This window comes from Chiroxiphia lanceolata, chromosome 1, assembly GCF_009829145.1.
Source record: "Chiroxiphia lanceolata isolate bChiLan1 chromosome 1, bChiLan1.pri, whole genome shotgun sequence".
NCBI classification, from domain to species: domain Eukaryota; kingdom Metazoa; phylum Chordata; class Aves; order Passeriformes; family Pipridae; genus Chiroxiphia; species Chiroxiphia lanceolata.
This window is the reverse complement of record NC_045637.1, coordinates 151,929,468-152,000,068: the sequence shown is the minus strand read 5'-3', so window position 1 is coordinate 152,000,068 and position 70,601 is coordinate 151,929,468. Positions and strand designations below refer to the sequence as shown.

General features: G+C 48.2%; 2 protein-coding genes and 1 long non-coding RNA gene across 3 annotated transcripts; 1 reads left to right on the top strand and 2 right to left on the bottom strand.

Moving 5' to 3' along the window:
* Nucleotides 1-11,014: 11,014 nt before the first annotated feature.
* On the bottom strand, nucleotides 11,015-37,774 carry GARS1 (glycyl-tRNA synthetase 1). Its single transcript, XM_032694914.1, has 17 exons — nucleotides 37,641-37,774; nucleotides 34,181-34,282; nucleotides 31,505-31,607; nucleotides 30,196-30,337; nucleotides 29,129-29,217; nucleotides 27,682-27,758; nucleotides 25,852-25,997; nucleotides 24,688-24,837; nucleotides 23,044-23,206; nucleotides 22,016-22,180; nucleotides 19,663-19,770; nucleotides 19,199-19,344; nucleotides 17,840-17,925; nucleotides 15,117-15,226; nucleotides 13,695-13,788; nucleotides 12,677-12,867; nucleotides 11,015-11,363 (listed from the first exon to the last, which is right to left on the bottom strand). Exons 1-17 carry the CDS (start codon nucleotides 37,698-37,700, stop codon nucleotides 11,238-11,240), a joined length of 2,058 nt encoding a protein of 685 aa, XP_032550805.1. The 5' UTR covers nucleotides 37,701-37,774; the 3' UTR covers nucleotides 11,015-11,237.
* Nucleotides 37,775-47,973: 10,199 nt separating this feature from the next.
* On the bottom strand, nucleotides 47,974-49,302 carry LOC116790174. Its single transcript, XR_004358280.1, has 2 exons — nucleotides 49,127-49,302; nucleotides 47,974-48,633 (listed from the first exon to the last, which is right to left on the bottom strand). It is a non-coding gene; the product is annotated as an uncharacterized LOC116790174 (long non-coding RNA).
* Nucleotides 49,303-50,537: 1,235 nt separating this feature from the next.
* Nucleotides 50,538-69,445, top strand: LOC116788398. The gene is made up of 6 exons (XM_032691253.1): nucleotides 50,538-50,563; nucleotides 54,178-54,319; nucleotides 54,514-54,663; nucleotides 59,995-60,126; nucleotides 64,813-65,026; nucleotides 67,426-69,445. Exons 1-6 carry the CDS (start codon nucleotides 50,538-50,540, stop codon nucleotides 67,620-67,622), a joined length of 861 nt encoding a protein of 286 aa, XP_032547144.1. The 3' UTR covers nucleotides 67,623-69,445.
* Nucleotides 69,446-70,601: the final 1,156 nt, after the last annotated feature.

Here is a 70,601-nt window from a genome sequence, read left to right as displayed (position 1 = left end):
CAGTCCCTCCCTTCAAAGGGATTTCTTGTGATGGAACAAAGCAAAGGTGAGAGATCAAAGCACCAAAGCTTCTGACTGGTCACATGAACAAGGCCATAGAAAAATCTCTGATCTCACTAAGCTTTAAGGTCCCTTCCAACTCAAACCGTTCCTTGATTCTATGATATCATCCCCCAAAAAGGTACCTGGTGCAACAGCATAAGGTCACAGATACCAGGGGACCTCACTTCTCCTTTGCCCAAGGCTTCTCTTCAACTATCCAACTGTTTCAATATGCCTGCGTCATCTCACATCCTTAACTAAAAAAAAAACAAGAGCAAAACAAAAAAAAGAGAGCATGAAAACACCCCATTTTCTCCTGGGTTTTGTCCTTTATTGTGTAACTGGAGAGAACCAAAAAGAATGTCAATGTCACTCCTTTTTGTGGCCACTTGGCATGTTCTTTCTGAGCCAGGAGTGTGACAGGGAACAATCCAGAGTGTACCTTCCTACCCAGAAGGTCAAGAAAAACTGGAACTGTGTTTCCTGAGGTGTAGTAACATTTCTTTCTCCCCAGTATACTAAAGTCCTGTAAAAGAAAAGTATAATACTTACAGCATTTCAGCCTAATTTTAGAGATGAGGAAACTGAGGCTAACTTTGGATCTAAACAAAATCCCAAAAACAATGTCAGGTGCACATCCTCATCCTTCTGTTCCCCCGTGTCAGGCTTTGAAACAGTTGTGGATTCATTTAATCTGAATAAAGATGTCAGGAGAAATTTGTTTAACTTCTAAGTGACACATATTTGAAATCAGAAAACACAAGGAGCACAAAATATGCAATGCCCAACACAGACTGAACTCCTTTTTTACTGTTCGATTATTTTCTGGGGTTTTTTTAATTAGTATTTTCTTTTAAACCTCCTGAGAGTGTCCTCCCAACATTCAACCTTTACTGCCAGAGCTGCTGCCTGCAAGGTGCTACTGATAAATAGCCAGGCAAAGTGGCTGTGTCTGTGTAATTCAACCAGGCCAAGGACACTTCTCCAGCCCTGGGGGCACCCAGCTGGCTTGCATCCATACAGCTAAACTCAATTCAGGATGGCATCATCCAGCTCTGCCCTGGAACTCATCTTTGGCTCCAGCTCTGGCTCAGGTTAAAAGTTTCAGCATGAAATTTGAGAAAATTGTTTTCCTCTGTGCAGGAACATCATGAGTGTTTTTCAGTGACGTGGCTTGGGGTTCCCTTTGTCCTGCATTAGCACATGTTCAGCCATCACCAAGTGATCTAGAACTTGCTTTGTGACCCAGGCTGGCAGGGCCATGGATTTACTGTGGGTTTCTGAGGGCATTTCTGCTGGTCATAGTCACAGACTAATCCAGACAGTAACTGCTACAAAGCACCCAGGAACAGGCTTCCCTCGGAGCAGGAGACTCACAGGGAGACTCAGCCACATGGAGGAAACCATTGTCTTGGACTCACTGAGTGGAGAATCCCTTCACTGTGTCTGGTAGAGGATGCAGACCTGGGCTCTGCCACTGTCTCACCAAACATCCTCTTCCAAGTCACCTCATTTTTGCCCCTTCTCTCCTTGTCCCAGCTCCTCTTTCTCTGCCTCTCCTCCCCTGGTAGTTTTTCCATCACTGACACAGCATTCCTGTGAGTCAGCACCAGCAGACATGAATGAAGTAGCTGGAAGACAAAGAAGAGCTCAAAGTGGGTCAATATAAGAAAATCTGGCCAATGACACTTGGGTACATCCAGAGCTGTTGCTGCTGAGGGAGATGGGAGAAAGGGGTAAATCCTCTACAGTGTCCTCAGTGTCACACGTTTGCAGTGGCATCAAAGTGTGTCTGCAACTGCTCTGCCAAGAAAGGATGTTGGGTTGCTCCTGGATGTGACAGGACAAGGGGTAATGGCTTTAAACAGAAAAATGGTGTATTTAGGTTTGACATAAGGAAGGAATTATTCACTGTGAGGGTGGTGAGGCCCTGGCACAGGTTGCCCAGAGAAGCTGTGGATGCCCCATCCCTGCAAGTGTTCAAGGCCAGGCTGGATGGGGCTTGGAGCAACCTGGGATATGGAATGTTTCCCTGCCCATGGCAGGGGGTGTGACTGGATGATCTTTAAGCTCTCTTCAACCTAAAACATTCTATGGTTCTATGATCCTTCAGTGTTACTGCCAGAGCTCAATTCAGACAGAGCAAGAAGGGAGTTCAACACACTCTTTACAGAGCTGAGGGCTCCCCATGGCCAGAGCAACACCTTCCACACTCCCACTCCCTCTTTAGCTGCCAGATTTTGCCTTTGAAATTGCACAGAGGTGGTGAGGCACAACACTGATTTTCAGTACCTTCCTGTGCCTTCGGAGCTCAAGCAGCCCCAATCCCCAATAAAATCACCTGGTGTGAAGCCATCCCATTCTCCCCGTGCTTTCTGCTGGATTCTGCTTGTGCCCTGTGTTCCATCCCCCCTTACAGTCCCTGCTGCTCTGCGTCCTGTCCATTAAATTAATATCTTGCCATTAACTACAGCAAAGAGCTCTGATGCCATGAAGTGATGGCAGGAGCTGAAGGAAGGATTGATACACCACTACTACCTTGCAAAAACTAAGCCAGCTTGTGCACGTGGTTGCCAGATGAGCCAAATGGATAGTTACACAAAATTAAGGACCATTTCCATTTTATTCTTTTCTCCCCCCAGTAAATTTGTGTGATTTTGAAAATTTCCTTCAGCGTTCCTGTTGTTTTAATCAACCTTATTTTTCCCCTACATTTGTTTCCTGGTGGTAAATTCGTCAGTCCTAAATAGGCAGAGCGATAACAGACCATGATAATAATGCAGGAAACTATCACATGAAAAGCAGGGAATTAATTCATTCACTGGAAAAAAGGCCGTGGTGGAAGACTGCTGCTTCCTGAAAGCTTTGTATCCTTTCAAGCTTGTTTTTCTTCTCTGTGTGTGTGTGTGTGTGTGCAAGATGTTCTTGCTCCAGTAATCTTTGCACGGCTCTGCCCTATTTCTGCGAGCTACAGAGACAGCGAGGCGGCGTGTGGGCTCAGCCCTCGCCTCGTCCCTTGTTTGGGGATTTTTCTTTCAGGAATTAAAGGACAGCAAGGAATAAATTATCCAGCACCCCTTTCCTAACCGATTTCTTTAACTGGCATTATGTCTTGCTAATAATCCCACTGCACATAAACAAGCCGGGGCTGGGACGGTCAGGAAGCAGCTACGCGCATCACATGGCACAGCTCCTGCCCTGATTAGGTGACTGCTTTTCCAGCCAGGGGATTATGAGAGATGAGTAACAGAGCGTGTTACTGGAGCATGGACACAAGAAGAAAAGGCTTTGCCTGAGCATCTTCCAAACGAGACCCCAGAGGACAATTAGTAGAGTGTGAGCACAGCCCGTTTGGACGCTGCTTTGGGGGAGAGAAGCAGCTCCATGTTTATGAGCTGTGGTTGGTCAGCTTTCCGTGGGCTTTCTAGAAAAGTTTGACAGCCTTGGGGTGAATGAAGATAAATTCTTTGATAACAAAGTCTCTCACCTGCAAATCTTCCCAATGTCGAGTAAGGAAATAAAACAAATTTGGAATGTATCTATTTTTTCCCTGTCTCAGTGGCTGTGGGTCCATACAGTGTGATTTTTGGGGTTGTCCTGTGCAGGGCCAAGAGAGGGACTCGATGATCCTTGTGGGTCCCTTCCAACCCAGGATATTGCATGATTCTATGGTTCTATGATTCTATACTCTGGGGCTGGCTTTGTCTCACCTGAATTCCTGTCTCTACAGCACAGATGTAAAAATCTGAGCTCATCACCCCCTATTTAAAACAAGCGCACAAAAAACCCAAACAAAAAACCCCAAACAAAAAAAAAAAAAGAAAGAAAAAGAAAGAAAGAGATGGAGAAAGTAAATTTTTCTGCTCTATTTAAATTATGACTCTGGGATTAGACTCCAGGACTCTTTCTGGCTACATCCCTGCAAGCAGCAAAGGGGAGCCAGGCTCGGAGTGAGACATCCCCATCAGCCTGTAGTGTTTTTAGCCTACAGCATCCAATCTATTTGGGAAGAGAGCAGGGGCTGTAGGGCCACGGGCTGCACAGCCAGTTGTTATTGGACACAGTTGGTGCACAGAGTCAGCACTGCAGATGCCTGTGATAGAAACACATCCCAGCCCTTCCCGGTGTGTTGGCTGTGCTGGGCTGTGCTGATGGAGCTCTGCCTGCAGACGGCCTCTGGCTGTGGCTCCCCGAGGGAAGCTGCTGGTGCAGACCAGTGGAAAGGCCATGGTAACCCACAATATTTCCCAGTTATATTTTTTTTTTATGACTTTGTTTTCATATTTTTGGTAGGCAGAAGGTAGCTGGGCAGGACATGGAGCAACTGGCAGGAGATGTGAATACCCATTGAAATATTAATATATGATCCAATGTTATTGGCTGGTTTTGCCTATATCTCTTTTTACAGAGCAAAATAGATTACATTTTGCAATTATCCTTTTTTTTCATTATCACATCCCGGCATATTTTTGCTCTATAGGATCTTCCAGCTATGAGATTCACCTCCTTCCCTTGCAGATAACTTGCCTGTATTTTTCTAATAAAAAGCTGTACTAAAGAAAGCTGTGCTTCAGTGCTGTTGGATCCAGGTCATCCCAAATGGGATGGAGGTGGGGGAGTCTGAATAAAAACCCGTCATAAAGAGAGGCATCTGGGCTACAACCTTTGGGACCTCTCTTAGCCAGACCTGTGTCACAGGCCACTTGGTGACACAGTGGGATCTTTCAAGGCCAGGTTGGACGGGGCTTGGAGCAACCTGGTCTAGTGGAAGGTGTCCTTGCCCATGGCAGGGGTGGTAGAACAAGATGATCTCTTCCAACTCAAACCATTCCATGATTCTTTCCAGTGTCCCTTAGCTATTTTCCAAGCAACTCTCACTGAATTGCTGGATTCTCCAGCCTCCAGCTACCCCCATTTCTGTCTGCACCAAAAAGCTGGTTGAGAGAGCAGCCTTGCTCCTTCCCCCCCCACGGAGGGACATTCGTTATTCAGAACAAAATATTGCATCGCCGTGTTATTTAATCAAGTCAAAATTCATGGGCAGCATCTGTGCAGCAGATAAAATGTTTTGGGACAGTTTAGTCCTTTTCTTATCTGAGTGATTACTGTTATGTAAAATCTTTTCTCTCAAACATGGAGATGGAGTTTCATAAGCGAGGGACCAAAATAGTGCCAAGTAACCAACCATCTCCCCTTGATCACACAGGATTAGTACAATTAATCTGTAGGTATTAGTGACCAGCAGGGTTTTGCCTGCGGGATATAATTTATATTTATTATTTCATATCTGATTTTCCCCCCAAGGACAGAAAATTCAATCAAGGGCTTTTCATTGCATCGATATATTTTTGCAAATGGCCTCGCAGGATTTGGAAAATTACTGAGGGGGCTCCTTGCTCAGAGGCAAAGAGAGCTCAGAAATATTGAATTAATGTGGGAGGTGATTTTCCCACTCCACTCCACTCTCATGGGACCCCCACCTGCAGTGCTACATCCACCTCTGGGGCCCTCAACATAAGAGGGACATGGACCCACTGGAGCAAGTCCAGAGGAGGCCATGAAGATGCTTCAAGGGCTGGAGCCCCTCTGCTCTGGAGCCAGAATGGGAGAGCTGGGGATGTTCATCTGGAGAACATAAGGCTCTGAGGAGACCTTAGAGTCCCTTCCAGTGCCTAAAGGGTCTCCCAGAGAGCAGGAGAGGCAGCTTTTAAAAGGGCATGGAGCGATAGGACAAGGGCCAGATCAGCCAACAGCCACCAGAAGATGCAAAGCAAAGAGATGAAGAAAGGCACAAACATATAGTGATCTTTGAGGACCTATTTCAAAGCTGTCACCTGCTAATTTTATTAATTATTCACCACTTCTTGTATTAGAAGAGAAAATTAACCTTTCTTTTTTAATCCTCTTCTGCATACACTTCCTAAATGTGGTGATGATCCTAAATAGTGTCTGAATCCACAGCCAGAGTCCTGGTGATGCAAGTGGAGATACTGAGGGGCTGGAGCATGTCCAGAGAAGGGGAAGGGTCTGGAGCATAAGTCTGATGAGGACCAGCTGAGGGAGCTGGGGGTGTTTAGCCTGGAGAAAAGGACCTTATCACTCTCTACAACTCCCCAAAAGGAGATTGTAGCCAGGTGGGGTTGGTCTCTTCTCCCAGGTAACAAGTGATAGGACGAGACGAAATGGCCTCAAGTTGTACCAGGGGACATTTAGATCAGATATTAGGAAAAATATCTTCACCAGAAGGGCCATCAAGCATTGGAACAGGCTGCCCAGGGAAGTGGTAGAAGCACCATCCCTGGCAGTGTTCAAAGGGTGTGTAGATGTGGTGTTCAGAGACATGCTTTAGTGGTGGACTTGCCAGTGTCATGGTTGGACTTGATGTCATTTCCAACCTAATGGTTCTATAATAACTTAAAAAAGACCAGTGGGCTTTGCCAGCACTTTTCAGTTTTCTTAGCTTGATGCAACAAATGAGCAAATGTTCTCCCACCCCTTGCAGGGAGATGTCTGCAGATTACAGCAGAAAGGGGAACATTACACGATCAGCTTGGATAGGAAAATGGAAATGAGTGTGGCAGAGCGATGAGGAGCTGGACTGAGGTTCAGCAGCCCCTGCTTATAAATACTAAACTCTGCCTGTATGGAGCAGAGGGTGAATTGCAGGTCACAGCAAAGATAAGGGATCAAGAAGGTTTAAGCTGAGTTTCCAAAGTACATCTGTTGGAGCTGTCTTTGTTAGGACAAGCCCGTCACCTTCAGCTTTTATTTTCTATCCATGGGGATTTTTGCAACACGCCAGCAAGGGAAGGTTCATGTTACCACCTTCAGACATCGGCTGTGCTCCCCTCCACAGCATCCCAGAGCAAAACCAGAGCTTTCATGACACCTGTTTGCAAAGCCCTCTTGAGACTGAGATATATCACACCCCAGACTCTGCTGTTCACAGAGGCTGCACCAGGGGCTACAGCCATCCACACTTTGGAAGGTTGAATGGGTCTCTGGGCAACCTGGTTTAGTGGAAGGTGTTCCTGCCCATGGCAGAGAGATTGGAATGAGATAATCTTTAAGGCCCCTTCCAACCCAAACCATTCCATGATTCATTCTAGGCACCAGCCTATGCATCCCCTCTGAAGATGAACTATTATGAACTACATTTCTAAGACTATCATGGGCTTGTTGCCTCATCTGCATTAAAATCCAGCCTGCAACAACATTTTTCAGCCATTGAACTAACAAAGAGCATTAGAGCAACACAGTGTTGGAGGTTCAGGGCTGCAGCACAACTGAAAACACCCACTGGAGTTAAAAATAAAACAGTTTCAGAGCCTAAATACCGTTCTTCCACTTGCTATTTTCTGCCTGACAGCACCCTCTTCTGGGAAGCAGGAGCTGCTGGCTGAAGGGTGCACCCTGCTTAGCTCCCATCAGCTCCTCAGTGCCTGAGCACCAGGAACATAGGGCAGAGCCCTCCCAGGGTGGGTTTAGGCAGAGTGGCATCAGACAGCCTGTTCTGAGCTATTTTTTGCAGTTATCTTTGAAGGAGTTTGAAGATTGCTGCATGACTGAGTGCTGGTCAAAGGCACAGCACCCAGTTATTCTGCACCCATGAGCTGAGGGGTGCAGCTCCCAGCAGCCAGCACAAACACAGGTAAAACCTGGAATACAGCTGCTTTGGAGTGCTGGAGCAGCAGGTAAAATCTGCACTGTCCTGGGGAGGACTGCACTAAAACATTTAATTATATCCTCAGACATGTCCCAGCCTTTTTATTTGTTTGAAACACAGGTGAGCAATTGACCTTTTGGAAACCAAGTGCATATTAGAACATGTTTGTTCGGCTGGTTACATCCCATATTGACATGGGCTAAGAAGGGTATGGAGCATCTCAGCTACCCACAGATGCTGGGCAGGGCTGGGGCACCACCACCACCAGCAGGTCAGGGCTTCACGTTTCACCTCATCCAAAATCTTCCTCATCCCTTGCCCTCCACAACAGCAGGAGCACTTTGCTTGTGGCCGGCATTGGTCTGGTCTCCACTTGAACAAATTTAACACCATGCAGCTGGTTCCAGAGCTTGTTTTATACTTTAAATAACAAGGTTTTTAACTACAAACCCCACGCAGGGCTTACCTGCATCCTGGGCTAACACTCCTCTTTGAAGGCCAAGTGGTGAAGCTGATTCACAATTTGCTGTCTAATTAGTTCCCTGGTGATGGTTTCCCACTCACTGTGAACTTTCCCAGTCACTGCAAAGTTTTCTGCGTTCTTCCATGAAGGACATGGTACTGCTGCATGTGCTGGCAGTGTGGGGGTGTTTAATTACCTTTTCCAAGCCTGGACATCAGCAGCAGCTGGGAGATGGATGAAGAGGAGTTGACCTGACTCTCCAAAAAGGTGGGCAGCTGGAGCATGTGGGAGTAAGCAGGTCTGACACATGCTTGGAGGCAGGAAGGCCCTTTGGTGCAGCTCAAAACTCATGTCATTTCAGGGATTGCTCAAAAGCAGGGACACCCTAAACCACTTTGGAAGCCCTTCCTGCCCTTCTGTGCTCCTTTCCCTGCCCATGGCTGGGTTTGCACAGCACCTGGCACACAGGCACTGTGGCTTGTCCAATCTGTGCTTCACTCAAATTAATAACCAGGCCTGATTCATTACATTAGCTCTGTCCATCCTGGGGTATTTGCCAAGATCATGACCCTCACTCACCCCCAGCACAAGAGAAACTGGGGCTGCAAAAGGCCCTGGCAGGGATCCACAGGTGTTCATCTCCATGGCTCACACACCACTGCTCCTTGGAGCAGTTCCAGGCTGAAGAAATGCCCTGGTGCACTTGCCCTGCTCCAGGTCAGGCATCTCTTTGAAGCACAAGACAGACTCATAAAACAGCAGTTAATTCCAGGATGCAGTTCAAGGAGGAAAAGGATGACAGAAAGCAGTGACCACGTGCCTGCTGTCACCACCTGGAGGAATTCATGCAGCCAAGCCCAGCAAAACAAAACAAAATCAGCAGCACAGTGATTTAGGGGCACGGTGACTCCCCCATCCTCTGTGCCTCTGTCTGCCCCTCCCTCTCCGATGCCCCTGGTCCATCTTCTTCTGCAGAACTTTGGCTAAAATTAAAGGAAATTACTCAGAAACAGTCACTAATTGCTGTTTGCCTGCCAGTCTGGAGAAGATATCAGCCTCTAGCACAGAGAAAACAGCTTCCAGTCACACAAATCCAGTGATGTTTTCAAGCATCCTCTTCTGCATCCTTTTTTAAAGCCTTTCCTTGCTGAGTGTCAAACTCACCTATTCAAGGGGTTGACACAGCTAATGCTTCCCAGAGGGGACCAATGTACCTGCAGCTGACAGAGCCAAAGGCCTGATTTACACCAGAGGTGAGGAAAGGTCGGGATCCATCCTCAGTTATTGGGGACCAACAGGTAAGGGCAGGCAGGTGAATTACAAAGCCTAAAGTATCCTGGGCTGCATCAAAAGCAGGTCAAGGAAGGGGATTCTCCCCCTCTACTCTGTCCTTGTCAGGCCCCACCTGGAGTGCTGCATCCAGCACTGCAGCCCCTAACACAGGAGGGATGTGGAGCAGGTGCAGTGAGTCCAGAGGCCACCAAGATGCTCCAAGGGCTGGAGCCCCCCTGCTCTGGAAACAGGCTGGGAGAGCTGGGGATGTTCAGCCTGGAGAAGGCTCTGGGGAGACCTCAGAGCCCCTTCCAGTGCCTAAAGGGGCTCCAAGACAGCCAAAAAGGGACTTTGGACAAGGACATAGAGTGACAGGACAAGGGGGAATGTCTTCAAACTGAAAGAGAAAGACAGCCAAAAAGGGACTTTGGACAAGGACATAGAGTGACAGGACAAGGGGGAATGTCTTCAAACTGAAAGAGAGTAGAATGAAATTAGATGTTAGGAAGAAATATTGTCCTGTGAGGGTGCTGAGGCACTGGCACAGGTTACCCAGAGATGCTGTGGATGTCCCATCTGTGGAAGTGTTCAAAGACCAGGTTGGATGGGGCTTGGAGCAACCTGGGATAGTGGAAGGTGTTCCTGACCATGGCAGGGGATGGAACTGAATGGTCTTTAAGGTCTCTTTCAATCCAAAACCATTATGGGATTCACATTTTCTAACCTGTCTTTAAAAGGGTGTTTACACCCAAGAAAAAGCTTAGAGGAGAACACTTCCCTACCCTCTGAAGATGCTTCTAGCCCAGGGATAGAAATCCCTGTGGTGGCAATACCAGCACCCTCTCCAAGGGCTGGAGGGCATCTGAGAAGGCTGAAATGACATGGAAGGAGACAAGACCTTGCTTCTCCACTTCTCAGTGGGATGACAGCCTGAAAGACAAGCAGATGTGAGGCCTATCCTACCTGGTCCAGGCCAGACAGGGTTTACAGCAAGGTGCCATTCTTGGCCTGCAGCACACAGGTTTGGATTCCCCCAGTGCTCAGGGAAGTCCAAGGGTACCTGGCTCTCTTCCCACCTGCTCAGGGCAGTCTCTGGTTTCAGTCCTTGCTGCCAGAAGGCATTTCATGAAAAAAATTACCCTGCCAGCTCCCTCAGCCAAACAAACCAACCACAGCAAGCTGGAGCAAGTACTAGCAGATTTTGCATCCCCTCTCCACTCTCCCACATACAAACGCTCCCAGTTCTGCAGAAGCAGCTATCAAACACCTGCAGCCAAAAGAAAGCACTGAGTCCATCTCTGAAGGTGGCTGCCTGAAGCACAGTGCAGTGGTGAAGGAAGGACTGACACCTGATCAACCCTTCATGGACACGAGGCCAAGCAACTGGTACCATCTTGCACAAGAGTCCAAAGTGATCTTAATCCAGATGAAACCCTGTATGATCCTGGCTTCTTGAGGGGCTGCAATGAGCCTGTAACATCCACAGCCCTAAGCTGGAGGGTAAAAAAAAGAGGAGGAAAAAAGTAATTCTGAAGAAAGTACACGGCTGCAGGAACACAGAGAAGCAAGCATAGATAATGGCGTTTTTATTCATAACACCTTCAACTCAGACTGCAATTATTTCAGCTGTTAAAGTTTTAAATCCGGGCAGCAATCGAGGAAAAGAAAAAAACCCAAATAGTCCCTGTGTGCACCAACAATGCAGCTTTGAATAATACACAGTAAGTTTATTTCATATTAACATGACCAGTAAAAAGAGGACATTTGACAGGATTTCACTTAAGGTCCTTTTCTTTATTCCTCTATTGTGTCCTTTTTGCCAGTCTCTTGTCCCTCAAACTGTGGATACTTTGCCTCAACGTCAGCCCAGGTGAGATAACCGTTGGCCAGGTCACGGATGATGGCAGGGAGTTCAGAGATCTGCAGGCAAAGCCACAAAGACATAAGAAACACAAAGTCAACAAAATCAAGCTGCTCTCTTGGGTATTTGGGAGAATGTGGGTAGTTTTTACATCAGCAACAGAAGAGGTACAAGGCATCAGCTGGAGGATCATTTTTGGGGAGAAAACAAGTAGTTAGAACATCTTAAATGACAGTCTATGTTATCTCAGTTATCAGGGTGATCCATGATGGAAATGCAACTGTCACTGTGGTGGACCACAGCAAGGTTCATCCCTGGTAATGTTGTGCTAGAGTTCTGGAAGGGAAAAAAATTCAATACACACAACCAAAAGGTGCTGTAAGCCAGGATTTAGCCAAGCCTTATTTACTCTAAGACCAGCACAGAATAAGCTGCCAACCTTTTCTTCGCTCCCCACAGCCCACTGTCACGGTGCAAAGTATCAGCCAGAAACCAGAAAATTTGCAGGAATTGAAGGAAAACAAAGTCTCATCTCTGGTGCTGGGCAGTGAGAGCTCACCCAGGTGGACACAGAGAGAGGTGGGTGCCCTGAGGAGCCAGCACTGAGCCAGACCCCCTGCCAGCTCAGCAGCCCCAGGTGCTTCTGTACAGAGCAAAGCCACAGCTCGGCCTCACAGGTGAGCACCATCTCCTCCTCCTCCAGGAACCGAACTGTTCCTGGGGTGGGGGCCAGGGAGAGAAGGGCACCAGTGAGAGAAGAAAAACACCAAAACCCTCAAGACTGCCCATCCACAGCTCTGAGCAGTTCTGCTCACAGGCAGACACCACCACAGGGAGGTTTCCCATTCCAGCACTACAGCCATACCAGCGGAGCACACTTAGGGCAGGTGTGGCTTCTGGGGAATGGTTCATCAGCTTCTCTGATGCTGCACAGGCAACACCAGCAGGAAGGAAGTTGTAAGGCAAAGAGCAAGCAAAGATCTGCCTTTCGGTGCCTGTGAATTCAGAGGAGCCCTGCTTTTGAAAACCAGACACAACCCAGCTAATGCTTCTACTCAGCAGCCTTCACTCCTAAAGAGCCACTCTAAAGAGCAGTGCAATCAGCACAAGCATAGCTTTCAGGTAAGATCAACACTTCTGCATTCAAGAAAAACAAAAGCTTCTCCTCATTTCATCAGCAGGGCCTGTATCTTTCGTCTGACCGGCGTCTCTCCCCCGGGGATTTCTCGGGACAGCTAAATCACCTGCAGAGCTGGAGGCAGCTCCCACAGAGCACCACTACTGGCTCAGGAACAGCAGGTAATGCCCTCCCCAAGCCCATCAGGAACACACCTGGCTCTGCCAGCAGCCAAACCCGCCCCCTGCCCCTCACCTCGGCGCGGATCTGGCGCATGGAGTCGCGGTCCCGCAGGGTGGCCGTGTGAGGCGTCCGGTTCACGGTGTCGAAGTCGATGGTGATCCCGAAGGCCACTCCGATCTCGTCAGTCCTGGCGTAGCGCCGGCCGATGGAGCCCGAGGAGTCATCCACCTTGTGAGAGATGCCGTTCCTGGTGAGTGCTTCAGCTGCAAGGAAGACAAGGGGGATCACCAGGACTCGTTACACGCTCAGCAGGCAACACAACCCTGGTACAGGCCTCCTGTATCCTCACTACCTGAAGGGGGGCTCCACGTGTCCCGGTTTCAAGCAGCATCACAGACCCTTAATTTTACTTTGACAGAATATCCAGTGTCCCAGTCTCTGTCAAGACTACAGTCCCACAACTCTGCTTTAACTCCAAACCACACCAGCCTCATGTGTGCTGGGGGATGTTCAGCACAGGGAGACAAGGTCCCAGGCAGAACTGGTGCCAACAGCAAAAGGCACTGTCTGACATGCAACCCCTGTTCCTTCATGTATTCCATTTTTTATGGTTCCTATCCTTCATCATGATGCCCACTACCAGTGGGCAGTTTTACAGAATGGTTGGAGGCTCAGCAGCTCTGGGACAGAGTCAATAAATTAGCTGGCCAATAAAAGCAGAGAAAACTTTAATAACAAAAGAACAAACATACAAACCCCCCCCACACTGTTCCAGACAGTTTCTCCCAAGCAGCAGGAAAGATTTATTTTTGACATAGCAGGAAAAAAAGAAATGTCTTTTACACTGCAAACCAACACAGGAAAGCTCGTGGTGTTGGGTGTTTTGAGGGAAGATGAAGAGTTTGATGGATACCCAAAGCTTACAGATACCAACCAACTCAGCTGGTGTAGGTAAACAGTGTTCCCTTTGCATGTGTGAGAGCCATGGGTTCCCACCACTATTTTATCCCTATATTTTCTCCCAATGCAATTTTCTCCCTCTCTTCCCAGTGCACATCCCCATCAGACCCACAGCGCTTAACACACTTACATAATTCCTTGACAAAAGGCATGAATTCCTGATTCTGGCTCAGAGGAAGAACGGAGCACTTGAACGGTGCCACAACAGCTGGGAAGCTGAAGAACTAAGGAAAAAGAGAAAAAGCACAAATAAATACAAGTTTAATCGTTAGGTCAGACTCTTAGGAGGTGAGAATAAGCTCTGACTGAGGCTGGAGGCAGGGTGACTGTTCCAGGGGAGTCAGTGGCCTTCTCTTAAGACATCAGCATTCAAGGCCCAGCAGTTGCAGCTCACAGCATTGAAGAACTGGTTTTCTCCAGCTGTCCTCCATCCCTCCTTATCTCCTGAAGCTAAATGTTACTTCCCACCAAAAGAGGTCTACCAGAGCCCTCCTGAAAAAATTTAACCTCATCTGTATTACAGAAAAATGAAGGGCAGAGGGGTCTTTCCAGGAGATTTATTCTTATGCACAGTCTAAACCAAACATCCTGTTTGAGAGACTCCACGCATATGAAGCATAAGCAGCTCAAATGCTTTCAGCACCCTCCACAGACACCCTCAGAATGTGCCAAAAGTGAGGGAAAATAATAAAATTTTTCCTGGCAATCAGCAAGGTCTCAAAGGGACAGAATTTATGCATATGAGATGTACCAGAATACAGAGCAGCCTACACTACACAGAAAGTAAATGGGTATTAGAAGGGTAGTTAAGTCTAACATATTTCATGGGCAGTTTGGGATTGAAAGTCAACTGTGTCCCAACTCTGGGATCTTGAACCTTATTTCCCCCATTCATAACTGTATCACATCCTGTAGCGCACGAAGGAGCACTGTTACATTTCTGTACCACAGTCTAGCAGCCAGAAACAATGAAAAAGAACCAGAGTCAGATTTCCAGCCAGCTTCCCATGGGCCACCAGCAAGGGCACAGAGCACCACATTTGGGCACTGGCTGGAAGAGGATGGTGCTCTGGATGTAACACATACTGGCCCCTGCTACAGCAAAGTTTCAGGCCAAGGTTTTAGGGTTGCTCAGAATCAGAGAAGGTTAAATTTCACAGGGCACTGAGGAAACAGTTAGTCCATTGTCTGCCTTACTGCATGGAACTATGATTCCAGGAAAAGCAGCAGAAAGAAAGGAAATTAAACACTGAAGAGATGCCTTTCTCTGAGCAATGGGACACTGCCAAGTGTGAATCCAGAAGGAGGAATTTCTCACCCCCTTGGCAGTAACACAGCGGGAGCCTCATGCACACACGGCCCCAGAACGCTCTGAGGGCGCGTGTAAAAATGACATGTACGCTGGCAAAATAGCAACCCTACAGCCCACACCTGGGCTCTCCCATCTCCACTGGGTATTGTGCCCTCTTATTTTAGCCCTTTCCCTGCATGTCAGGGAAAAGCAAGTGCTTGCAGGTGATTTAAGCTGAGGCCCAGCTGCAGGAAAGCTCACCGTTCTCTGCTCGTCTCCTTCCCGGATGCGGAATGTGTGTTCAAACACTGTGTACATGATCCTTCCAATACCAAAGGAGGGTTCAATTACATTTGGGACAATTTCTTCCACTGGAACATAAAATAACACACGTCGTCATTAAACATGGATTTATACACAGAAAAAGATGTGGTTACTGATGCTGTCTTTCTGCTCAGAAGTTCTGATTACCTGTATCTGAGCACATGGAAATAAAAGGTTAAACATTTCTGCTCTACATTCAGGTATTTACCTGAAATAGAGATTTGGACTTAGTCCACGTACAGGATGTATTTAGGCTGTAAAAAAACAACTGAGGGCCCGGCTCTGGCCCCAAGAACAAATAACACTGCACAACTTTCATCCATGCAGATAAACCCTCTTCCACTTCGCAACAGCAAAACCTCATCCAAACTGTTCACTGGGAACAGTCCCTGCTCCACACCAAGCCACAAACCATGTCCAGGCATTGTCTAGGGTCACTGTTTGGCACAGACTAAAGCCATGCCAAACAGCCTGGATTATGGCAGGGCAATGACACCCTCCCTACTCTCCATCCCCTTGCAATGTATCACGAGGGAAAGAACAAGGATAAACTGGTTTGTGTTCACAAAACCCCTCAGCAGATGTGATGTGCTGTTACTATGCACCCGTCATTCTCTCCAGTCTTTGCCACCTGTTCATCAGAGGCTTTTTCTCCCCTTCTCCCTTCTGTGTATGAAAGGAGCTCAGGGACAGCTGCCCTGTCCAGAAAGAGCAGCTCTTTACAAAAAGCTGATTGCTGTTGGAGAAGAAACAGGCATCAGCTGCTCCTGAAGATCAAGGGTAGGATCCAGCTCTCCAGAACTGCATCCCAACTGGCCTCCCACTCTCCATGACAGGAGAACAGTCCTCTCAATTAAGCACCCAGCCCAGGGTGGAACTTACACCTTGCTGAAGAGTTTGTAACTAGATGATCTTTATGGGAACTGATTTACCTGAGAATGCCCCCCTAAATTAAGGTAATGATTAGTTGAGGATCAGGTCTGCGATTCCCATCCCCTACACCTTAAAAAGAGCATTAGATGCCTGTATGCACACCTTAATCATAAAATCACAGAATCCTAGAATGGTTTGGGTTGGAAGGGAACGTAACCATCTTGTTCCAATCCCCTTCAATGGGAAGGGACATCTTCCACTAGACTAAGTTACTCCAAGCACTGTCCAACCTGGCCTTGGACACTTCCAGGGGTGGGGCAATCACTACTTCTTTGGGCAACCTGTTCAAGTGCCTCAGCACCCCCTCAGTAAAGAATTTCTAATATCTAACCTAAACCCGCCCTCCTTCAGTTTAAAGCCATTAGCCCTTGTCCCATCACTCCATGCCTTTCTCTAAAGTCCATCTCCAGCTCTCTTAGAGCCCCTTTAGGCACTGGAAGGGGCTCTCAGATCTCCCTAAAACCCTCTCTTCTCCAGGCTGAACAATCCCAGCTCTCTCAGTCTGTCTCCAGAGCAGAGGTGCTCCAGCCCTTGAAGCATCTCTGTGGCCTCCTCTGGACACACTCCAGCAGGTCCATATCCTTTTTATATTGGGGACCCCAGAGCAGGACACAGCACAGGATGATCTTGTTTTATCTGTGCGTTGACCAACCCATTTTCAAGACAAAAGAGAGGGAAACTAAGTTTTCCCTTCTGTTTGCAGACAGCAGGCAAACTGCCAAATGTTCAAATCTAAAGGAAAACCAGCAGCTGGGGTTCTACTTGCTGACCCCCATCAACAACTTTGACTCCTTCTTTGAAGTTGTGATAAAGCAAAGCCTGGCACAGCAGTAGCATCTGGACACCTCAGTGGCTCAGGAGCTGCAAGAACAAATATATTCTGCACAAGTTGCTCTACTCCCTCCTACAAGCACTTACGTTCTCAGCCTGGGGCAGGATGATCCACTAGTTACACTACGAGCTGGGGAAAACTCTACCTCCATCTCCAGCTCTGTCAAAAGCTTCCCAAATGACCTTGGGTGAGGTACTTACAGAGCTGGCTGGAAAGACAAGACTTCTTCGAGGAACTAAATGGGTGCATTTTGGAAAATTACCCTCATTTCCCATACCGAGACAAAAGCTCTGTGGAGATGCCGTCACTGAGCAAAGCTGGTGTGATTATCCACTACCAGAGGAACTGGACTTGTGAGCTGGCAGAGTCTGGTCAGGAGGGCAGCCTGGAGGGCTGGCAGATGCCAGGGGACCTGGCTCCAGGCAGCAGAGTGACAAGAGGAGCTCTGAGCACAGGGCTCTGCAGGGAGCCCTTCCAGCAGCCTGTCACAGCCCATCTGCACTGCAATGGACACCGAGCTGAAAGCTCCCTAACCTTCCCAGATCCTCCATCACTGCAACAGCTGGTTCACAGCACCACAGGGGACCTCACAAATCCTGGAATATGCAACTGGAGCAGTGTGGCTATAATACCTCACTCAAAGTCTATTAATGGGTGACCAGACCAGGCAACAAGCTGGGAAAGGGGCCCAAATCAATGGTCACTGAAATCCCACTGCTGTGTGAAAGCTTTCCAACTCAAACAGTCAGATTTCAAGGAAATTACATTTGGCATTTTTCCTATGCTGTGATACAATATTAACAGGATAAGCCCACTAATAATGTGTATCCCATTCAAAGTGTATCTTGATCTGCCTCTTATTGTTGATGATCAATCAACAAAGATACAAATTTACCATGTAACGTTTTCTGAAATCTCTTCACAGTAACCATGTCCTTTGTTATTTTAAAAGTTTTCCCTTCAGTTTCAACAGTGAATTCCCTGCAAAACAAAGAGAGGTCACTTAAAAGCTACAATAATAAACAAACAAGTTGTATTTCCTTAATTGCATCAGCTGGTTGACTGCAAGAGTGGGATGACAGAAGCCAGGGCAAACCCCAGAGATGAAAGAAACATGTAGCACACCCATTAAGAGAAATTTGCATTAATAATAAAATTACTACATGTACATTAAAAGCAACCATTTTCATAATCACAGTGAACTTAGTTGTGGTTAACAGCCTGAAGCAAACTCAATTAGGAAATGGAAAACTCTCAGGATGAAGTACATACACTGAAGAGAAAAAGAGAAGAACACAAAGCAGGCACTGGCTGCAGACTTTACTATCAATAAAACCAGGATATTGCTTGTAACTCATCTATTGAATCATTTCAGTGAGATTCAGGATGGACTAAATTCACTTCCTCCCGGGTTTGATGTGTGTACACCATATCCTGCAATGGTTTCTCTGCTGCTTTTCTACACTTCCACACTCATAGAGATGGAAATGAAATCAATCTTAGCTCAGGGAAAAAAAGAAAAATGTAAATGTTACCATTCTGGAGCGTATTCATTAATCCTACAGCTTGTACTGTTTCAGGCAGGAAATGAAGTTGATTTTTTTATTACTGCACCATTAGCTTTCTCATAACATATACAGCTGTTGACCTGCTTCAGCCAAATTTGACAACTGTAAAGACCTCTTATATTTTCAGTTCTGCGTGTGTTAGGAATGCAGGCAGCCAGGTTAAGGAAAAACACACAAATTCCTGCCTCAGTAAGTCAAAGGCTGCTAAAGCTGCTAAAGAGGTCCTAAAGCAGCTCAGTGAACACTGGAGGATACTCACACAAGTTTTGGTTCTCATTTAAGTATTTTCCATTAACTATGTTCCATTAATCACAGAATTATTTTACTAATTTTAAAATTGAAGTTTAAAACCATCTGGCAGTCCTGGTCAACCCTCAAACCAGAGCAGGGAAGCTGGTAAACACTCGCCATTTCACTGAAGTCTCTCTTTCCTGGGACGATCCTGCTAAAGCTCATTCCCACACAAATAAATATTTGATTTATGTGCATACACCACGGCATATATTGATGGATGACCAGCAATGACTACTGGAAGGGACAGCACCAAAACATTTCAGACGATCCACACAGCCTGCTCTCACGAGGAAGCTGGTTTCAGGAGGCTCAAATAAATCCAGCAGCACTTTAGGAACCCACAGCAGAGGTGTCAGAGGAAGGTACCACACACAAACACACAGCCAGCTCACCCTTTCTCGTTGAGCAGCTGCTCCATCTCGGTGATGTAACACTCGTCACACATGGAAAGGTATTCCATCACCACCTTTGCATCCTTCTTATAAGCTTTGCCAATGGCTCCCTTATTTGCCTCAAACTGAACAACGTTGACTGTTCTGTACAAGGCAGTTAAGGAGCCTGTGAGGACAGAAAGCAGGGCCTGGTTCTTTCATTATGTCAAAGCTAATTGCTACACAACACAAACAAATCTCCTCCTCCTCTGGATTAAGGAATTTCCCTCCAAGAGAGGAAAGGAACAATAAAAAGTACCCACAAGCTCAAATCTTTGCAGGTTACTTCCCAAAGTGATGCTGCTCTGTAGCTCCAGGTTTCCTCGCTAAAGTTACAGATGTAACTTAATTTAGAGCTGTGCAGCTCCCCAAAACATCAAATCACTTCTCACTTCAAGAGAATTTGGTTTATTCTGAAAGGATATAGGTTCTTTGAGAAGCTTCTCAGCTATAAGAGGGACTTTGGTGGCGCGGGCATGGCAGGAAAGGTCATAGCAGGAGCGATCAGCACAGCCAACGATCTCAATCCAACCCTGGAAAAACAGAAGTGGAGGCTTTCACCAACTCACTTTTTTGCCCACTTAACCATCAAATATGTTTATTCACCCCTAAGCCCTCCCTGCTCCCATGACTGTTTTTTCTACATAATTAGCTCTGTTACAATAAGCAGCCCTCGCTCACTAGTTGTCCCTTCATTTGAGTGATTCCATTTGTTTCCAGAGGAAACAATCAGTCATGTAACCAGTGCCTGTGTTCAGGGCCAGGTTTTCCACATGGCTTGGCAGAGCACAGCCCTGTGCCAACAGCTCGGGGCTGGGGCCAGAGCACACAGCCCTGTCACTCACATGCCACAGGCACCCAGACATCATGGCCCCAGGGTGTTCCCTGCTCCCAAGCATGGAACAGACAGCAGGGAACCAGCCACATCAGAATGGCCAAAAGCCTGGCTTACAAGCTGGTAGGACACAGATCACATGCAAGGGAAGCTGTCCTTTCAACATTTCAGCATGTTTGGCAAGGAGGAATCTCATCACCATTCACACAGAATTGACGAAGCTTTCTAATAATTGCAGCAAATACAACCACCTTCTGATTTTCTAAAAGACAGTCCTGTATAAGAAAAGGCTCCTCAGCTGCTCCCCATTCACTCTGTTACATGTGGACATACAAGCTGTGTGTTTTTCCAGCCTGCAGTGACATAGTAGGCTGTCAGGAAGGGCGTGTGAACAGAAGAAATCCCTATGCTTGAAAAATTGTGGTGTTCCAGAACATCTCGAGGAATTTTTACACAAATTAAACCATTGGGGTACTACAGGTACTTCTGAGAAAACACAAAATCCAGGTTTCTGTGGTTGTCCAGTCTGGAGAAGGGAAGGCTCCAGGGAGACCTTAGAACCCCTTCCAGTACCTGAAGGGACTACAGGAGAGTTGGAGAGGAACTTTTGATAAGGGCATGGAGTGACAGGACAAGGGGGAATAGATTCAAACTGACAGAGGGCAGGGTTGGATCTGATATTAGGAAGAAATTCTTCCCTGTGAGGGTGAGGAGGCCCTGGCACAGGTTGCCCAGAGAAGCTGTGGCTGCCCCATCCCTGGAAGTGTCCAAGGCCAGGTTGGATGGAGCTTGGAGCAACCTGGGCTAGTGGAAGGTGTCTCTGCCCATGGAAGGGGCATTGGATCTTTTAAGATCCCTTAACCCAAACTATTCTACACAATAACTTTATAGAATAGATTTTAAGCTACTCAGAGCAGTTCGCTTCTTACTACTGAGTTCTGCAAGTTGGTATAAACATTTTTGGTAGAGTTAAGTGACAAACCAAAGTGGGGTCCAGCTCACAAGGTCATTTTGTCACGCCCCTGGGATTGATGTGCTCACTTCTGGGTTAGGACACACTGCTTTGTGAGGGTTGTCCTGATCCATGACAAGGCTTGCAAAGTTTAATAATCTTATTTACATGGTGTGGCTCACACATGTCCAGTTTTGGGCAGGCTGGCAAGAGAGGCTGTGAACTTACAGAAGTCAGCTATGGACATTCAGAGGAAGCCATTCCAGTTGTTTCTACAGGTCTTTTCTACAGGAAGACAAATCACCCATCTGAAATGCAGGAGGCTTTTTCCTAACCTTAAGGTTGGTAGAACTTCACTGGCTGCTATTCCTCTAAATAGCTGTAACAAAACATCCCTAGTGGTAAGCCTAAATCCAACCAACAATACAAGAGAATAAGCACTCAACAAGGCCTAAACCAAAAAGCTTTCAATGACTCAGCAGGAAGATGATAAAAAAATCTTTAGGAATTTTTCTCCCAGCACCAGCTGTCTGAACTGGCAGGAGTGAACTCACTTCTCACAGCTTGGAAGAGGGAAAGGAAGACCAAGCATTCAGGCAGGAAGAAATCTGCCCTGGAGTAATGCCTCTAGCAAAACAAATCCTTCCCCACTGCTGTTATAGGGGTTGAAGTCTTTGGAAAGCACTAGGACTCTGTTTCCTTTCATTCCAGATGGATTTCAACCAGTGAAACGTCCCCAGGCTACTTCAGGCTCCAGCAAAGGAGTCTGGACCTACAAAAGCACCATGAACAATTCATAAACTTAATGCAAGTGCACTGCAGGGAGCTGACCAGTCCCCTTAGCCCTGGATTCAGAATATTTCCACTGCACTAAGTGTGTTCAGGCCAACGTGGGACTGGACAGACACATCAGACTGACAGCCTTAATTTTTAAGCAGCAAGAAATAAACCAGATCTGCACAGGGAGAGCTGTTTTCCCTTTGCCACTTACATAGGATGTTTTGGACTCTGCATCCCAGCAGTCACAGGCATAATGAGCCATCTCATTCTCCATGTGCTGTCGGAAGCGCAGCTTCTCCGGGGACACACCGACCTTTGTAAGGAAGAGGTAGATTCTGCCAATGAAGTAACCGAGAACGGAGTTATTGATCACACCCTGGAGAGGGAAGAAGCAGGAAGAAAAGACTCACATTAATTCCTAAGGAAGCAATGCCATGATTTGTTGTGCCTCTGCAGACGACCTGACACGTTACAGACAGAACTTCTTGCCCCTCCCTGTAGTTAAGTACCGTGTCTCCCCTGAAACTATTACATCTTTTCAAATCCACCTCTTGCCACTGGCACTATCTGAACAAACAGTTATTGTTCTTTGAGTCTGTTGAGTATTGAGACTCATCACTCACTCATCACTCACAAGTAGGTGCAGATCACCTACTTGTAAATGCCCCACTGTGTGCAGCACTGCAGTCACTGGCACTACAACAGCTGCACCCTACAGCTCAAAGCTGTAATAAAATAGGGGAGTGGTGTTCTTTTGTTTTGTTTTGGTTTTTTTTTTTAGTTTTAAGGTTTTTTGGTTTGTTTAGGTTTTGGGGGGTAGTGTTTTGGTGTTTTTTTTATTTGGCTTTTTTTTTTTTATTGGGTTTTTGGGGGGCTGGGGCAGAGGGGGTTGGAAAACCTACCCATTCATAATTGGATGAATCAGGTAGTAAAACCTCAGTGTGCAAGCCCTGTATTGATGGGGGTCAGCAGCTGAGTATTGAGATTCCCAGTTAGTGCTGGTATTAATATTCCTTGCCACAAGCTAAGAGTGGAGCTTAACCTCTAACCACTATCCCAGCACCACCTTTCTTTACTGGTTACAAAGGCCAGGCTTGGATCTCAGTGACGCTGATTCCCTGAAGAGAACCTGCTCTTAAACCTGGGAGCAAACCCCAGCTGGCACCAACACAACAGTCTGTAAACTCGGCCTTGGGAGCAATATTCCAAAGCTGCAGGTGTTTGCAAGAGGAAGGTTACCTGTTGGACAGCGTCTCCCAGCCGCATCACGTGGGCAGACTGCCCGCTGACCTGGGCCTTGGCCGAGTACAGCAGGATGTTCAGATCTGCCACGTTCTGAAACTTGGGGTGGTTTTTCTCGCTGGGATCCACAAAGTGCTCAATTTCCGCCATGGTGAATTCCCTGTGAAAACAAACAAATGTGTACTGAGTATTTTAGCATTAGCCACGGCCCCTCTAGTAAGTCATTGTGCTTCAGCCTCTCACAAGCTTACACAAACCCAGAGCCAAGACAATGTACAGATTGGAACATGAAACAATCTTATCCCCCTGGATTTAGTTTCGTCTTCAAATTCCTAATAAAACTTTCTACTAATTCATCTAGATGTCTCCAGGCCATGGTTAACACCAGGGTGAATCAGAGCAGGGAATACCACCTTTGAAAATGCTTCCAGAAGTTCTCTGGAGACTTTTTCCAGACTGCTGTGATGCTCACAGTAAAAGTATTTGTTCCCTACAAGGTCAATGAAGACTAATCCACTGATTAATTCAGCAGCCTTAACTCATGTCAGAGGTGCCAAAAATAACCAGGTGAGGTGATAATTTCTTGAAGGTAATAGAACTGCTACACTCAGCAACGGTGTGCAATCTGTTTTAAGAACTTGTCTTTAATACATCTATACTCATAGATTGATTCCGAGCCTTCTTTCTTGAAATCACTTTCCACTGAATTAGTTCATTATCAAGAACCTTTAAAAAAGCTCTAGGTAATAATTAAATGTAAATCACAGCCATCAGGATCTAATTTGCTGTGACTGCACAATAACAGTCTCCAATAAATGTGCCACAAGCGCATCATTTATATTTGACTGAAAATTATTCCAGTGAGAAAAGTTCTCATTTCCAGATGTGCAAAAGAGAACAGGAGGACTGAGAAAATTCCAAAGAGTTCCCTTCATGTTAACAATGCCACTGCCTCTCATTTGTGGCACCACATTAATCCATCACCAAGTTTACAACACGTACTGTCTGTGCATGGCAGCTCTTGTTCCAGATTACCAATCAGAATAGTTCACTTAAAATACAGAGATTATCCCTAACGAAATGCAACAATCACTTTTATCCAGAGATGGAACTGAAAGGAATTCTCAATAAACCTGAGCTTTCCTGATCGACTGATCTTGTGACACAAACACAGGTCCTGAGTCAGGTTATCTCACAACTTCTTCTCTGTAACAACCTGTAGAACTGCAGAATCTGCAGGACTGAAAGAAGGAAATATTGCTGCAAGGCCAACCACATTTTGATTTCAGTTTTAAAGTATATTGCATGAACATAATTAAACAAGTGAAGTCCTGTAGAGAACACAGCTACCTTTAACATGATTCGTTCAGACTATGATGGAGGCCAAATTCTGTCAACTCAGAGTTTATTTCTAATACAACTATTTCAGATTTTACTTCTCACAAGCCATTAAGATAGAATTCTGTACTTAAAACCTAACTAGGAGTTCCTCTGTGAACCCCGAGACTCACTAGGCACATAATCAGGATTCCTCTGGGAGAAAGCACTGAAGTGAAACAATCCTGTGCCAACACTGGAACAAAAGGGAGGTGCCATCAGCTCCCTGGTACCCTTCTGCTGAAAGAGGAAGTTCTGCAGTACCTCACTCTGATAAGGCCGGAGCGGGGTGAGATTTCATTTCGGAAGGAATTTCCAATCTGGGCAGCAGCAAAAGGCAGTTTGCCTTGGTTAAACTCCAGGAGACGCTTGAAGTTGAGGAATATTCCCTGTGCAGTTTCTGGCCTCAGATAGCTGAAAGGAAATGGGGGAGAGGAAAAACCAGGAAGGTAAAAGGGTGGGTGGGGAAAGCAGGGATTACAGAAAAACACAGTTACTACCAAACTTAAAGGTGGTACTTTTTCTCTTGACTCTTAATTCCAGACACAAAGCAATGAAGCAATAGACTGAAGGGGAGGAAAAACACCCAGCATCAGCTGCAGCCCAAACACTGCACTCCACAGTTACTCTCAAAAGTAAACTGGATGACTTGGCTGGTTTTGAGATGCGAGCATGGAATTGAAAAAGGGGTTTTGAATGAAATACAGTGGCCAGTGACATCAAGGAGGTCACAGGGAATGCAGCCTCCCTGCCTTTCCTATGTATGCCTGTGCTGCACCAGCCTTCTTACAAACATGGATTTTGGAGGCAAACCATGACTACAGCACTGTGGGGGTTCAGTGTAAGGCCCCTACAACCCCTACAGTGATTTGTGACCTCCTCAGACAATACAACCTACCCAGACTATTTATCATACTACACTGGAGAACACATACAACACGTAGCTTTTATCCCATTCCAGAGCACAGGCAGCAAGAATTATATTCTCTACTCTTCAGTGAAGGTTTTGGTTTTAGTTTCAGAGATCCCAGCTCAGGACAACAACCCCTACACTCTTACACATGTAAATTATGCTACACAGGATCACTCTGTTGAGTAACCTCATCCTCAAACAGGTACCCTGAAGTAGGTTTTCTACAGCCAAGAAGCCACTGACAACTACAGACCCAGTGTTAACTGGCTCTATGGAAACTACTCCAACCAGCAAAGGCACAGCTGGGATCCACATGTTCTGGGTGCTTCAAGTACTTTCATGATTCTGCAACAGCCTCTTGTTTCTCCTGCCTTCCACCAAGAGCACGAGGAATGATAAACTGCCAGAGAAGCCTGGGGCTGAAAGGCAGGAGAAGGTTACTCAAGAGACTTCATTTTTATTCCAAGTGATCTATAAAGCAGGGAGAGTATGATCAGAAGGAGATTAGTACCTACCCAGGCATGTTCCCTCCAGGCCCAATGGAGGTCTTGAACATTAGATTGAAAGAAACAGGAGGGGACAGGTCATTCCCAGTGACAGGTGACTTCACATTGTAGTTCACAAAGAGATCTGCAAGTTCTTGCTGGCCATAATTGTCCAACTAATAGCAAAACACAAGACAATAATTTTAATTACTAGACAAGACAACAGGAATCAATAATGTCCCCTTCGTCTTTTACTGAGCATGATCCACAGCTCTGAATCACCTGCTCAAAATAATATGCCCATTTAACATAAATTTTCAGGCAAGCTAAAGCTTGAGACAGTGACAAAAGAATACTTTGCACATTTGCAAACCCATTTTAGTAATAGAGGTCCAGGATTCAGTCAAAGCACAGGAAGTCTGAGCACAAGAGTGGGTGTAAAGCAGAAGAAAAGTCACTGGGACTGCACCACCACCCACCAGAAGCTTCTTTTAAACAGCTTCAGCTAAAACATGGGGAGCTCTGAGTTGGGAACAAAAAAATAGAGCAATAAGGGAGAAGAAAACTAAAATTTCTGCAGGGCTTTGTTTGCATTAATTTCTCTTTCTTCTGCTGCATGAAACACAATATTCAAGCTACACATTAGATGCTCTTTTAGAGCTGCTCTGCATTTCAGCTAAATAGAGCCAATCTGCAGCTCAAGGCTTCTTGGTGAGAGATTTTCCATCTGCTCTAAAAATAACTTGGTAATGACCAGACTCTTTAACGAGTGGGATAACACCAGCCCCTTCAAGGAACCTACTTTCCCTTTACTCTGGAAATCAAGCAGTAGTAGAACCACTGATCTAATTGCAACCTAACTGCACAAGAACATGATTTCTGGCATTGTTTTGTTCATTTATGTACCAGCTTTTTGGATATGTACCTTTAAATGCAGTTCCAGTACTTCAAAGTATCTATACTGAACAGAGCAGCAATAATTTAACACTCAAGTTTAAAAATCAAACGAGCTCAAAAAAATTGTCATGATACTTCATGTATCAGAGAAACAGAATATAAAAAGAGTTTATTAATAGAGAGATTTCCCTAAAGGATGGTCAATGTTCAGCTTTATAGTATGGAAATCCTAATGACAGCTACTCAGTGACGCAAACCACCAGCAAAAAAAGTTTCTCTTTCTGGAAGAAAGCATTCATTCTGTGCCTAGCTCTGGAAGCATTTCTCCTAGAAGTCATGAGAGCAAACGTTTAAAAGAAAGTAAGAAAAACAAATGGAAAAGAAGAAAGGCAAATGTCTGTGCAGCTGCTCTGGATGTCAGCGTGAGCACCGACTATTCTCAGTAAACACGGGAAAGATCTGTGCAGGGTGATAGAGACAGAGGAACAAATCTCAAGGGCTTCAAAGCTGAGACAACTTCAAAACACACCAATTCAGTGCTAAGCTGCTTCAGAAAACCCTGACAAAACTTCTCATCCATCTCTGTTCCTTTGCATGACAATCCAGCAGTGAGGGATTGACAAAGCTAAAGGCTTTGTGCCGGGGTGTGAAGTGGAACAGAGCAGGCCAGCTCCAAAGACTGAGCTTCAGGCCTACCAATCCAACACTCAAGAGACTAATACAATAGCAATAACTCTCCAAAACAGTAGGAGGGAGATGTGATTAACCAGTAAGCTCACAGCATTTATTAACAAGTAAGTTTTCAGTATTTGTGAGCATGTAAAGCCCAACATGTATCTCTGAGGTCAACACTTCTGAGCATCCTCAGGAACAGAAAAGGGACACTGCCTCTGGACTCTGCATTGCACTTCCCCTGTCACACACACCTCCCTGAAGCATCCACCTCCTCATGCAGGCACCTACCTGTGTTAGAACGTTTTCCATTTCTGCCTTTTTCTCTGCCGTGCACTTCTTGTCAGACATCAGCTTTTGCAGGTGAGCTGTAACAAAAGCAGGTCATGAGTTTATATTGAAACTCCATCACTGACCCCACTCTAAAGCCTGACAAATCAGGAGGACCCTCCAGCACAGGTGTATGTCCACAACTTGTCTTGACAGTGTCCATTGGGGTAATTCCACTAATGTCATCAGGGCAATGGTGGTCTACAGTTCAAATGTATTGATGTGCCAGAGGGAAGGCAACAGGTCCTTATCTAGTTTCTTTCCAGTATTATTTCCTTAAACCCCAGCAATGGCTTTGCAGTCCCTTTCTCCTTGTTTCCTTTCTATACAGATAGAAATTAAAGGCAATGTGTGATTCTGAGCCAGCAAGGCTAATTTTATCCCAACACACAGAGGCACGTAGGGAGTTGGTACAGTGGGGTCAGACTGCATTCCACTGCACAGCACAACATCCTCTGGGAGACACAAAGGCAGGCAGTGATGCCAAGCCTTCCCACTCTTGTTTGAAAAAAGCAGTTTGACTTTTTAGTCAGTAACAGTTCAGTGTGGCAGTAACAGCAGGTGGCTGTTCAGCACGGATGGGCTGCAGAACAGACAGGGACACGCTTGTTTATGAGGCTGTTCAGCAAAGGAGGTAGAGGTTTGATGGGCTCCTTTTGAGGTTTTTTTAACTAAAAAAAAAATACTTCTAAATGAGCATTATGAAAACTGCTTTAGTGCCAATACAGCTCGTTCCACGTGCTTAACTTCCAAGGAAAAGGCTCAAAAACTAGAGAGCACAAACTACTTAAACAGAAAGCAGAACAATCCTCCCTTTCACAATGGAGCCTTAAGTGAAAAAGTTTTCAAATAGGTTTTTTATTTCTAAGACTGGTGTCATTTTTTCGTTTGTTTTCAAACAAATTTTCACCAATAATTAGAAAGAAGTGTGAGGACTTTGCAGACCTAAGAAATGCCTGAAGTCTATTTCTAAGCTACACACATCAGTCAGCAACTGCCGTGTAATAGACCTTTGCATGGGAAAAACATGCTCTGACTCTTTATATCATCATTAAATAATTTCTGAGTACTGAATAAAAAGCAACTGAAACTCAAGAAAACCAAGATCAGAATACAGAAGAGAACAGTAATCTTGTTATACAGGGGGCCCTCAGCTTAAACACAGTAATCTTTTAGGGCCTGATGACACTGGATTTCACAAAAAGGGACAGAACTATGTTTTCACTAGAGATCTTGGACCTCATTTAAGACACTCATAGAACTTATGGGATCTTCAGTGTGGTATGATTATCTAACTACAGACACAAGTATGAAAGACTGGCTATACCCACAGGCCTATCTTGAGGAGGATTCTCATTTCCAATGTTTGCACACTGGAAGCCCACCCAGCCTCGGAACAAAGTCAAACCTTTCAAGAGGTGATCGGCACGAAAACATTCCCCATTTTTCACATCTTTCACCATGAAGTCAGCAAACTTGTCTACGTGGCCAGAAGTCCTAGAAGAAATGATACAAAAAAAAAATGAACATGACAACTGCCACCAGACAGCCCCAGGTACTGTGTGATCCCAGTGGACAGACCATTATCCTCCAAACTACACGCTCAAACTGCAGGCTCAGTCCTGCTTCAGATTAAAGAGTCACGTCAAACAGCACCATCCCGCAGAAAATCTGATCTGTGAGAAGTATCAACACACCTAAATCTTAAAATGACACTTAGTGCCTTTAGGAACTGCATTGTGATCAAAACAAGACATAGCTGCAGTTGTGAGGAGCAACCAGTAATTCAGGGGGACAGATTCCCACTATTTTAAACCAGGGATCCATGAAAGCTTCTGCCTGTTACACCACAACCCACACAAAGCAACACAATTGACTCGGCTCAGGTCTGAGTTCAGAAGCTCCTGACATATTAAGCAAACCTATGGTGGTCTTAGTGGAGACACGTAGGTGAAAGCGTCCAGAGTCTGAACTCTGTTCTCACCCTGGAAAGATGGTCCCTCTACCTGGTCTGTGGACAAAGAGAGGCCTTTGATCCCCAGGGCTACAGAAGCATCATTTGCATTCAGAGCTCAGTTAACACATTGCATGGGGCCACCCCTCCACAGAGGAGGGAAGGATGGTCAGGCCACTGTCCTAAACTAGGACACAGGTGCCCCAGGTTTAGGCAAGCCACCTAATCCACTATTTTGTCTTCTTCAACTCTTAGAAAAAAAGAATAATGACAATTTCTTACCTAATGGGACTGCTAGGAGACATTGTCAGACATGAGTACTGCTGTTTCCCCTGATTTATGGAACAACAGCTTCTCACACTGAGCTGTGCACTGGGATCTAATAATTTTGCACTGCAGCAAGGTATGAAATTGGGTGACCCAATCTCATGATCCCTGTGGGTAATTTTACTGAATTTTACATAGTAAAAAGCAACTATGACCAGAAAAGACGTGCTGCAGAGAAAAAGACAGGTATTTACTTCAGAACTGGCTCTGGTGTGAGCATGGTGCAGTCGATCTCCAGGATCTGCTCTTCCTGAATAAAGTGATGTCTCCATGCTTGGATGATGTTGTTCTTCAAAGCACACCCAACAGGCCCAAAGTCATACAGACCACTGACACCTGCAGAGAGAAAGAGGGGAAAAAAGTGTGGTTGGTGCAAGACTGTACGAGCCTGAACTGTTTGGAGCAGGTGTCCTCCCTCCTCAGTGTTTCCATCACGATCAGGGCAACTCAGCTTCCCTGTGCTGAGCAGACTACAGGATGTGGTTCACTGCAGTGAGCTCTTTCTATCCAGACCCATGCCATAAAGGCTGAAAATAAACTATATGAAGCATCCACAGACCACCCCATACACAAACCAGCCCAGTTCAGCTGCAGAGCACAGGGGGGGCAGAAGCTGCAACTGATAAATATCTGCAACCAACAACTCTAAAATCCACTCTCCCTCCACCAGCAGATTATATTTTGTAAAGAGTTTTGTGGGAGCAAGCTCTCTGAAGGAGGAATCTGAATACAGAAGCAGTGATCATGCACAAGCCAAAGCAATATGTTATGGTCAGTAATAACACACATCTGCCAATCAGCAGTTTAGCCACAAAGCAAAAAAAAAAGGGAACAGAAAAAGCCAATAAAACAACCCAGAGTGTTTATTTTAGTATCTTAGGTGAAAGAGCAATAACCATCCAGGCACTGTGCTGCCCCCTGAGATGCTCCTATCAGCCATCTGAAGAGATTTAACAGCCACATTTATTCACCTGTGCCATAAAGTTCATTGACAAAGGTCACTACGGTAACAGGTTCTAAAGGTCACAGTGGATTTGAGCAGTATTGATCCCCATGTGGGCCATTCACTTAAGAGCTGGACTTGATGAGCCTTGTGGGTCCCTTGCAACTCAGAATATTCTGTGAATCTCTGATTATCTTGCCAGGAAAAGCTCAAATAGACATGAATGTTTGAGGAAATTAGCTGATTACCCCCTTAAATGCCAAAACACCCTATCCCTCTGCAAAGACACCACCTACTACAATGAAATGCTCAGAACATGCACCCTGAAGTCCACTCATTTACATTCAGAAAGGAAAAGACAAAATTTCACCCCAAAGACTTCAGAAAGGGGGAACTTTTGAAAGGCTTACAGACTCAAACCAGAAAGTTAAAAGCCAACCTTAAAAAAAAAAAATTCTTTTATGTTGCATTAATATAACACTGCACGAGTACAGCATTTCACCCAGCCAGAAAGACCAGAACATTAGCCTAAAGGGAATAAAATGTAAAATTCTTCAAACCTCCATAAATAGAAAAGGCCTGATCATAGAAAAACCTCCTTTTCAGAGTGTCTTCCATCTTAACTCTGTCCACGATGTCATCTTTGGGCTGCAAGGCCAGTTCCTGTAAGCCAAGCAAACCAAAATCAGTGAGTAGCTCCTGTTTCTGGCAGGACAAACTCTCTGGAAATCCTCTCCACTCGCCACTATGACTCAAAAGTCTGTGAAGACCATTTTGAAGCAAAGGTATCCTGCCAACACGCTCATTTTCCAAGGAGCAATGGTCCCGCTGGGATTCAAGTGCTCAATTATGAACATCATTGTCTGAATGCAGCACTTTAGACACTCGAGGTGGACTCATGACCTAACTTTCAGACAGCTAAGCCTGGGCTAGTTATCCTCACCTTTCTTCACAATCACTGCAAAGAAATGCCAATTTCCAAAGCAATTCTTCTGACCTATTTCCCTCTCCTGACTATAAAAAGAGCTTCAAGCGACCAGCTCAGGTTACACACATCTAACTCTTGGCATATATGAATCTTTCAGTAAAGTGCTCCTCACATGAAAGAATTTTGACTATGAAGGTTACAAGCACCCTCATCGCTGTGCTCTATGTATTTAGGTACTCGTACAGGAAATATCTATCTGCAAAATGTAAATGTATTTCACAAATATGCCCCCCTGCACTCAGAAAATTTAGTTACAGAGTGCCTTAATGCTCTGACTAGATACTGTGAAAATGTTTTACAGCAGACTCACTGTTTTACCTGAAAAACTACGATTTTTGCAAATTTATGAGTGAGGTCAGCAAACCCGAAAGATTTTCCTTAAGGAAGATGTTTTGATAATTTAAAGCACAGTTAAGGCAAGAGGTTCAATAAATTCAGATGATGTCTCAAAACATCATTTTGAACAGCTCTTTGGTAACTAAAAGTATTGTATGTCCATTTATTTCAAACTTTTCCTTCTTTAACATCTTTAAAGACAAATAAGTGTGGTGTAATTTTAAAGCACTGTACCTCTTCTGCTCCCATGGATTAGCAGAAGACAAGGAATAACTTTGCATGAGAGACAAAAGAGGCAAAGACAGACAGAGAACACACATGACAGCAAGTACCAGAACAGGACCTGGATGGGAATCCACCTGGCAGACTCTGCCTAAAAGCAGAGAATCCCATTTGGGTGACCAGGGTTTCCTAACACACAGGATGACTTTTGCCCAGAGAGGGACAGAAGGAGAGCAGCAGTGACACAGCCCAGTTCTGAACTGGCAGGGAGGAATGGCAGCAGCACAGCTGTAACTGGAGCAGGTACGGAATTTTGCAGACCCCCTCTGCTACCTAAAGAGAACAGTTCCTGAACTGTGCAGATGTCAGAGAAGCATGTGTTTATAAACATAAATATATGCATAAATAGAAGGCAGAAGTGCCTGTGTTAGCCTTCAAGGGGAAGAAAGATCCTGTATGGGAGCAGAATCATCTACTGACTTACGGTTTCAGGACATAAACCAAGGAATTTTAAACACTTAACTGCTCTGCCCTGCTCAAAGATTCAGATTCAGAGCTGTTCTGCTGTCTTTAAGTAGGGATCACAGGGATTGAAAACCACCAGCAGCTGCTAAAGCAAACACTCACAGTGCTGCCTCCCCCAAAAGGTGCAAGTGACTGTGCTGCCTTGCTGGGAACACCATCAGGAGGGATGCACTCCCATCCTAGAGTGCTGCACTCACAAGGGCAGATGCTGCCTTTGCAAGGTCACTCCTGCATTGCCAGCCCACACAAATTGTGTAAGTGCTGAGCACACCTCCACACTGCACCCTGCATTGCCCCAACACAAAGGTGGGGCTCTCAGGCGCACTCACATTCTCACAGTAAGGCAGCTGCAAGCAGCAGTGCATTTATTTATTAATTCATTCATTTTTAAGAGTACCACCAAAGCACAGCTACGATCACTTTGATATGAAATACAAATCAGTTTCCTGAGTGAATCTGCACACCTGACTGTATTTCAGCTTCAAGAGTTTCTTTCTGTTGTTTCAGTCTGGAAAGGGGAGGAAAGCTCACAGGATAAAGAAGTGCATTTTACTTGTTTATTGATAGAGAGGCAAAACAAACTTCGAGTTCCGCCATCTCATTTGCACGAAGATTTTTCAGAGCGCAACTGCATTTAAAAAAGGGGACACAATTTCAATCCACCCCTCTCTTTAAGGCTGAGGAAGGCCACGGGCTACTTGAAATGCCTCCCAAAACTTTGTTTAAACTGCAGCAAAGGAAATTATTTCTAAATAAACATGTTCCACGCCAGTCTGGGAATTTCGGTGCTGCACAAAGAATCTGAAGACAGAAACTCACTACAGGGAACAGCACGTGCTCTCACTGTGCACAAAAAAAAATCTACACAGCAAACAAAGACTAGTGACATATACACTCCAGTTCAGCTTTGATTACAGACCCCCTCAATATGACCTCATATTTATTTGTTTGCACACTGACTTAATGCTAAGAGAAAGTAGTGTAACAGATAGAGAACGAAATTGCCACAAAGTTGGAAACCTGCAAACTACTTCAGAAGTGATTTAAACAGTCTACCCTACTGAAACTGTTTAGCCCAAATCAATACTGCAAAAGAGAAGTAAGTAGAGATTTCAAAGCTTTTCAGACAAGGCTGGGGGACTGAAAATTTCATTTCCAGACTCACCTTTGCTTCTAGAACCCTCTTCCGAGCTTTGAGCTCTGCTACAGCTCTGTCTATGTCCACCTGGGGAGCTTTCTCTTCCTTCAGCTTCCTTACCAGCTCTCCCTAGAAAGAGACAAAGAACCATGTATAGATTCATTCTTTCAAGACCTCTCCTTCTTCCAGCTCCCCTGGTAATCCAAAAGGAGGGTTTTTTCCGGCCTCCCCACTCTTCACACAGGTCTCCAGAGGCTGCAAGTGAGAAACACTTACCCATCTGAGAGTTCACAGAAGTAAACATCATTAGAGAAATTCAACCACCCCCCCACTATTGTGAAATCCCAGATCTGCTATTAAACCTCAGTGTGTAAATATACTCCTCTGTGTACAGCGGATTTCCACAAATTCATGATTTATGTCTTTGAGGATGCACTAAGTGGATTCTCAGATGGTGAGCACAGGCTTTGTGCTCTCCCACTCAGTAACAAGGTTTCTCTTCCTTCTACCCCTTCCTTTTTCTTCAAAACTTATGACCATTTCAGACTTCTTTTCCTCTGTCCTGTCTGATCAAAACAGAGCAGTAAGGACACAAATTTCCAGAAGGTCTCACAGAAGACAGACACTCTTAGCCTAATGTCTGAGCAAGGAAGGCATTGCATGATCTGTAAAAACTGTTATTATTTTTAAAACCTGTTCACTGACTTTGAGAAAGAACAAAGTCAACAAAAAATAAAAATACCCTTGGAAAGAAAAAAAAACAAAATCTAAATATATCAGAGCAGCAAAAGCCTGCAGTGGGCTTACACCAAGATCTTGTCCTGAGTCAAACCACCATCACCTTGTTACAGTTCCACAAAGGTCTCTCTGCCCTGTGGGGATGATTCTCCCCTTTCATACCAGGGAAGTGCTCAACCCCTATACACACATCACCATTCTTTTCTGAGCATGATCCTCAGCAGTCATGCCCAGCTTGTCACTGAACCGGGAAATAAATGAATTAAAAGTCTTCCTTTGAGTCCACTCTTCGTCACCAAAACCAAGATCTATCTTGAATTACTGGGAAGGACAAAGGAGCTGGAGGAAAAAGCACAGAGATGTCAAGTGGGACGTTCTAAAAATGGGATGCTCCAAGTTCAGCATTTTTCTTGCATCTTGCACTTCTCCACTGAAGAAGGAAAAAGGAAAAAAGAAACCACTATCCATAGTGATTACAATATTCCCATAATACAAGCTTTTTCCTAAATTCAGAGCTTTCCTGACATTAATATTGCAGGTAACTTAGAAAGTAAAGAGAAGAGAATACACTGATTACCATTCTGTAATCAGATTAGAGAAACTAAAAGTACTTCAGAGACTGAGGGGTTCAAAGGCTAATTTTATTAATAAAAGAAGGAAGTCTCCAAGCACTGCATTAAAACAAACACACTCAAAGAGAAGAAGCAAAAATAAGAATCCTGTCAGGCTCCTTAACCCCATGGGCTACAAGAACAGAACAAATCTGCTGTTTCCTTCCTGTTAACTACTTACACCCGAACGTGAAAGTTTCACTCTGGGGCTCAGGACTCCAACTGCCATTCCTGGGTAACGTGGCAGAGGGAGGGATCTGATCTGGGGTTTTGGTTTTGTGTTTTGTTGTTTTTTTTTCTTTTAAAGTAGTGAGTCCAAATTGCCTTTGTTGAGCCAGGGGGTCGGCAGCAGAAAAACATCAAGGCAGCAGCAAAGCAGCTACTGCTGAGTCAACAGAGCCCTCACCCTGCTCACTGCTGAGCATCCAAAAGCAGCACACAGCAACTCTTTGTCCTGACCTATAAGTAAGACACACTCAGACATACACAAGGAGGAGGGAAAAAAAAAAACCAACCACAGAACTGAGGCAAATAATTACGTTTGCTGACAGGACTCGGTCTAATTAAAGCTCCGATCCCGAGCCCAGCCCAGAGGAGGAGTGCACAGCAGCACTCGATGTGGCAAATTTTGCTGCAGCTTTGTCCCACAGACCAGCAAAGCAGAGAAGGGATCCACCCCTGGATCACGGCAGCTTATTGCATCAGGCACTGCTGCAGGAAGATACGCTGCTCACTCTCCATAGGCTGAGAGTCCCTTAGGTTTAATTAAACTCCTTCTCCTGGAGCTGACAGACACAGCCTCCCGCATGGAGAGGTATCAACTACCCCAATCTTTGTTACTCCCTCTCCCTTCCCTCTTGGGCAAACATCTCAGGGAATTAGTACAGTCAGTTGTAGAACACAATATGGGCAGCCCCAGCTACACAAATTTACCCACAAACCTTCCCTTGGCACCCCACACTCCCGTTTCAATCCCAGAAAAAAAGGGGTGCCTTGATACTCTAAATGCAAATGACAGCACCCAGGATTTTAACTAAATAAATTGGCTGGTTCTAGAGATTATTGCTTTATTTACAAGCTCCCTTGCCAAGGCATTATGCTGTACAGTGATTCATAATAAAAACTCACTGAAGTGCTGGCATAATTAGAGGGCCATAAATCCACTCATTTAATGGGAAAACACACGCACAAATCCACAGATACAAGGGACACACACGTAGCTGTGCGTGCAGCTAAGGAGAATAATATGGACTCAGCCACTTAAAGGAGGCACATGGGGAACACACGGGCACAGGTAAAGAAGGGAGGAGGGGGAACTCCACAAGCTCCACTGCCATCAGTGTCACAGAAAGGGTACCAAGATTTACTCAGGAAATTGAAAGACGACCACATCCTTCACAGGTAAGAAGGATGCTAAAGATGGGAGACGGGAAGAGAACGTGATGCAGCCCCAGCTAAAAGGAGACAGCACCTACCTAGACAAACGAGAATGATGAAATGGAAAATATGCAAAGGAATTAACCTCCCTTACTGCATCGGGCAAATATGCAACTCTAAAGAACGTCATTTGCCTCCGAAAACCCGAGAGAAACTCAGCTCTAAGGGGCATACCGCCGTGTGACCCCCCCCCCCAAGGGGATGCGGAAACATATGGGGGCTGTTCTACAGGGAGAAGGGCTGTAAACCAGGACACGGCGAGCGCTGGCTCGGGCACAGCGGGCACAGCCAGCCCGGGAGGGGACACCCAGGTGGGCTGAGCACAGACCCAGCTCAGCCGGGCAGACCCAGCTCAGCCGGGCAGACCCAGCCCCGCGGGGAGGGGGAAAGGACCGGCTGGGGGGACCCGAACACGACGCCCCCGCCCCGCTGACCCCCGGGGCTGAGCCGGGAACCCTCACCCGCGACCAGCGCTGGACAGAGACCCCGGGGACACCCCCTGGACCCCTCCCGGACAGAGACCCCCGCGCACACGCCTGGGGACCGCCCAGCCCCCCGCAGTGCCCGGTGTGGGGAGGGGGGGTGAGCTCAGGGATGCGCCGCGACCCCTCGGCAGGGCGGGCAAACCCCGGGGTGCGGGGGACACACGGGGGGGCACCTCCCACAGCCCCGCCCGGCGCCCCTCGGCCGGGCCGCGTTACCTGCTGCCGCACCGCGGTCCGGAGCGGCGCCAGCAGCGCCTCGGCCTGCGGGCCGTCCATGGCGGGGGCGGCGGAGCGGAGCGGGCGGGCGAGGCGGCGCAGCAGGGCGGGCAGGGCGCTACGGAGAAGCGGCATGAGCGGGAGGAGGGGGGCGGGGGGGGAGGAGGAGGAGGCGGGGCGGCGGCGCCCGCCCCCCGCATGATGAAATCGGGGCCGGGGTAAAGCGCGGCCGGGCTCCCGGCGCGGCACTTTCCGCACGGGCCCGCGCCCGCAGATTCGGCACGGGAAGGGAAAGGAAGGGATGGGAAGGGAAAGAAGGGCAGGGCGGGCGGCAGGGGGAGCGCGCGCGCGCGGAGGGGCGAGGGCGCGCACGGGAGCCCCGGGAGCGCTGCGCCCCCTCGCGGCGGGAGCGCGGGGCGGCGGGAGCGCGGGGCGGCGGGAGCGCGGGGCGGCGGGAGCGCGGGGCGGCGGGAGCGCGGGGCGGCGGGAGCGCGGGGCGGCGGGAGCGCGGGGCGGCGGGAGCGCGGGGCGGCGGGAGCGCGGGGCGGCGGGAGCGCGGGGCGGCGGGAGCGCGGGGCGGCGGGAGCGCGGGGCGGCGGGAGCTGCTCCATCCGCACCCCCCCCCTCACCCTCTCGGGGAACACACGGCACCCCCAAAAGTGTGGCTGTACCTGGGAGGGGAGGAGGTACCCCCGAGCAGCCCCCATGGCCCACACAAGGGTTTGTGGGGCAGGATGATAACGTCCATCTCCCCCCCCCCAACACACGGCACCCCCCAAAAAAAGTGTGGCTGTACCGGGGAGGGAAGCACCCCACTGTCCCGTTGTGAGATTCCCCCTGACCGACACAAGGATCTGTGCGTGGTGGGGAGCGCTGCTGCAACCCTCGCGGTGCGAGTGGGGAACGGCGGGAGCTGCTCCATCCATCCACACACACACACACCCCCCTCAGGGGACACACGGCATCCCCCAAAAAGTGTGGTTGTACCTGGGCAGGGGCACCACACTGTCCCTGAGCACTCCCCCCAGCCCTCACAAGGGTTTATATGTGGTGAAGAGCACTGCAACCCTTGTGGTGTGTGTGGGGCAGGGTGACACCCAGGTGACACATGGCACCCCCAAAAATGTAGCTCTACCAAGGGGAAGAGTGCACCCCACTGTCCCACTCCCCACATGCCACATCAAGGCTTGCATTGTATCTCTCTGTGGTGTGAATGGGGCAGGGTGATACCTGCTCCATTCCCCTCTCAGGGGACACATGGCATCCCAAAAGTGTGGCTGTACCTGGGCAGGGGCAGGGGCTGCCCCTGAGCATCCCCCCGGCCCGCACAAGGGCTTGTGTGTGTCGTGGGGAGTGCTGCAACCCTCGTGGTGAGAGTGGGGAACGGCGGGAGCTGCTCCGTTCACACACACCACACCCCCCCTCAGGGGACACAGACGGCACCCAAAAAGTGTGGCTGTACCTGGGCAGGGGCACCACACTGTCCCTGAGCACTCCCCCCAGCCCTCACAAGGGTTTATGTGTGGTGGGGAGCACTGCAACCCTTGTGGTGTGTGTGGGGCAGGGTGGTACCTCTCCCCACCCCAGGTGACAGATGGCACCCCCAAAAATGTAGCTCTACCAAGGGGAAGAGTGCACCCCACTATCCCACTCCCCCACACGCCACATCAGGGCTTGCATTGTATCTCTCTGTGGTGTGAATGGGGCAGGGTGATACCTGCTCCATTCCCCTCCCAGGGGACACACACAGCACCCAAAAAGTGTGGCTGTACCTGGGCAGGGGCACCACACTGTCACTGGACACTCCCCCTGGCCCACACAAGGGTTTGTGTGTGGTGGGGAGCACTGCAACCCTTGTGGTGTGTGTGGGGCAGGGTGGTACCTGTTTCCCTCCCACCCAGGTGACACATGCCACCCCCACAAGTGTCACTGTACCCGGGGGCGGGGGGGAGACACCTCACTGCCCCTGAGCACCTCCCCAGTCATACCAGGGCTCGTGGTTTGCTCCTATTTGTGTGTGGGGCAGGGTGGTATCTGTTCCCCCCTCCTTTAGGTGACAGGGCACCCCCACAGCTGTACCCAAGGGGGGGGGAGGGAGGCACCCCACTTAGTAGCCACCCCTGGTCCACACCTGGGCTCCAGTGTTGCCCCACCATGGGGTGCGTGGGGCAGGGCACAACTGCCCTGTTCCCCCCTCCTTCAGGTGACACATGGCACCCCCAAAAGTGTACCTGTCCTTGGAAGGGGTGCACCCCACTGTCCCTGAGCACTCCTCTGCCTCCATATGTGTGTGGGGAAGAGTGGTACCTGTTTCCTCCCCCCTTTCAGGTGACACATGTCACTCCCACAAGTGTAGCTGTACCTGGGTGGTGGAACTCCACTGTCTCAGAGCAGCCTCCCCACTCCCGGTCCACACCTGAGCTCCAGTTGTGCTACCCCATGGTGTGCATGGGGCAGGGCCGTACCTGTGATCCCTCCCCCTCAGGTGACATACGGCACCCCCACAAGTGTACCTGTCCCCGAGGTGAGGGGCACCCCACTGTCCCTGAGTACCCCACTGTCCCTGAGCACCCCATTGCCCCCAAACCACGGCTCACATTGTGCTCCCCTGCGGTGTGTGTGGGGCGGGGTGATACCTGCTCCATCCCCCACCCCCCCTCAGGGACACATGGCACCTCCAAAGTGTAGCTGTACCCAAGATGGGGGCACCCCACTGCCTCTGAGCACCCTCCCCAGCCTACAGATGGGTTTGCGTGTGGTGGGGAGCACTGCACACCCCTGAGTCGTGTGTGGGACAGGGCAGTACCTGTCCCCCCCCTCCTTCAGGTGACACATAGCACCCCCAAAAGTGTAGCTGTCCCTAGGGGGGGACACCCTATTGCACCTGAGCACCCCTCCCATGTGCCACCAACCTCCCCCAGGCCACCTGGGCACGGTGTCCCCTTGTCCCAGAGCCAGGTCCCCAGCACATGCCCCTGGCCCTGCGGCAGGGACACCCTGGGGGCCGAGGGGATGCACGGGGGGGCTGAGGGGGGTGATGTTATTTTTTCAGTCAGCTGCAGCGTTTGAGCTCCAAAGGCTTTGTAGCTTTTGGGTTCGGCCGTGTTTTGCTTTCGGCTGATCCACGGTCTTCCCTCGCTGCCCGGGGGCAGCTGCCCGACCCTCAGGGAGGCTTTAGGGCAGCAGGCAGGAGGCCAAGTCCTGCTCTTCCCCCGTGTGGTGGGTCTCCCCCGGGAGCCAGGCCAATCCCATGTCAGGCGGAGGAGCTGTGAGGAGCATGGTGCCACAGGGGAACTTCCCATCCCTGGGAGTTAAAGTCCTCCAAGGGGGGAGAATCCAAACACCGCTTACATAAAACAAAATTTAAGACCAATTTTTACAAAATACATTCCCCACTGCCTCCCTCTTCCTCCCCATCTCCCCTTCACCCCCTCCCACCTCCTGGAGCCGGGAGCGTCGGCACTGATGTGATATTGGCGTAATTGGAGTATTCCAGCTGCTATTTTGTACCTGTCTGTTTATTTGAGAGACAGCCTCAACCTCCTAATGAACGTGCCTGAATATTTATCTGCTGCTGCTGAATGGTGCATTTGTGTTTCAAATGCTTAACTGTTATTTTTGTTTAGCTGCAAATTGCTGTTTTTATTTCGCTGGCAGTACCTGCTTGGAAATTGCTCTAGCACGAGGTTAATGCCAGGCTTTTTTCTATTCCTGATTATTTTTTTGTTAATTAATCCAGTGCTGATAAAAGTGTAAGGACTCTGCAGCCCCCTTCTAGCTTGTCATGGAGCTAAGATGTGAAGATTGTGGAATCAGCCTCAGAAGAAACTGGCTCATGTGGAGGAAGGAGGAATCCCAAGCAGCTGGGATAGTAGAGGAAACACAGGCAGAATCCTCAGAGATGGGAAACCTCAGTGACCAGGAGCAGCTCCATTCTACTGTGCTGTACCTGGAGCTGTACCAGGTAGCAGCTCTTTTCCAAAATCTCTTTTTTTTCCCCCACTCCTAGATTTCCTCAGTGGCAGAGCACAATTGGTCCCCGGGGCAGCACCCTGCAGCCCTCCATCAGGAGGATGGAGAGGGGCCAGACTGGTACCTTGAGCCTTTTTCCCTGCATAAAACTCTGACTTGCACACGCTGCTGGCCCCAGCATTGTCTCTCCTTGAAAACAAAACATGCCTGGGACCACTTCCCAGTGCTATCACCAGCTGATATGGGACACCCTCAACACAAGGGCCAAAAAAACCTTCTCCTGCCCATTCCCAACTAACTGTGGGTGCAGCTCCTCTCCCAAAGGACTTTAAAAAGCATCTGGTCTGGGCTTGCACAAGGATCTGACTGCACAGACAACTCAAACTTTCAAAGTTGTGTTGTTTCTTTTTTAGATAAAGGAACAAAGCAACAAAAGAAGAAAAAATGGAAGAAAAAGTAGGGTGGACACGTTTCTGGAACAAGGTTAGAGGTGGGTGGTTAGGGAGTGCACAAGGAAACCCTGACTGCCCCTTTGCAATGGTGCTGCTGAAGACTGAAGGCGTGATTTGGAACCCTCAGACCCAGGGCACACTGCTGGCTTCTTGTGAGGTTGTGTGGGATGGGAGGAAAATTTGGCAGGATTTTGCACCAAACCATAGTGGTAAATGAGAGACTGGGAGCAAACTGGGCCCCTAGAACTGGGTCACACCTGGGGTTGGCTGGACCCCATCTCCAAACCAGTTTCAGTGGGAAGGGCTAAATACTTCTGGAAATCATAAGAGACTAGTATCAGAGCTAAAAAAAAAAAAAGCTGTACATCAATATGGGGCTGTGTGGAAGTACTTTGTACATCCTCTGCTGATGGAGGGTCTTTCCACTGGGACACAGACCCATAATGTGCCTGTACCATCTCCCTCATCCCCTTGGGCCCCAGGGTGCTGCCAAACTGCTCCAACCCACTCCAGCACAGAGGATTCCTGTTGATCTGATGCTGCAGAGAGCCCCCGTGCCTGGTGCAGGTTTGCAAGGAGAGCCCTGTACTGGCACCATTTTTGACACCCCCGTGTACTGGTGAACCACCAGTGCTCTCAGGCACAGCATCACCACGAGTTAACATCTCACAACTGCCCAGAGCTCAGCTTTTCCCCTCCTTTTAAATCTGATTCCAGCTCTGTGCCTCTTTGCACTTGATAAGCATCTCAGGGAGCTGTTTCTTGGTTCTCTGCTCTGCAGCCCCCCTCAAAAGCACCCCAGGGGGCAAGATGGGATTGTAGGGATCACGTTACTCCATCCTCTTCTGGGGTGGCCTTTGAAAAGCTGTCTCCATTCTCCTTCCCTGGATATGAGGCTGTGCTGTGGGGGTGAAATGGGACATGTCACCCCCACAGTAAAGGGAAGCTTCCAGCACAACAGGGGAGATTTGTAAGAGAATTTGTAAGAGATTGTGTAAGGGAATTTGCAGGAAAACACAAAGGAAGAGGGGGTTCAGGCATCCCCCTGTCTTCAGCTTGAAAACTTCTGGGTGCAGAAACAGAGGTATCAGCACCCCTGAAAGATCTGGGGGGGGGGATGTGGGGTGTGTTAAACAGATACGAGAAGGGAGAGAAGAAACGTGGCTGTTTGTCCTTCCTGCTCCCTCTCTCTGGGTCCCCATGGGCACCAGTGGCAGGAGAGGGAGCAGCGAGGCCACAAAATGGGAGAGAAGTGGGAGTCTGCAGTGGATGAAAAGGCATGGAGAGGACTGGAGAGCCCTGTTCCCGACACGAGGGATTTCTGTTAAAGGAGGGAAAGGAGTTAAAAACCTTCCACAGAGGTGTAAGGAGGGGGAAAGGTGCAAGAAGGGGAGTGGGAAAGATCCACGGGCAGGAGTACAAGGCTCCTCAGTTCACAAATACATTCACGCTCCACCGCCTTTACGTCTCGGTGCATTTTCCTGGCAGATGTTCAAGCCCCTGCTGGCAGAAACCCCTCGGAAACCCCCAAACCCGAACCCAATAGCCCCGCGTGAAGAGGGATGGTGGAAAGGAAGGGGTGTCGGAGGGGTCTGGGCTGTGTTTTGGTGGGGTTTTCTCTGCGGGGGCTGGCAGGGGACCGTGTCCCAGTGCCACTAGATGGCAGCGGCCCCGCGCCGCCCGCTCCTCGCCCCGCGGCCCCGCTGCATCCCGGCCCCGGCGCGGGGCCTCCCGGCTCCACAGCATCCCCGCTGCGCTTTGGGAGGAGCGGCCTGGGACAGGCTTTCCGTGCCGGGATGCCTTGCAAAACCGAGGGGCACCCGAGCCCAAGCTAAAGGTTCTTTCGCAATGCGGGGCGACGGCGGGGACGGTCCTCGGAGGCTCCGACGCCTCCCCGAGACAAAAATCTCCCCTTTTCCTTCCCTCCCACTCCTGCTTCTGGTTTCTTTCTGGTTTTCTTTGCTTTGCTTTTTTTTTTCTCTCTCCCTCTCCAAAGTGCTTGCTTTTCCCTAGCTCGTTTCAACCTTCAGGGTCACAAAATCAGGCAGATGCACCCCCCAAAACACAAGCTGATCTGCAGCAATGTGCACACACGGTCCCAGCTGATTTCCCAGCACTGGGGGATTTTTAGGCTGGCAGTAAACCAAGCAGGGCCTGAGGCAGGCTAATAAATAGCTTAACCTGGCTTTCCTCTATAGGACTGAATTTTTTTAGCCTTCAAAACAGTGTGGCTGCATCCAGCCTGCTCCTAGTGCACAGCCTCCAGCTCCTGGTTTGCCCCAGGGAAAAATGAGGGGACAAATACCTGGCCCTCATCCAGATCCATGGCACAGAGCATGCATATAACCATGGGATACATTCCCAGCTCCTGTTTTCATCTCTGGGGGTAAAGTTAACTGCAACAACCATCTCTGCTCCTTTTGGCGTATCCCTCCTCCTTTGAACCATTCCAAGTGTGATGCTCCTCTGCCCCTGGGCCCCTGGATGCCACCTGCAGGGAAGGGTGTTCTGAGGGTCCATCTGCTTGTGGAGCTTCCACTTGCTTTACTGTCATCACCCCTATTCTGGATACAAAGTATTGGGCTATCTGGATGTTACTGAAACTCACCCCCTCCTGGGACAGGGCTTTTTTTAGACTGGAATAGGAAGCACAAACCTCACCCTGAGCTTCCTCTAGGGTTTGGTTCTTCCTAGAGGTTTCTCCTTACTGGAAATTTCTTTTCTGCACCTCTGGCCCTGATCCAGCCAAATGCTGAAGCACACAATTAGCTTCAAACCATCCAGTCCCCCACATTCCCACAGCACTTTCTGGGATGGGTCCCCTCGTCCCTTCTCCCCTTGGGAATGCTCGTGCCTCTCCATGCTCCTGCTGTGAGATGACGGGTCTCCTCGCTGCCAGCAGCAGAAGGCAGGATTATCATCTTGTTTTGCTGTGCACCAGCCACAAAACTAACCCTGTAGCTATGCAGGGAGCTATCAAATCTATTTTGTGTACTGTGAGGGCTCCTGAATGCTGCACGGGAAGATCTGGGCTCTTGAACCATGAGCACGTGCAGCCCTGACAGCTCATGTCTACAGCTCAGCCCATCCTCATCCTCTCTGCTCTCTCCCCAGGGGATGGTCAGGTAATGCTTAAATTGCCAGTAGTGCCTGTGAATATTTGACACTGACTGAGATGGCCAAGCAAAATCCCTGCTGCTGTCACCAACAGGGACTCAAAAACTTGCCCCCACGTCAATGATGTGCCCCAATACCCATTTTCCAGGGAGAAGAGCCACCAATTCATTCTGGCACAGGCCACCAAAATAGTCTGATACATTTGGTCACACCCTCCCAACAGCTTGGATCCTGATGATGATCTCCCAGGTTTGGTTGTGCAAGAGCTCTGATGGAAATTCATGACGATTTCCCAACCCTTCCACTGCTGTGAATTTAAATTCCTAAACCCCTAATGCACTGAACTGAAATGCATATTGATTAAGGGCCTTTTATGGATGTCTTGCAGAGCATATTAATAATTATTTAAAACTTGTATTCCAGTTTAATGACTCCTGTCACCAGCACTTTGCAGTGATTCAGTCTTGACTTTTAATTGAAATGCTTTAGTTAAGACAAATTGCTTCAGCCAGAGAAGGTGAAGTGCTCCTCCAGGTGTGTGCCATGGGGGGCGAGGGGGGGCTTTCAACCTCAAGGGTCCCAAATTCCCAAGTGGCTGTGAGACTCTAGAGAAGAGTCTCTGTCCTTTGAGTGGGTGTGTGTGTCTTGTCTTGGGAGAAGCCATTTCTTTGGACTTCCCCTCTGAGCACTGCAGAACAAGTGTTTTGCTGCTCTGGCACTCAGGGCAAGGTCATGGGAAACATTAATAACCTCTCTCAACAGGGCAGCCACATCTCCCATATGCAGACCATGGTGGCACCTCAGTGCTGGTGACACTCATATGTCCCACTTCCAACAGCACCAGTGCACATTCATGAGCCAGAGCAATCTGAGCCAATTACTGCTGTCACCAGGCTGAACACCTCGTGCCTCCTTACTTATGTTTTCTTCTTCCTCTGCATGTGATCCCAAGTAGCTTCTTCCCAGCCTTGAAGCTCATTCTGAAAGGGCACCTTGGCTTGGAAACATCCCTGGAGTATTTTGTAGAAGCAAGAGATGGCACCTAGGGGCTGCCAGGATGAAGGTGGTCCAGCTTGGTGGAGACAGGACCTCATTTAATATTTGCTGGCCAGCACAGAAGACAGGGGTCTGTACTGTGGTTTGGTGGAGAAGACAAGATCTTGCATGTTATGCAGCCTTTTTTCAGTGTTATCTTCCTGCTCCATGACAGGAGACTTGAAAATGGGATAGGAGGGGGTTTGTCTTTGCATCCCCTTTGCCTCCAAGGAGGGACAAGCCCACAATAAGTGCATCTGTGAATCTGCCTCCTCTGAAAGGAAATCAATATTTTTCCATCCACTCTCTGGTGGGACAGGATGTTGAACAGCAATCAGTACTTTCACCCCCATTCATGGGCCTGGAGCCAGGGGAATTCCAAGACCACAGGGATTTCCAGGTCACACTGCATGAGCACAGGATAGGAGAGTCCCCCCCTGCATCAGAGGGGACCTCTGACCGTGAGAGCAGAGATTAGTACTGGCCATGACATGTTACAATTCTGGTTTAAAAAAACCTTACTCCATCTGCTAAATGAGTGTTTGATTTTTTTATGACTGCCTGTAAAACATGAAGCTGGGATCCAAAGCACTCCTCTCCACCATGAGTGGCTTTCCTATAAGTCACTGGGCATTTCCCCAGGGACTGAGTTGTCTTTCCAGGCCATCACATGTGCAGTACAGCTGTGCTTCTCATATATGAGGGAGTTGGAACTGGATGTTCTTTATGGTCCCTTCCAGCCCAAACCATCCTGTGACTCTGTGATTTACATCCTGAGAGGAGTCACAACCACCAGGGCAATTCAGGTGATGAATAACCATCACCCCGTGGAAGGATATAAAGAGAAAATATTTTGCCAGATGCTGCATTTTTTCCTTAAATTTTCATTTTGTTCCTTCTGAGTTTTTAGCTTCTGGTGCCCACCCGTCAAGAAGAAAGCCCTTTATCCTGTCAACCAAAAATCAGTTCCTTTACAACAGCTGGATGAGTGCCCACCTCCACTGTCTTGCTTCCCACAGGGGCTTTCCTGAGGTGATACAAACCCATTGCTCCCTAGATGGCCTCAACCTGATTTAGCAAAGAAACACTGCAAAGCAAATGTTTGCCCCTGTGATGTCAAGGAGTTAAAAATCATGAGCTAAACCTCCAAGTCCCAAGCTGAGGCATCCTCCAGACCCAACATCCACATATTGGCCTAATTTTCTCAGATTTATAACCAACAGTAAGAGCTGTTGGGGAGGCAAGAGTGCATTCACCTATGCCTTGACTACTTAAGGAGTGTGTGTGGTGCTGAAGTTTCGGTGTATGAATAGGGCCTTGCCAAAGATCACCCAGACTTCCCAAATTGTGGTACTTAGTGCACATGGATAGACCTAAACGTAGCCCTTGTGAAAGAGTCCATCAAATAACCAACACATCCCATCCTCTTCTCCTCCCCGGTCTCCAGTGCCCACAGATGACAATGGCATTACTGTGGGACTTCCAGAGGGCAGTAATTTATTATTAAAATGGTGGTTATTTGTAACAAAATGAGCCTTCATATGGAAAAGCCCAGGGAATTGCCCTAGCTGTGCCCTGGGGTGGCTGTGTGCTTAGGGACACCCTCCCCTCACTGTGGGACCACAGCACTGCACATCATCTTCCAGAGTGACTTCAAAATTCAGTGACTTCAGTTTGCTTTTGCCCGGAGTCAAGAGTTCAAGAGTTTTGTTGTTCAAGGAGAAAGCAAGATTCTGTCCTCCTCCCACCCACCCTCCTTTTTTTTTTTTTTTAATGTAGTGTTGGAGTTCCTTTTCTTCACACAAAATGAGTGAGGATGCTGCTGGTAACCTCTGCAGAGAAGGTGCGTGTTATGTCCTGCCAGTCTGTGCCCTCATGCCTCTCCCATCTCAGAAACACACACCCACAGGCCAGGATGCTGCTTTCCTTATCCCTCAGGTGCTCAGCAGCAGAAGGTGTTAGGTGGGATGGAAAAGACCTGCAGGTGAAGGAAGAGCTGGAGGATCCCATGGCTGAAGCTTAAAAACACCCACACAACAACATGTGATTCTTTCATCCTAGTGATTCTGAGGGTTGTTTTTTTTTTTTTTTTCAAAGTCTGGTGAGTTTCCTGAGTGGAGATAGAGCTGCACTGCTGTAATATCAGGCTTCTTCAAAACTGTGCCCTATTTGCTGAAGGGTCTCAACTTCCCAGTGACCCACATGAAAGTACTCAACCCAGACACTCCTCACCACTCAGGGCAACTCAGAAGCAAGAAGAAAAGTGTCCTAGCTTGAACTCATCTTTAGTTTTCTGAGATTTTTTCCCACTAAATCAAACAGAATGAAATGTCCTACCAGCATGGTCCATAATTCATGACTGTGTTGATTTCTCTCCCAGGCTGCAGTGACATCAGTAAATAACAAAAGACTGGATCCTGTCAAAGAAATCAAGGAGGAGATATCAGAGGTACTGGGCAAATGCTCTCCAAGGGACATGAAAACCACAGCAGCCTGTGAAAAACACATGACATTTAACTCATAAAAAATGTGAGTTTAATGCAGATTTGTGTTTCTGTATTGTAGCATCTGGAGTTTCCAACGAGTGTGACCACATCCTCCTTGAATTCAGCAAGTCTTTAGAACAGAACCACAAAGGAAGCACAGAAATTATTTATTTAGGGAGAAAGAAAAGCTTTTGTTTTCTGTTATTTTACCATTCTGACACAATCCTGCTTCTTCTGGGACCTGTGTTATGGAAGCAGATCATCCTTGTCCCAAAGGACATACCGCAGCCTTCCATCTTTAAGAAACATCCCATTCTCCTGCCTTTGAGACAAGGTAATAATATTTTCCTAACACAATAATATTGTGTTATTATACTTCTAGAGCATCTAAATAATGTGCCAGAATAAGGAAACCAAGTCTCACCTGCTTTTTTCTCTTCAAGCTAGTGAGAGACCATGTCAAGACAGCCTTGGTTTTCCATCTCTCAGCCTCCAGCAGCACCTGTCAGCAGCCCATCTGTTGGAGAGAAAACCCATTTGGCTCTGCTCTGTAGTTATTTAAGGACAGGGACAACAAATGCTTACATCATTCAGGAGCCTGGTACCCGTGGGAAGCCATCAGGTTTTGATTGTTAACACACACCAAACTTGAGCATTGCCTGGTGGGACAAAGCTGGTGGGATATAAATGTGTTCCCATGATCCCATGGCCATGGTCTTTTTGACAAATCCAGAGCACACACTGCAGTATCCATGGTGACTGGCAGCCTGTCCATCCCACCAGCCAGCACAGACCCATTCCCAGGCACACCAGGACACATGAGTGCTCATGCTGGTGGAGAGGTTTGTGGAAGGCACTGCTTCGAGGATATGTTGATGTTCCTGGGTCACTACCTTAGCAAAAGCCTTGCTAAAAACAACGAGGCAGGATGTCACTGCATTGCCAGGGCATAACACAGCACCATTTCCACAACTCCACTTCCCAGATGCCACCTCCAACAGTGCCATGTAGGAGCAGTGACCTCCCAGAAGTGGCCTTTCCCCTCAAGACAGGGTGGTGCAGACGAACACCAAGCCTTTGTGCTGGTGCTGGCTGTCAGGAACAGCAGATGGTGCAAGAGGAAGCATGGCCAGCAGGATCAGCCAACTTTTTTTCTAGAGGATGATGAATCAAAGCCAGCAAGCTCCTGGCTCCTGTCCTGCATGGTGTCCAGTCCAGGAGAAGAGAGAGAACTGCTGGTGGATGGGTTGGGCCATGAATGTGGGAAGATCCCTGAAGGAGGGAGAGTGTTAAAAGTCGGAAAGTGAAGCTCAAAGGGTTGTGCTGAACTCGCTCTAGACTGGGTGGGGCAGAAGACCAAAACATGAATCAGCTACTGAGCACTGACACAAGGCTGGTCTTGGCCATTTGGAGTTGGCTGCCACTGCCTCTCCTCATCCCCAGTCAGTTCAGTACAGGCTGGACAGGATACACCTGGCAAAGGGCCTGCTGAAGTGGATGAAATCACTGTGTTATTGCAGCCTGAAACTTCCTACACCCCTTTCTGGAGTGGTAGCACCATTGATCATTTCCCAGGTGTGCCTTTTCTTCTCCCAGGTATCTACCCTCCCGGGAAGTGTAGGACAGCTGAAGGGGGTGCTTGGTTAGTGTAAGTGAACACAAACCATTATATTGATTGTTGCTTCTGTACTGGAATCACTTCTGTTCTTCCCTGAAGGATATAAGAGCAAGATGGGCCGGAGCAATGAACCATAGCTGAGGAGAACCAAAACCACCAAGGGCTTCTGTGGCTCTCTCCCTGCCCCGTGGGAACCAGGAAGGATGAATCATGAGGCATGACAGTCCTCTTGGTCATGGGACTGTGAGATACCAGATGGCCCTGAATAAAGTGGTGTTCCAGGGAATCCCTGGCTATCCTCTGGAACAATACATCCAGCCTAACATCAGGCTCCAGAGACCTCTCTGTGGTAGGGACAAGGCATCCCACTGGTGCCAGCATGACTCCCAGTGCCCTTGGCCTTGAGACAGATCATGGCTACATATTCCCCCAAGTCTCTAGGTGTACCCTGGAGGACATGGGTAGAGGTGGAGCAGCAGCCTCTTGTTTCTAGTCTCACCAGTGACCAGCGGAGAGGTGGCCAAGAGGGACAGACACCTGAACCCATGCAAGCCAGATAGCTCTGCCTGCTCCCAGTGGGAACTTGGAGAACATCAAGGAACAAGATCTCCCTGTGAGTTCTTTCCTATTTCTCCACTGTCCTATTTCTCCACAGGGGCTGACCTGGGCCCCTCACTCAGACTTACCAGGTCTACCTCATTTTTCTTTGTGTAGGTGAGCTGAGTTGCTCAGGAGTCCAAGTGTGTGGGATGCTCTTCCAGGGAGTTTCATAGGAAGGGAGCAGCAGTCCTGCCCTGAATATGAGAAGAGAACTTTATCATGGCTGGTGGTTACAAGGAGTGGGGAAATATGGCAGTAGGTCAGGAAAGGTCGGGTGAATATCCAGTAGAAAGGGGCAAACCCCACCCAGTTTGCATGGAATGACAGAGTTGTCTAGAGATTTGGAGTACAGGGAGCAGAAGGATGGGTGGAGGGGTTGGGGAAGATGAGCCTGGATGAGCTGCAGGGTGCCCCAGCAGGGAGCTGAGCAGAGCAGCTGAGAGATCTTATGGTAGAAAATCTTTCAAACAACACGAAATCTTTAGAAATAATAAAACAGCCACTTTATATCAGGTTAAATTTCTGGTTCTTGTAGCCCTGGCATTTAGATCTGGCCCTAAAACTCAAATTACTGCTCTGTTTGATGATGATGTTTTTCAGTGTCTTGAAAGTCTCACATATATTCTCCAGTGTAATTGGCCTAAAACAAGTTTTCCTTGTTTTTCTGGTGCCAGTGTCAGTCAGAGCTCTTAGGTTTTGTAGCCTGCTTGTTTACACTGCTTCAAGCAAATCAGAGTCAAGCCCCTGGATGTTGTGGTGCCTTTCACCACATTCTTCCTTCTGCCTTTTTTTCCGTCTTTTCCACTCCATCCCTGACAGGGGAAGCACTGTTCTTTCCGTGCTCCTTGGTTCTGTTTGAGGCAGTCATAGAAAAAGTGACAATTAGGAAATAAAGGACCTACAGTATCTGCTTTGGCAGGCACAGCACATCCCACTGCTGTGCTGCTCCGAGTCAAACCAGCAGCTGCCTGCCTGGGTCAGATGGAGATATTGCTGCCTTATATTCTGGGATCTGCCTGAGATATCCTGGGGCACTGCCACGCTGCAGAGGGAGAGATAACCCAACGTTCAAGTCAAGCAATACACGTTTGAAGCAGTCCTGTGAAAAGCAGGGAGATGGACTTGACGATTTTTATTATTATTTTTCACTGGGAGGGTGGTGAAACCCCAGCACAGGTTGCCCAGGGAAGCTGTGGATGCCCCATCCCTGGAAGTGTTCAAGGACATGTTGGATGGGGCTTGGAGCAACCTGGGATAGTGGAAGGTGTCCCTGCTTATGGCAGAGTGGTTGGGACTGGATGATCTTTAAGGTGCCTTCCAACCCAAACCATTCTGTGATCCCTATGGGTCCCTTCCAACTTGAGATATTCTATGATTTCAGGATGCTCAATTCCAGTTCAGAAGATAATGGTGATTAGAAACAAATGACAAGGTTAGAAACTTATTATTTGGGAGATCAAGTAACTATCTGGGGCAGGGTAACACACATAAACTTCAGCCTTCCCAGACTATTGTGCTCCACCAAAATGATTAAAGGTTGCTAAGCAATGTCAGTGTATTCCCCCCAGACTGAAGGAATGTAACAGAAGCAAATGAGTTCACTGCAGTTGAACTGAACTTATATCAAGTCTAAATATATATAATTATTGCTAATGATGAATTCTGATCCTTAAAGCATTCCAGGCAGATGAAAGATCTAATGAAAGCCAAGATCCTTATTTCATGTCATTCACAGTGCAGAAGCCTTCTGGATCAGCCAAGGTGGAAGCAACCCCTTCTCTGGGTCTTGTCTAGCCCTGATTTGGTGTCCAGGGCTGTTGCTAAATGCTGCCTGAAGCCCCCTTTTCCTTCCTTTCCAAATTCAGGGAACATGAAACTAAATCTCCACACTAAATGATAAAACAAAAAATCTTATCAAAGCACAATTTTATGAAAGGCAAGGCAGATGAAGAGAGAGGGAAGAAAGAGAATAACATCCTCAACCATTAAGCAAGTCTCATTTTCCCAAGGATCCCACACCATCACTTCTCCTTCCTTATTTTTATGAGGCAGCAACCAGCCCCTTCCTGTCAACACATCACCTTTGCCTTTTGTGGGACCCTCCATCCCCTTGCCCAGGGGAGGGTGCTGGGTCTGAGGGTTCCCCTGGAGCTCTCTGCTAGTCCCTTCTGTCCCTGCTGGTCACCTCTCTCATCTCCACAGGGCGCTCTCTGGTGCCTCCATAGCACCACAAGTCTAGAGAGGACCCAAAATCAGCATTTGCCATGAAAGGGAGAATTTCCCAAACAGATTTTTGGGACTATAGTAGAGCGCCCAAAGAAGTCTGGAACTGCACACGGTGGTGACATAACAAACAAGAAGAGCAGAAGTCAGAGAATAAGAGATGAGGAGCTGAAATTGTCCCCTGTCACATCTCACAGGGACACAAAAAGGAGACTGAGGTGCACAGCAGAAAACTACCAGTAGCACAGGAACCAGCAGCATTTCTGGAGGTTCACCTACCTCCTCCAGGGGAGGAGCAGCCAGCACTGGAGGCATTGAATAACACCAGGCTTGTGCAGCCAACTCTGTGCAGTTCATGCCTCCAGATTTCCTAGTATTTGTTCTCCTGCTCTGGGAAGAGTCGAGAGCTGCAACAGGCCCAACTCACAGGGATGTTTAGAGAAAGGAAAGCCCATTGTGTGAAAGACTTTGGTATTTCAGGGTTTGTTTTCCTTCTGACACAGAACAAAACACCACCATGTCAAAACCCTTGGTAAGGCAAAACAGAACAAAAAAAGAAAAAACAAAACGACAAACAAAACCAACAAACAGTGGTGTTCAGTTTGCACATTGTTTCACAAAAGTGAAGCATTTTCTCTTCACTTCTGGGCTTTTCAATCTCAAGTCTCAGCATACCTACTGTTGTAGCTAATTCAGGAAAAGCAAAAAGCAAAAAGAAAAAAAAAAAAAAAGGCAAAATTCACACCAGGGCAGAAAGGGGGAGCCTTTCCCCGCGCCAGGGTCTGACCCTGCTGCAGTGGGTTTTCTCTGCAGTGGCACCGGGATCAAAGCAGCTCCCCTCCTCCTACCCTAGATGGGATGCGTAGCTGCAAAGCAGCCTCCAAGTTTTAAGGGGGAAAACCAGGGAAAGGGCAGCGCAGCAACCCTGTACGACACCAGCAGAGCTGCTTTGCACCGTCTTTCCTCGAGCAGAGGGACTCGGGCAAAGCAGTCCAGAAATTTTAGAAAGGTTGGACGTAAGGGTTGGCTCCCAGCGACGAAACTGGGGGAAGGTCACTGCTCCGGGTGGTGTTTTGGGTCAGACCCTGCAAACTGCTTTCACACCGAGAGCTCCCAGCCCGGCTCTCCCTGGACGGGCTCGCGTCTCCCCTCACGCTTTCAGCCCCTGGGAGCCTGGTGAGTGCTGGTGCTCGGACGAGTCTCCCCCGCGGGGCAGCCCCGGGTGCCGATGCCTTCACCGGCGGCAGGGAGCAGCTCCACACCAGTTCTCTCTCCGTGAGCGCTGGCATCGAGCCCGGCCGCCTTTCACTGCTGCCTTTTCATTCGCCTTAATTCACTGCGTTTCCTTTCTTGCTGCTTGCGAGGAACAGAGGGAGAGCTTGTTCCAGCAGACGGGCCCCATCCGCTCCGCCCGGCTCTTGCTGGAGCGAGGGCTGGAAAAGAGGGATGGAGGCGAAGGGGTATCTCCCACCCCTCCGGGGCCCCGCGTGCCGCCTGCGCGCCGCTTCCCAGCAAATACGGTAAGCGCTCGGCCTAAAAATGTAAGTCTGATCTCATGACACAGGGTGGCCCTGCATTCCTCACCTCTGACATAACCCGCTGGGAGTGTGCTCCGCGGAAAAACACAAACAAGATGTACTGGCGGGGCTGGCGGCGGGGGCCGGGCAGCTGGCAGATGTTCCGCAAGAGCCCCCGCGCAGCCCCCCGGGTGCCACAGAGCTGCTCCGGCACAGCCTGTACCCTCCCGGGCAGGGAGGGCGAAACCACAGCCCGTGCTGCGAGGGCAGAGCCGTCCCTGGCCCCCTGTGTGAGTGGGTGGGTGGGTGGGTGCCCCCGCCTCCCCCAGCCCTGTGCCCCGGGAAGGTGACGTGCTGTGGTTCAGTGTCACCCAGGGAGGCAGCTGGATTTGTTCCAACATCTCCCCTGGGATTTTTGCTCGGCGAATGCCCGAGGGCGTTTTTCAGGACTTTGAGGTGCTTTTGCAGGCGGTTGGTGGTTGTTGTTATTATTATTGGGTTTTTTTGCCTTGTTTTTTGTTTCTTCCCGCACCTGAGTCCTCCTGGGACGGGCTCTGCTCTGGGTCTGCCATGGCCACGGCTGGTGTGGCTGCTCCAGCACCAGCTCCCCATTCCCATTAGCCTCCCACTCCTAAGCAGCTCCACAGCGATCCCAAGGCCACGTTTGCTCAGGGTGCCTCATTCCCAGGTGCAAGCTGTGCCCCACAGAGCTTGGCACCCAAAGCCTTGGGTGTCACGGGGAGGTGATTCCTCCCTCCCAGAGCGTTGGGATTAAATGGTTTGTCAGGGATCACGTGGAGAATCCGAGTCCCGCTGTCGTAAACACGAGGCTGACTTTCCTCACAGCCAATCCCTCCTGCAAGCACAGCCTTGTCTTTGAGCAGGGGCAGATCCTGCTCGGTGCAGAGCTGCTCTCCCATCTCGGCCACGCCGAACCACTTGTTTACTTTCTTCTGCAAATGCCCTAAACCTTGACAACGACCTATTTTCCCTTCTGTTACGCAAAGCTCCTTTCCTAGAAAGAGGCTTTGTAACGCTGGGTCCAACCAGCCCAGCTCTCCTCCGTGTGTGTAAAAGCGAACTGTAAGTGCCTGGCAGGTTCAGTTTAGCTCCAGCACATCCAAAACCCACACGCAGATGAGTCAGGAGGCTCAGCAGACGCCACCTGAAACCATCCTGCGAGACAGCTGGCCCGGTTTGCAGAGGAATCAGATAAGCAATAAGTCAGCCTTCGAGTCCACTCCTCAAACTTTCTTTTCATTAATGCTTTTCATCCGTCTCCTCCTTCTCCAGTATTCAACTAAGCTAGGAGACAGCTTTTCTCCAGACATTTCTCCTCTGTTTCTGTCCATACCTTTCCCTGGCAGTGAAAACATCTGATTATTTTTTTTTTAATTATTTTCACATTTTGAAAAAGGAAATTTTAAGAAAATAATTCTCCTCCTCCCTCCACAATAATTCCAAGTTTTCAAGATTGCTACTCCTCTGGCAGAGGATGGTTTGCAAGAGGAAACAAGACAAACAATGGTAATGAGAAACAACAGTATCAAGAGGGGAGGAAAAATGTTTCAAATTTGCTTCTTCAGAGCACACAACGTTTGATCCCAGAGCAGAAGGAGAGAGACTTTGCTTGTGGGTCCAAGCCTCCTTTCAGCCACCCCTTCGCCCTGGGGCTCTCCATCCTTTCCTTTTTCTCAAGGAGGTGCCCTGGGCCACGATCAAGCTGTTGGTAGCACAGATTTATCTCCTCCTCCCCACACTGGTGGTCGCACAAAGCTCCTTCCATAATTTCTCCTCCATCTCTAATGCACAGCCTAGGTTTTTAAGACAACACAAAGTCAGTGATGGTTTATTTTAACATGCCAGGCTGTAACCTGAAGCTGGAGGTACAAATTCAGCCTAACAAGTTTCCCTTGGCCAGCTAAGAGCACAGGTTAGAGATTAATCCAACAGCAGCAGATGGTCTGGGCTGGACCCTTGCTGCTTCCCACGGCTGCTCCTTCCCGTCCCCTGGGTACCTGCAGCCTGGTTTGGCATCTATCCGTGCTCTTGCCTGGACAGACAAGCTGCTCTACAAGAAAACAAATGCAGAATTTGAAGCCTGATGTGCTGGGGACAGGGTCTGTTTGTGAGTGGCTCGTGCTCCCACCAACACCTACACATGTGCACACACACACATTTTCCATCAGTTGGAATTATCAGACTTCAAATCACTGCCAGTGGCTCCTTATGTCTCTGTTGTCTTGTCCATGCAGGACAAAGATGATGATGAGGACTCAGTTTAACCCAGAGACATTCTTAAGTGGGTTTTATCCCCAGTTTAAACCACTTTGAGATGATACAGTGAGTGCAGATACTGGGGCAGGTAACAGACCCCCTTGCTCTTTGGGAAGCCATAAGAATGGTCTTCAGAGGAGTGAGTGATCCATAAGTGACCTGACCTTCCCTGGGTGTAAGACTTCAGGCTGAACCCTTGGAAGGGTTCTTGTGCCCCAAAACCAGTAAATCTCCCTTCCTCTCTCCCTTCCTCTCTCTCTCTCTCTCTCTCTCTCTCTCTCTCTCTCTCCTTTCCTGGCTGCCTATTTGCACAAACCTTACAGGCTTCAGCACTTTGGGAGTGCAAAGGTACCATCAAATGAGGCTGGAAATGATCACCCGGTTCACAAGCAGTGAACAGGAAGCAGACAGAGAAACAGTCTGGCCACATCTGCTTGTTTTCTTGCCAAAAATGCCAGAGACTGCTGGGATGGATGTTAAAAAGCCAGCACCCTCCCAAGGTGCTGATGAACACTTTGGTTATTCATACCTGGAACAGTCTATAGCAAACCTCAATTTTCCATGCTTTTACATCAACATGGGCACTGTGGAGGCAGTTAGAAAGTCAGCAGGAATAAAAGGCATAATTTTAATTTACCTGAAGAGGTGTAAATCAGGTGAGGAGGTGGTGGATGTTTCTTCCTGCTGTGGACCTGGAGAAGGTTTAATATCCTCCTGTGTGGCTGAGCAGAGCTGTCCTGCTCCTTTTCCCCAACCCCTGACCAAGGCAGGGGGTCCCACACGTGACTGGAGGAGGTTTAATATCGTTGGAGGATGGAGCAGCCTAGAAGATGGGTTTGTATGAATCTTTTTACCTATTCCAGCTGACTCATTTTGGGGTGAGATGGGCTGTGCCCCAAAAGGGCCATCCCTGGCTGTAAAGGGAGCACAGGGAGACGAACCCAGGCACTGCAGCTGTGACCTGGTGAGGCATCAGACAGCACATGGCAGCACCCCTGAGCATCAGCCACTTCTGTAGGCTCCAAAAACCTGACAGAGTCACCTCCTGTGGTTACCATCCTTGTGGTCAGGAAGATGCAATAAGATCCTGGTATTTTTGCATAGGGATCCAGACGTCCTGCCTGGGTCCTAGTGGCAGGACACAAAGCTGCTTTCAGCATCTACCACTTTTCCTCCCTGAAGTTCTCTCCTGAAAAATAACGTGATGCCTGCTTCAACTGTATATGCCCTGCCTGGAAAACCCATGGAATAAAGGGTTCTTGATTGGAGCTGTTCTCTGAGCAGCAGTAGCCCTGCAAATAATTTTCCCAGGTTTTCAGGCAAGTTCTGAGTGTGGCATAAGGCTGAGATGATCTGAAATGCAAGTGGTCTTCAAGAGAGCACTATCTAGTCATGGTATTGTATTTTTAGCCTGCTGCTAAATGCACACTGAATGCAAACAAGTAAGGAGCTGGCTGGTGGGCTGATGTCTGTGCTTGCTTATACAGGGATTATTGGGCACTTGGGATTTTCAGTGGCACTACATTGTTAGGGCTAACAGATAGTGAGTGTCTTTGGGGGTCTTGGCTGTGAGCAGAATCAAGCCCCTGAGCCCCCAGGCATGGACTGATTCAGTGTTCCCATCACGTACTGAAATAAAGCACCTCCACAGCCAGTCAGCTGTGCCTCAGCAGGGTCTGTTTTCTGTAGCTGATGTGCTATATTGGGTACTTTGGCCCATAATGATGAACAGTCAGTCCCAGCATCCCCTCTTCTGCAGAGACAGAAGATAAAAGTTGGATGCTCTGAACAGAGCAAGGGATGTTGGCAGGTACCTTTACCACGGAGGCAGCACTAATATATTTCCAGTTTCATTAGTTTTTTCCATTTTAAAACTGACACCCTTGGAAGCAGCAAGGAGAGGAACTCCAATGTCAGAATTAAAAAAAAAAAAAAAGACAAGAAAAAAGCTGCTTTAGAGCACCCAGAAGTCACAGCAACCACGGGGAAATAAACTGTGTCCCAGAGTTATTATCTGGCTGTAATTCCGTGCACAGCTACAGGATAAATAGCCTGTTCCTGGAAGTGCTCTTTCCATGGTTGCAACCATGGGCTTAGATTTAAGGTCAAATTACCTGACTTAGCAAATTGAAGAGTGTCAGCTGATCCACAGTAACTACCCAAGTTCATGCAGTAGTAGTGCTGTGCCTCCCAACCTTCTCTGTCAGTGTCTGAAACCAATCTCCCCTAAACCAGTAATTCCCAAACCCCAATGCCTGGGCTGTGATTCAGCAACATAAGGAGCATCCCAAAAGACAGCCCCTAAAATATTCAGGCACAAGCTAAAAGCTATGCTTTGTGTCCATACATGAAAATTCCTTTTTCAAGGCTTTCAAAATTTCAGCACTTGAAATTTCCTTTCACCTTCACTTCTGACTAAAGGGTGGAAGGAAGAAAACACAGCCCTGTCTACAGTCACCACTGGACAGAAAAGTCCCACTACTGTCTCCTTCATCAGACAGGAAGGACCTTCAGAGTGATGTTGGAAGGTCACATATTTCATTGCTATCTTGTTTTCCATGGAACTGCAGGCTGCTGCTTCCCAAGGCAGAGGATCCAGCCCCTCTGGGCTCACTTAGGAAATGTCACTGATTTGCTGCCATCCTCCAGTTGCTCTGATGAGGAGAAGTCAGTCGCCAAGATCCTGGTCCTCAATCCCACTGGTGTGTTTGGGAATCTGTTCAGCTTTCCTCTAGATCCAGCATGGCTTCATGAGCCCACGAGGAGAACACTGGCCCAGCAAAAGTCTGCCATTTTTAATTCTTCACTCTGATTTCCTCTTTCTAAACCCAAATGTGCCCAAAATTGGGCTTTCTTTTCCTTGTTTTTCTTCTCCCTGAGTTTCTCAGAGCAGTAGGCATACAGCAGTGCGTGTGGGATTTAATGAGGTTTGTGCTGTTAGTTGATCCAGGAAATGACTGATGCGGATAGCAAGGCAATTTCCAAGATCTGCAGTGAGAGCTGTATGGCCAGTATCATTCTGTTCAAATAATAATTTGGTTTCTAATACCTTTACAGGGTGCTAAAACACTACCCCAGCCATTGGAAGATCAGGGGTTTGTGACATGGAGGAGGAAACCTGGAGCCAGTAACACTGAGATCATCAGCTGGATTGTGCCAGATGTGACAGAGGAGGCTGGAAAACCTCAGGTAACCACTTGAACCACATTCAACCAACTTCCTGTGGAATCTGATAGAGCCTTAAACACTGGTGGGGCTGGGAACTGCTGTGAGCAGCGTAATCCAGAACAGTGACGGACCCCAGGGTGTTCTGCAGCCAGTGGGGAGCTGCAGGACCCCCCTCAAACCACCCTTAGATGGTGTTTTTATTTCTTCCCACTGATGAGGTACAGAACAAGGGGTCTGGCAGCCCTGGAAATGCAAAATTCCTGACGTAACTGTGGTTTTCATGATAACAGTAGGTGCCGAGTCTGTAGCAAGCCCCATCAATGGCAGTTTGGGGAGAGCCCTTGGTTTTGCAGTGCTGTGTCTGGTGGGCAGATTTCTCCCAGCCCTACATGGTGACCAGTTCTCCCTGATGTTTGCAGCTGGAAAACTGCAAAGAAAAAATTTGGGGCTATGGCACCTTCCCTTAACATCAGCTGGAGACACTCAGGGGAGCAGCCCAAGAGCAGCCAGGTGCCTGTCAAAGAGGAGAAGGCCATTGGAGAGGCTACATGCAAGAAAGCTGCAAGTATTGCACTTAAAGGTGTACTGGATATAAATGCACTGAGGGGCTGTACAGATCTCCCTTTCCATCTCTGCTGGAATGGAAGGGAGCAATAATTTTACTACTAGTTCTGAAAAGCATCACACGGAGGTTTTCCCTACTAAGGGCAGAAGTTGGAGAGGGTCCCCAGGGCATTGTGACTTCCCTAAGGCCTCCTGCCTGGCTGAGCAGAGCTGTCCTGCTCCTTTTCCCCAACCAAGGCAGGGGGTCTCACACATGACAGATTTCTCCCAGCCCTACATGGTGGCAAGTTCTCCCTGATGTTTGCGGCCGTAAAACTACAAAGAAAAAGAGTCCCATAGTGCAGCATCTTAACCCATTTACTATGAAATAAGACAATTAAGGACCGGAAACACTTCCTAACAAAGTGCTACAGAGACATGATGATGCTGTTTGTTCTCTCTGGACTTGAGCCCAGGGCCTGTGACCAGACCTGTCGTACCCCCACACCTTCAAAGCCAGACCTGGGCTGTGTTCTTGCTCTCCTATCACAGGGTGAGAGCTTTCCTGGAGCTGCCAGAAGAGCCCAAACACTTTCTTCTGTGATCTGTCATGCCTGTCAGGATGCCAAGAGACACGCCAGACCTGGACCCTGGGCCAGAACAGCTATGTAGACAAGCCCAGAAAGGAGAGCTGGCACAAGGTGTTGTATAAAGTGAGATATGTGGAGCTGCAGGCAAATAGTTTGGTAATTGCATGGGTAGGTTAGGCTTGGCACAGGGCAGAGCATGTCTGCTCAACGAGAAAGGAAGAGGCAAAACAGCTTGGAAAAGGTGTGGAGCCTGTTTTAGTGGGAGCTCGGGAGAGCTTCAAGGGGTTAAGCAATAATAACTGCCCGAGAAGGGTTGAGGTGAAGCACTCAGTAATATCCCAACGAGGCCACAAACACCCTTTCAGCAGGGTTTTCCCAGGGGGAAAAAAAAAAATCACATTCCTGATAATTAATCCCATTTCATGATACGGTTCATGAGAGACAGGAGGGGGGAGTGTGCACCTTGCTCATTGTTTGTGCAGGGGGATATATTCCCTAAGAGCTCGTTACTGGTGCTCAAGGCCATCCAGGCCCCTGATGAGCATCTTTGATCAAAGTCTTTCCAAGCCGATCTATTTTCAGCCCAACCCACTCAATACCTTGATTGCCACACAGCTCTTTTAGCTGCTCTTAGGTAAACATGCTGTCTTCTCCTTGGCATTTTGCCTTGCTAAGCCCAAAAATACAAGTGGCACAGAAAATGAGAGAAGCTGCTCTCCTTCGCCAGGAAAAATGATGCTATTTCTGAAATAAGCTGGTTTTAATACACCTCACTGGCCATGCATGGATGTATTTATTTATAAATATACTCGAACTGGAGGTCCAGCTGTTGGATGCCTATACAGAGACAGGATCAGAGAGAGAATTATGTACATAAAAACCCTGACACACCTTCAGTCCAGTTGCTGTCTGCATGTAGAATCTTGGTTATGCTGAGGTATCAGGGTCTGACTCCCATTAAGGAGGGTTCACGTGAACTGGTCCAAGCTCAAACCAGTGGGTTTGAGCTTGAGTCTGTTCTGGAGAGCTGCCACTGCTGTGCTGTGCTTAGGGAGGGCAACAACCAAGATTCCCATGCTGGGAATTGCTTTGCACCCCCTGTTGGAGCTGGAAGTCAGATCAGACACTCTGGGGACCCCTTGGAGCTCAGACCCACAGCTGGTGGCAGCGCACAGCAGGTTGGTGCTGTCTGTTTGCTCACATCCTTGGTTCTCTGTGGGCTGAGGTGGGCCTCACATGAGATGCAGCACTGCACAGGACACATTTCACAAGTCCTCCCTCAGTCAGCATCCCTGGGACTGAGCCACAGCCTTGAGCAGATCCAAATCAGAGCTCAGTCCACAACAGATCTTATTTTTGAGGAATGACAGTGACACTGGCCAGAGCTTGAAGTCATGTTTTCAGCTTTCCCCTTGGAAAGTAAACACAAAGAAGTCAACAGCAGATGGAGCATCACATGGAGTTACACAGGTCAGCACAGATGAGTCTGAAGAAGAAATAATTTGGAGGGGGGAGCAGCTGGGAGTTTATTCTGAGGGATTGAGAAAGAAAGCAAAAAAATACTGGCTGAGCCTCCCCTGTGATAGAGCAGCTGAAAGCCTTGGGTTTGTGGAAGAAGGCAATGATGGGCAGACAACAGAGCACTGACAGCTCCTGGGTAGGACAGTTGTGGGGTTTTTTTGAGACTAGAGAATGCAAGCAAAAAAGGTGTTAAAGTGATCATGAAACAGGCAGGAGTAAAGCAGGCAAATGCAAAACAAAACTGGATTTTGTGTAACAGGAGCAGGTCGAAGCAATGTGACAGAGAAGGAGAGATTTTCAGTAGTTCAGAGAGCACTGTGGGGAGTCTGGGGTGAGAAATGAGGGATTCAGGTGAGTGGAGTGCTGCAATAATGGGCTGCAGTGTGGAGGAAGATGGAAGGGAGGACAGGGAGCAGAGGACACCTATTAATAAAAAAATCCACATTTCATTTAAGATTTAGTGATACCTCAGAGCCAGAGAGCCTTCCATGCCTTTGCATCTTTGAGCTGACATTACCCAAGAGTGGGCATTGTCAGGGCTGAAGTGGAGAAGAGCTCTGGACGTTAATTTGCAGAAATAAAAAGATTTTGGTTAACAGAGATCTCAGCCTGAGAAGCCTGTGCTTCAACAGCAGAACAGCATTAGTGTTTCTGAAAACACAGCTGGTCATTGCTGAACATGCACTATCATGCATCAAAAATGCAATCACTCAGCTGGGGACCTCAGGATGGTGGCTGTGGATTAATTCAGTGCTGGACAAAAAAATTGATGGTTGCCTTGGGACCAGTGTTTACTACCCAGTGACATTCAAAGAAAGGACAGTCCCATCTGGTCGTGGGGAGAGCAGTGATGGTGCAAAAAGATAAAGCAATGACAGTGGACAAAGAGCAGGCCATGAACTCATCCCAAAGGAGGGTCAGGAGGGACTGGTTTTGTCATGGAGGTGAAGGGCTGAGTCAATATGGGAAGAGATGTGAGGGTAAAGTTGCTTCCACACAGGGTGTTAATGAAACAGGTACTGAGAAGTTCCCGTTAGAAACAATGCTGGGAAGCTGGGGACGGTGAGTCACCAAAATAATGTGATAATAAATGTCACAATAAATATTTAGCTCAGGGAGAGGGCTAACAAACAAAAGCTAAAATTGGGAGTGGACTTCATTACAGCTGGGGATTGCTTCTGAGGGAGAGGATAAACGATGCAGGGCTGCCTGATCTGTGGGAGAAAAATAGCAGAGAGTGGAGAGCAGGTCCAAGTGAATTTTTCTTCCAAAGGAGGCAGCTTTTTTAACATCGATGCCGACAAATTATCAGGATACAGTTAAAGGGCAGCAGTATATTCCCCCACACCAAACCTTGTGTGCAGCCAGGAGACACCCTGGCAGGCCATGAGGGGAAAGAGGCACCTTGGAGGCACTGTAACTCGTTTGGTCCATTTTGGATTTCTGCTGGAAAATGGGACAGGTGGTTCCTGGTCCCCATCAACTGCTCCATCAGGAATTCAACGGATTTAAGCAGATGAACAGAGCACCTGATACTTTCAAATCAATGCTGCTCACGTGACAAATTGAGCTTTAAGCCAGAAGATGGGCTCCCAGAGGGGGAACTGGTGTCTTTAATAGCCTGTGAATGGTCAGAAGTGGGGATTTTCCCAGCTCTGCCCGTGCATCCCCACTCATGCTGGTGAGATGCGCCAGAGGTGATGCCAGGCAATTTACCTGTCGGCAGCTTTTCATGCTGAGCAAATATTTGTCTTACCACAGCTTTAATGTGCCCATCTTGGTGACAGCTAAATGTCAACCACGAAATAAAGCAGTGCCACGAGGGAGAGACCACACGCTGCCCGTGTGGCTCCGGGTTTTATCGGCGCATCGGGAGTAAAGTCCGCCCGTGAAGCAACATAAAGAAACCCTCTATTCCCAAAGGTGGCATTTGATGGGAACTTGGGGCATCTTGGCCTCCTGAGGCTGGTTTTGAAGTCCGTGGAGCCTTAGCGTTGGGTCTGCTGATGAACAAATGGTCTCCGAGAGCAACCCCCCCCTCTCCCGTTCCCAGGGCTCGGTTGTTTCTGACACCGATTTGCTCTCGGGTGTTTGCAGCCAAGTTTCTCGTCCGGTGACGGCGTGTTCCCCCTCCGGAAGGGGCTGCGGGGAGCCACAGCTCCGCGGGCTCTGTGACATTTGGAGTGACCGGGAGGTCACTCGGACGGAAGAAAACAAAAGCAGCGGCGGCCACGGAGCGGCCCCGCAGAGGGGAAAGCACGACCAGGGTATTGAAGACCTGCATTTTGCTTCACACCACATTCCTTCTACTTTCTATAAAATATATTTTTTTGAAATCACTGGCGAATCTTTTTTCTCCTTTTCTCATTTCTCCTTTTCTCCTTCTCTCCTTCTCTCCTTCTCTCCTCTCCTCTCCGAACCTCTCCGAACCTCCCCTCCCTCCCCTACCTTCCCCTCCCCAACCTTCCCTTCCCATTTCCCTCTCCTTTTCCCTCTCCTTTCCCTTCTCCCCTCCCCTCCCTTCCCCTTTTTCCTCTCTTTACTTTTCTCCTCCCCAGTCCTCTTCTTTCTTCTCTCTCTCTCCCAGGTGCAAACTCAGGGCTGTGAGGGCTCTGGCTCCATGAGCCATGGATGGAGGAGCGGGACAGCAGTAGGGAGGGCTGACCTTGCAGCACGGAGGGAAGTGCCTGCCAGCTCCAGTTTGGTGGCAGAGTTTGTGTTACAGCAAGGAGGGACAGAGGCAGCTCTGGGAAAGGGCTGAGGAGGGGGGGGGCAGTGGAGAAAAATAAAATGACAAAGAGCTTGAGAGCGATGCAGCAGGGCTCAGATCTCTTGTGCACCTGCCTCTGTCTCAGCTGTGTTTAAAGTCCCCGTTTCTCAAGTAATTGTAACTCACCAGGGAGAGAAAGGAAAGAGAATCCATGGAGATGATCTGGGACATCCCCAGAATAAAGCCAGATTTTGCTGGAAAAGTCTGTAAAAAGCCCGCTCTGTAAAGGACCCAGATCCTGCTGTAGCATCCTCAGGGTTATATGTGTGCTGAGCTGAAGCATGTCCAGAGAAAGGAAATGGAGCTGGGAAAGGGTCTGGAGCACAGGTCGGATGAGGAGCAGCTGAGGGAGCTGGGGAGGCTCAGCCTGGAGAAAAGGAAGCTCAGAGGAGACCTTATCACTTTCTACAACTCCCTGAAAGGAGACTGTAGCCAGGTGGGGGTCAGTCTCTTCTCCTAGGTAACAGGAGGACCAGAGGAAATGGGTTCAAGCAGTGCCAGAGGAGGTTTAGATTGGATATTAGGAACTACTGCTTCACAGAAAGGGTTTTCAAGCCCTGGAACAGGCTGCCCAGGGAAGTGGTGGAGTCACCATCCCTGGAGATATTTAAAAGACATGAATATGTGGCACTTGGGCACACAGTTTGATGGGGACACATTTAATATATGGGGACACAGTTTAATGGTAGACTTGGCAGTGATGGGTTAATGGCTGGACTCGATGGTCCTTTCCAACCTAAGTGGTTCTATGATATTCAAGTCTGGAGAAAGATATTCAGGATGGACTGAATTCATTCTGTTCTTCACTTGCCACACTCTTCATCACCCTTAATGCAATATGTATGAGGATCCTGGGGAGCTCATTGACTTGTGCTCATAGGACCAGAAATAAATGAGGTTGGAAGGGACCTCAGGAGGTCACCAAGCCAAATCTTCTGCCAAGAGCAGGAATCAGGAATAACTAGGCACTCGTTGTTAGGCTTCCCCTCGCAGCTGGCAAGAACCACTGCATAAATATTCCCTTTATTAACCATTTGAATCTGCTATTTCAGGCTGTACCTAGACCTGTACAGGCAGATTGTGGCCCTGACACCTTTCAGGCTGCTGTGCTTGGACGACTTCAAGAAAGGACTGTATCATCACCCCTCTTGTATTAGTGATTTGCCACATCTCACACCAGCCTGCTCAATTTAGTGGCTTCCCCATCCTCACTGCCTCTGCTCCTGCCCTCTCTTCATGCTGCCCTCAAGCTCCCTCTCAGGGCTTAGGATTGTTCACTCTCTCTGGACTCCTAATTCAAGTCTTTCTCCTCCTGCCATGGGCTCCTCCAAGCTCCTCCTCAGCTTCTGCTTTGGTTTAAAAATGGTTTTAAAATATTTCCAAGTATATACAATGTGTTTGCAACATCCTTTGAGTCAGAATATTGTTTGTTCTTGCAGCCTTTGTCCACGTCACCTTCCTTTGCCTCCTCTTAGGCTTTCTTCCTGTGCCATGCTTTACCTTGGAAAGGGCTCTTCTTTGCACCTGCTCAAAGTAAGGGGAGGGAGAAAAGAGCTTTGGTAGGTTTTACTTTTGCTTTTTTCTCCAAAGTATTTGGAAATGTTGTTGGTGGTTGTTTTCTAAAACTTTAATGGCAAATTTCAGTACTGAAGCTTTCCATCCTGGTAATGGGGCTTTTGCCAGAAAACAAAAGAAAGGGGAGGGAAGCCTCAAGGAGCAGTTAAATTTAGTTTTCCAACTCCGTTGCATAAAGAAACCCAGACAGCTTTTACCAAGATTTGCTCTTGCAGAAAGACAATTTGTTTGTGATTTGCAGGGCCTGTTTTTACTTTAGATGAAGACTAATAAAAGCAAAGTTTTTGCTACACCACAGTGTGTTTATCTTTTCCACTCCAGGCCAGAGGACACACTCCAACCCAGAGGACAAGGAGCCACACGCAGATCTGCTCCTTAGCAGTGAAGCAAGGTATTGCTTTAGCACCTGCAGTGCTCTGGATTCAAGTGCAGACTCCACATGTTCCTTTACTGAGTCCAAGGAAGAGGACAGGCTGCCAGGAAGGGAACAGACCCACAACAGTGGAGAGAGAAAATAGAGTTCAGGGCTTGGAGCTCCAAACTTGTTGACCCAGCACCTTACTCCTGGTTCTTGGGCTTGTGTGAGGATGTTCTTCACAATGCCTGATCCTTCCCTGTGCTGTACATCAAAAGACTCTGGATTAGCCCCATAGTACCCTGCAAAACCACCCAGGAGAGGCTTGCTGTTGCTGAACCCCTGCCAGGAGCAGAGGGATGATTATGGACATTGGCCTGAGGCACATGAAGTTCACCATGTCTCCAGCTCTTGAAATCTTAACTGTGCTCTTTCTGGGAGGTCACTTAAGCTGTGGTTTCACAGGAATCTCATGGAATCACAGAAAACAGGATGCCTAAAGTGATACTAGAAGTAGCTGTACCCCCACCTCTCTCTGAGGGCAGTGAAACGTTGGAGTGAGCAAAGGGAAGATCATGGATGTCCATCACTAGAGGTTTTGAAGGATAAGGAGGAGAAATGTCCATCAGGAGTGACACAGGTTGAGTCATCCTGCACAAGGACAGAAACTGAGTCCTGCCCAGTCCTGCCTCTGCAGAATCCAAAGGGCTCTATGTGAGCTCCTTCCCATGATGGTCAGTGGGGACCTTGGCAGTATCCAGAGCCCCATGCATAGGCATTGAGGTCTGTTGGAGGTGACATCAGGGATCCTGCTCCTACTCTACAATGTACATCCCCCTCTGGCCTCAGGGGACACTTGTCTCAGCCCAACAGGGTGACCCAGTCAACACCAGGGTGTCAGGAGCTGTGGAGGAGCTTCCTGACCTGTGGCTTCCAGAGAGATAATCTGGACAAGATAACACAATCCAACAGCTCCTGTCCAGAGGGAGATGAGAAACAGAAGGTGGCAGAAGAGGAGCCCAGGAGGAAAGCCCACCCAAGAACCACAGGCTAGGGCACCCATAATAAACATAATAAACCCAAAATAAACAGGGGAGTAGCTGGAGAAGCCGCACCCTTGGATATGTCAGTCCAGCTGTGTGTCACCTCCAACAGCATCCTGCAACCCACACATGGCCTGACCCAAAGCCCTTTGGTGCAAATAAGGAAGAGCCTTGCTGCCAGGAACAACCTGGATGGGGTGCAATCAGGGAGAAGGGCGAGGAGCGTTGTGCAACCCTCTGCCAAGCATTTCTCTGGGAGGAAATAAATGCCAAATACCACTTGTTCCCTCCCCTGTTCCCATCCCTCCTTCAGGGAGATGTGCCCCAAGGGGAAAATCTGAACAGTTTTGTACTCTGGGGGGAGGCTGGACCCAGGGTCAAGGCTGTGTGATGGCTGTGCTGAGGACACAGCACGTGACAAGGTTCAATTAAAACATTTCGCAGGCACAAGGCTGACCTATTCACAGACAAATTGGTCTTATAAATAAAATAAATGTGTGCAGGACAAACAGTGAGCCTGTCAACCCTGCAAGCCCTGCCTGGAGCGCTGGGAAATATTTTATTGGGATATAAAGTCTTAAATGCCATTCTCCATGCATGGATGGGGGCTGTGTGGCTCTTCATCAGCGAGCCCCACTGCCTGCTCCTGCATTTTGATTCACGGCTGAGTGGGAACCTTCAATTCCCTCTGGTGGCTTCGCAGAGCGTGATTGACACCCCGCAGGTCAGAGTCTGACTTCAGCTCCCTGGTGCCCAGAAACACGGAGAGCAGAGCTCAGGGCCACAGGGACATCACTGAGAGGAGCCCTGTTCTCTCCAGGCCAGGCTGGAAGTGCTCTGGTACTTCCCACACCCCCATCACACCATCTCCGTTCCGCTGATGCCGTTAGCATGGGGGCAGAGGGGACAAACCCTTCCCAGTCACTTTTTTCTCCAGTTCCATCCTTATATCCTTCCGTCCTTGGCCAGAATCAGAAAAAAAACCAAAAAACAAAACCAAAAACAAAACAAACAAACAAAAAAACCCAACCAAACCGAAACAAAAAAAAAAAAAAAAAAACCACAAAAAACCCCCCAAAACAAAACAACAACAACAAAAACCAAAAACAAAACAAAAAAAACCAAACAAAAAACCAAACCAAAAAACCCAAAACAAACAAACAAACAAAAACCCAAAAAACACAAACAAAAAACAGAACAACAAACTGAATTCCCATCTTTTCCCCATTGAGTCGATTCACCCTGCAAAGGGCCCTTTCTGAGGAGGTGGGGACTGGGGGTGTTCAGCAGAGTCAGCCCCAACCTCCTGAAACCCCAGCATAGACCACGTGGGTGTAAAAGCAGCTCTGCTGATGCCTCCAACCCCTGTAGACATTTAATGGCACTTGTACCAGTGCTAATTACATCTTAACATTTTCCCTCTGTATTTTGGTATTTATTTTGGAAAAGCTCCTCCCTGGACTCATTTTCTTCCTCAGCTTTAAAACAATAACACCACCACGCTTGCTTTTCCCTTGGCTGTTTCCCTCATTATTTTAACTCTGCCATTCTGCTCCTGTACAGTCAGCAGAGGAGTTCAATCAGGCTGATGAGTAAAAGTGCATAATTTTATGGCTGCATATCAACTGCCTGTTATTAAACTAATCAATCAGCTTCAGTGCAGCTACCAGTACAGCACAGGAGAGGACAAGGCAGGGGAAATGCTATGCCGTTATTTTTCCAAAAGGAAAAAAAAAAAATAATCTGGCCAACCACATCCTTCAGCTTGTCCTTCTCTGCAGGGAGAAATGACTCCAGTGAGTTATGGAGTAGGTGACCTGCAGGAAGGTAGTGAGAAGTTTGCAGTGTCCTTCTGCTCGCCCTGCAGTGCCAAGCCAAAATGCTCAGCAATTCTCATGCTCCAAAAGACCAGGAAAGTCATCAGCTGCTCTCCCATCCCATCTTGCAGTGTCCCACTGCAGGTGCCTCCCACCTCCTCCAGCAAAGCATTTAGGCATATATTAAGTAAATCTCATTGAAGACAGCAAGATCATTACTTGTGCCCATTCTTTTGGCCTTAGGGTCAGCAGTCATGGAAGAAGTTAGAGAGCTGATTTCCA

Coding starts and splice junctions, on each gene's coding strand:
- LOC116788398 (XM_032691253.1), top strand. CDS start 50,538: ATGACAGTCCTCTTGGTCATGGGACT. Junction 50,564..54,177: donor GTCCTCTTGGTCATGGGACT/GTGAGATACCAG, acceptor GTTGGCTCCCAG/CGACGAAACTGGGGGAAGGT. Junction 65,027..67,425: donor GAGGGGAAAGCACGACCAGG/GTATTGAAGACC, acceptor TTTCCACTCCAG/GCCAGAGGACACACTCCAAC.
- GARS1 (XM_032694914.1), bottom strand. CDS start 37,700: ATGGACGGCCCGCAGGCCGAGGCGCTGCTGGCGCCGCTCCGGACCGCG. Junction 19,345..19,662: donor AGAAGCTTCTCAAAGAACCT/ATATCCTTTCAG, acceptor ACTGCCTTGTAC/AGAACAGTCAACGTTGTTCA. Junction 17,926..19,198: donor CAGCTGCTCAACGAGAAAGG/GTGAGCTGGCTG, acceptor TTTGTTTTGCAG/GGAATTCACTGTTGAAACTG.